This window comes from Dipodomys merriami, unplaced genomic scaffold (assembly GCF_024711535.1).
Source record: "Dipodomys merriami isolate MVZ:Mamm:240054 unplaced genomic scaffold, mDipMer1.0.p SCAF_260, whole genome shotgun sequence".
NCBI lineage: Eukaryota > Metazoa > Chordata > Mammalia > Rodentia > Heteromyidae > Dipodomys > Dipodomys merriami.
The window spans coordinates 1,161,315-1,233,403 of record NW_027204049.1 but is presented as its reverse complement, the minus strand read 5'-3'; the positions used below and the strand labels follow the sequence as shown (position 1 = coordinate 1,233,403).

The 72,089-nt window shown below is 38.9% G+C and overlaps 2 long non-coding RNA genes across 3 annotated transcripts; both read right to left on the bottom strand.

The window, feature by feature from the left end:
• Window positions 1-31,545: 31,545 nt before the first annotated feature.
• On the bottom strand, window positions 31,546-43,853 carry LOC138837063 (uncharacterized). Of its 2 annotated transcripts, none has more exons than XR_011375156.1 (3): window positions 43,684-43,853; window positions 41,667-42,364; window positions 31,546-31,611 (listed from the first exon to the last, which is right to left on the bottom strand). It is a non-coding gene; the product is annotated as an uncharacterized lncRNA (long non-coding RNA). The 2 variants fall into 2 exon arrangements; XR_011375155.1 differs by lacking the exon at window positions 31,546-31,611 and adding an exon at window positions 40,633-41,377.
• Window positions 43,854-45,818: 1,965 nt separating this feature from the next.
• Window positions 45,819-51,074, bottom strand: LOC138837062 (uncharacterized). Its single transcript, XR_011375154.1, has 5 exons — window positions 51,019-51,074; window positions 49,424-49,505; window positions 47,283-47,471; window positions 46,272-46,388; window positions 45,819-45,972 (listed from the first exon to the last, which is right to left on the bottom strand). It is a non-coding gene; the product is annotated as an uncharacterized lncRNA (long non-coding RNA).
• Between the last annotated feature and the right edge of the window lie 21,015 nt (window positions 51,075-72,089).

The following is a 72,089-nucleotide window of genomic DNA, read 5'->3' as shown; positions in this document are numbered from 1 at the left end:
TGATTCAGTTTTATAATGCCCAGATAAGTGTCTAATGTTTGTCAGATATTGACCTGTGAAAACATCCTGCTTGGGGAACTCCAAACAGTCTTAATGCCCTTAATATGACCATGCTTAGTTCCATGGTCTCAATGGACCGTCTAGTTAATCCTACAATATGCTAGCAACTTCAGTCTTGGAGCAGACACTCTGTGTATGACTTTCAATTTTGAATCTACCCAGATTGAAATTGAGACTGGATAAGCAAGGTAAATACTGTGGTGATTCCGTCCACATACTGAGTACTACTATGACTGTGTGGCAGGGAGGCCACACAAGAGGTCCTATTTGTGCTGTCATGGAGCTCAGACCCCATGGGCATGAAATTCATGATAGGTCAGCAAAATGTGATCTGAGACAACTTGCTTCTAAAAAGCAAGACTCTCAAAAAACCCTGAAACTGACTGGTTCCATTCTTTCCAAGTCAACTATACTTGGGGAAAAATTGACATTTCTGAGAAACTTAGCTGTATGTAGTGAAGGCCAACTCTTTGAGATGAGCAATAAGTACTAATCATAGCCAGGGGAAATGTCTGGTAGTATTGCAGAAGACCAGTATTGGAGATGTTACTGGCCAAACTGGAGTGGAATCTGTGCTTTGGTTCAATTGGCCAACCCACACCTTACCCTTCTCAAACACCTTAAATTAAGTAAGGAGAGACTTCATAGTTAGTGGGTCATTCAACTTCATGTTTACAACTATGCTATGTAGGGCCCTTGAAAATTTCCCAAAGAGCTTAAAGCTAGAAACGAGAAACAACAGCTCAAATTAGTTTTATTCTGTTGATCACAATATGTGTTTTCATTTATCAGCAGGGTTTGTTAATTGGAAATGCCACCATGGAAAAGTAACTAGGAGCCACTGGTAGGACTGAATGGGAAAAATTACGTATAAATATAATACTTGACCAGATAAGATGATGATAAACGAAATGAACCCCAAGATAGGGACGCAAGTGGTTTTTTCTTTCTTGCTATTGTTTCTAAAATATTTATAATATTCCATGTGATTTTTGCTTCTTTGTATTCCCATCCCCCCACATGGTATAACCCATTTCCACTGTGTTTGATGTTGGTGCCCTGCATCTTGTATATACACTTCTCTAATTTGGGGAGGGAAAGAGGAAAAAAAAACCAAAATGCTTAAATAAGGATACAGGTTGACCCATTGTAACAATGAGATGCACAAGACACTGTTGAAAAACAAACTTTACAATTTATGCCGGGGTAGGGGGAGTGTATAGTGTAGTTGTGGAGCTGGGAGGTTAGGGATGGTATAGGAAAATCAAAGGAGGAGGTAACAATGCTTGATAGGAAATGTACGCTCTTTACCTTGCTCATGTAACTAACCCCTCTGAACAGTATTTTTACAATAAATGTATTAAAACAAAGAATAAATATACTTGAAAGGGAATCTGTGTGGTGATCGGAGGCCAATGCTATAGAAAGACTTACAAGGATTGAATACTGGCAAACAAATTACCTAAAAACTGAGATGAAGCTGAATGTTATCCTAGATGCTCAGTTGGCTCAGTTCTGAGGATCTATGTTTGAAGCCAACCCAGGCAGGAAAGATGAGACTTTTATTTCCAATTAACCTGCAAAAAGACACTACCAGAGTTGTGGCTAAAGTGGTAGCCTTGAGAAAAAATGCTCTGGGACAATGCCCAGAGCATGAGATCAAACGCAAGACCAGCCCACAGTCTATTTTACTTAGACTTTGAGTATTGTCAGTTTCCTACTCTACAGCTTACCTAAGTATGGTTAATTTCCTGTGTCCATTTTTTTACTATTCTGTAGTTTTCCAAGTTCCCCAGTAACTGAGTATACTGGCTATTTCATTTTAGCACTCTTAAATTCAGTTTATTTTTTTATTCTGGAATTTGCCTTCTGGACTTTGCATTATATTCACAAACTGCATTGTTGAAAGGGCAACTCCTTTGTACAACTAAAAGATTAAAATAAAAATTAAAATTAAATCACAAAGTTCAGTGAGTTTCTAAGTTGTAAACACTTGGTTGGCTGAAAAGTGGCACATCTGGAGAGAACATGGAATATTCTAATTCCTGAGTTATGTCCTTTTATAATCCTTAATGTAGGAGTAAACTATTTCTGAGGACTGTGAACCAGTCTAGCAAATGATCTAACAAAGAAGGGATGATGATTGACATATGGAGATGGGGGGCAATCTTGTAAGGTTCAGCCCTTAAGTGGATGAATCTGATAATTCACTAATGTGTACCAGAGAACTGAATTGCCTATTTTTGAGAAAAATTCCCACAAATGTCCAAAAGAGTTAACTTTGAGAATAAGGTTATCTTTCCCCTATAGTTGGGCACAAAAATGTAATGGGGAACAGTATTTAAGAATCTAAGAGGAGGTACAAATTTGAAGTGCAATAACCAGTAAATAGTTAACTCCAACCTGAACTTTAGTGTTGATTCCTAGCCCAATTTTCTTTCTTCTTAGTAGGCTTTTTTCTAAGTTTTGGTAGCAGTTTCTGTATAGAGTGAAGTTTGTTAACCTTATATAAGGTAAAGTTCCCCAAGTTCCTCCTCTTCTTCAAGGACCTGACTGGAAACTGTCAAGAAGAAGAGACCATCTGAAGAAGAGCCAACTTAAGGGTTCACCTTCCAAGTAAAATTCCCCAAATCTGAACACTGTTATTTGAGTGGGGGTAGGGTCACAAGGTTATTCCTTTGAGGCCATGTCAATCAAAATATACCATCCTGGTTTTTCAGTTAAATTAATTTTTGCAGCAAGAAATGAGCTTGACAAATGGTTGATTATTAAGGGTGATATTGGTTCTCAGATCCAGGTTGGAGAGTGGATATCATTGTTAAAGAAATAGACAACCTGATTCTCCGTACAGCCTTTAGGGGAGCTCTGGATGTTTGATTCACCATTCTTCTTGATGACATCTGAAAAAAGCTACCAAATGTGATGACAGGTCAGATTTACAGATAATAGCATTGGATATGTTGCAACTCCACAGGTTACAAGTGACAATTTCTGAAAGGGCATTTATGGTCTGGGTGTAATGGATTATGATGATGAGTCACTCTATGATGTCAAAATTATCATGGATGAACTATAAACAAGAAGTGTAAGTATTTGTTGCAGCTAGAGGCATTTTCTGATGACATTGGTGAAGTTACATTTCTCAGGATTCACATTCATCAGAAACATTGAAATATGAGAAAAGGGACACAAATGATTATCTTTTACGCTTCCCTCTTTAAGCCCAGAATCCTCCTATTGAAGACATCAGAGAACTCCACAAATAGTTCCAGACTCATACCTTTGATGTTGGTGGAAGATGAGGAGGTGTTTTACATTGATGACAAGTTTCTCAGTCTCAGATATGATTGTACCGCCCATGGGCTCACACTGGAACATATAGACTATATAGTTGTTCAGAAAGGTCACATTAACGACTATGATATGCACTTTGTCAGAGTTAAGGCATCTCTGTTTACCAGGTACCCACTAATAGCCAAATACATTTGCTTTGCCTTTCACTGTTATGTCTTGAGGACTTGGTGAAACTTTATGCAGAGGAGTAGAGAACCTACCAATTCTGAAATTCCATTAGGTATTAATTACTTTGCACACAATGGGTCCTATTATTTTTTTTTTTACAGAAATCCTGTTAGCTTGTATGTTTTCATTTGATAAAATAGATCAAATGTCATCACTCTCTAGGATTGTGATCCTGAGGAAATGACTAAATCTCCCTTATTTCTAAAGTGACTCAGATCTGTTCCAAGTTCATAGAAATTTCTTCTTACCAACAACTGTTCGAATATGATACTTGTGCTTTGTTGATCTCGTTAAGCACCTTTGGATACAAAGAACTTGATGGACAGTACCTAGAAGGGTCAGCACACTTCTTAAGAGGCCAAAGGAATCTGGAAATGAAGGAGCAAGCGTCACAGCTAACCAGCGAAGGAATCATTTCCCCATAAATTTCTTTTGGTACATCATACAACATGAGGGAGGGAATTGTAGTTTTAGACTACTTTATCATAACAATGATAACCTATCCTTTATTAAAGGAAGGGAAGAATCAGGTTTGAATTTTTACTGGGAAACTTCATCTAGCTAGTTTATTTTTTTTAAGATGCTCTGTTTTGTATATAAAATTGTAACTTATTCCAATCCCCTGAATTACAAATAAGTGTTCAAAGTAAAGACCTAGTCATGCTGTCTCCTCTACAAACCTCCCTAAAATCAAAGGCTCCTTCGCTCCTTATTGTTTTATCTCTAAAAATTTCAATAAGCTGTTCTGCTGAAATTCAGGTGACACCTGTTTTTATTGTATTCAGGCCACCGTTTCTGCAAATGTCTTCATTGGGTTGTCAAAAGGCATTTCAACCATCCAACCTGGGTAAAAGTAAACTCAACTGAAATATACATGTTCATAACTGAGACAACTTTATTAAAGAAAAACATAAGTTTAAATGATTTTGTAGTAAGTTCTGCAATCCTGTCTTAATTTTAACCTAGTTAAATTCAGATGATTTATTATATAATATATGTAGATATTAGATAAAAATATCTGGCTACAGTAAATGAGTATATAGTCAGTTGATTGAATTTATGTTATTTACCAGTCACTATGTTTAACTCTAAAAAAAGGAAGGTAAATAAAATATGTTAATAGATTTAATTTCTGTAAACTTTAAATTTACGATACTAGTTTTACAATATTCATCTAAAATTTATACCTGAAGTAAGTTTTTGAGAGTTAGGTAATATATCCCATGGCATTAAACAGTCAGGCTAGCTGAAATATGCCCAAGACTTATCCTTGTGTTCTTCATGATACCTTATTTAACTCTCAGAATCTCAAAATCTAAACTGTTACAACTTCAGCAAATATATTCACTTAGTATTTGCAGTATTCTAAGTTGCTATTTTTTATAACATTACACATGGCCATGTTTCAAAACTGAATGGAATGTAAATAGTTTGGAGTAGTCACACTTCTTTGCATCCTAGATTTTATCAATTGCAAAAGAAGTTGGTTTTAAAGACGTTTAGATGGTTTGGAAGGTTCTTAAGGCAGGTAAATGGAGATGAACAACAAAAAGATGAGAAAAGAAAAACTAGGAAATGATAAACTTTTGATGATTAGAGGAGGGTATATAATGCTAGCAGAGGGAGAAGAAAAGAAAGGTTGACTAGACTTTTAAATGAAGTTGACTCACAAAAGATCTTAAATAGGAAGACTATATGAAGAACTGTGTTTTAAGATCCACCTGACAAGAATGTACAGGTTGAATCAAGAGATACAGGAATAAAAGAGTATGGAAACTATGTCTGAGGACATGTAAATAACTTCATGGTGGTGAAGGCATGGACTGAGTGGCAGTCATGGAGCCAAAAAGAAAGGATACTTCCAACTACTCACTAACTGTCCTGAGATTATATATCTGCAGAGCTTCCAGGCACTGGTCTCCCCTCTAGAAAAAAAAGACAACAATAGAAAGTTGAGGAGATGAGCAGCAGACATGCCCCAAGGTATGAACACCAAAGGAAGTAATCTAATTGTATCAGGGCAAGTGAGATCCCAATAGCAGTACCTCAAGGAACTACTAGGAGGCACAGGAGCAAACCATCAGAATCAGATAAGCCCCTATGAGCCAATATAGGCAAACTTCAGGAAAACAGGGATTATTCTGTTTTTCTGAAGATCTTGATGAAACTAAGGCTATAGAAAAAATATTTCACACCTTTGAAATACTACCTCTTAAGGTGAGATGGAGTAGACAAGGAAAGTGAGGCATAGGAAACAGCAGCACAGAATTCAGAGACACTGTATTAATAATTCTATTAAAAGCAAAAAAGCATTATCTTTAAGGCTGACATTCCATCAAAAGCTTCAGTATTAGTTAAAAGAAAAAGAATAAAGAAAAAGAGTAGATCTCTTCCTCTGACTTAGCCTGCTTGTCCAAAATAAAGTGTGATCTCAATGGAATTCTATGCCTCCATCAGAAAGAATGACATTGCCCTATTTGTTAGGAAATGGAAAGACTTGGAAAAAATTATATTAAGTGAAGTAAGCCAGGCCCAAAGAAACATAGGTCCCATGGTTTCCCTTATTTGTAATAACTAGTATATGTCTGAGCCAAGCACTAAAAGTCAGATAAGTTGATGTTAGGGGAATGAACCCCAAGTTAAGTATTCAATTTTTTTTTCTTTCATGCAATTGTTTCTAACACATTTATAAGATGAGTTCTATGTTGCCTTATACGTCCCTCCCCCACAGTATAACCTCTGCCTTCACTGTATTTGATGTTCGTATAATTTGTGGAGGGGAAGGGCAAAAACAAATTGTTTAACCAGGGATACAGGTGGACCCATTGCAACAATGAGATGTACAAGTCGTTATGTCAAAAAACGAACTTTACAACTTTGGGGGAGGGGAAGATCGGGTGGGGGAAGGTGGGGAGAGTATGGGAAGAGATGGGAAGGGGAAACAAAGAGGAGGAAACAATGCTTGATAAGAAATGTACCCGTTATCTTGCCCATGTAATTGTAACTCCTATGTACGGTATTCTTACAATAAAAAAAATATATAAAGTGTGATCTGGAACTTAACTACGATATCTTAAAGAGACTCATCCTGGAAAAAACAGACATTTGGGAAAAATAACTTTTCTTGATAAAATGTGATTAAAGTTTTATTTATCTCACGAATGGACACCTGTCTTGGAGCATGTGGCAAAATTCATCCTTTTAAGGGCTTACCAGACATCAATGACCAAAATTTAACAAATAGGTCAGTCTAGAAGTCTCTGAGCCTAATTGATGAAAGTGTACCTTATGTATTTATCTTTGTTCACACACTTGGTACATTTAATCACTCTTAATAAATATGAGTCAAACCCTCAACCTCCATTTGAGCACAGATATGCAGATAGTTTTAAGATCATGAAGAATTTATGGTCAGATATGCCCATACCCATGGCTGGGTTGTGCACTATCTTTCTTTGTTTCATTAACTCTGCTTTACTAATAAACTTTCTTGGCCTTTAATTTGTATCCTCAAATTCTTTTCTGAGACAAATCAGGAACTCAGTATGCAAGGGCCAGGCAGATGACTCCCTGTTGGAGACATCCTCCTTGGGGCATCAAGGATCAGCAATCCTGTAACAATGGAATTATCTTCAGTGTGCTCTTGCTGTGAGTTGCCTGCTGGAACATTACTGTGTAATTTCAAAATGGCTGCCTAAGCAGGTTTTGGTGGCTCAGAGTTCTATTCCTAGCTACTCAGGAGGCTGATCGTAACCATCATGAAGAAGCAAACTCTGTGAGATTCTTATCTCCAATTAACCACCAAAAACCCTAGAACTGGAGCTGTGACTCAAGTTTTAAAATGCTAAACTTGAGTAAAAAAATTCAGGGGGCAGAGTCCAGGCCCTGAGTTCAAGCCCTAGAACAGGCACAGAAAAAGGCTCCCTGTTTTGACATGTAATTTCTACATTCTAATTTACAGTCATGCATATTTTCTATTTTCCTTGTTTGACTGTCCATTTATGAAACATAATTAGGATCTAGTAAGCTATAAGTAAGGTAGAGCTATACATGTGAGAGATTCTTTTCTGTGACTGATTACCCTTGGCACAAACTGTACAGTGGCATGATCTTCTTAAAAACAGAATAATGATCTTTCCAACTGGCAAACTTGCATAATTAAAGGCATCAGCAGTGCATAGAATTAGCACTTCATGTTTTTTTCCACAGGTTTGGACAGCATCCTTCATCAGCTTGACAGATGGAATTTTTTTAAGTTCTTCATTTTGTTCTCATGTCTATAGCTACACAGTCCCTTTCGAGGACTCCATGGAAGATAAAGAGTCATGGGCCCAGGATACTTGTCTGTAGGCATGATCTGTTAGCTTGTTTTATTATTTATCACCAGAAACTCTTAACTATGTGCCATTAAAGACCAATCTGGGCTGGGAAGATGGCTCAGTGGTAGATCGCTTGCCTTGCATGCCTGAGGCCCTGGGTTCGATTCCTCAGCACCACATAAGCAAAATGAAAAAAGCCGGAAGTGGAGCTGTGACTCAAGTGGTAGAGCTCTAGCCTTGAGCTGAAGAGCTGAGGGACAGCGCCCAGGCCCAGAGTTCAGGCCCCACAACCGGACCAAAAAAAAAAAAAAAAAAAAAAAAAAAAAGACCAATCTGCCCAATCTGACATAGGAGAGAACTAGTAACAGAGCACACAAGCATTGGCATTCTCTAGCTGGAAATTGAAAAGATGACATCTTTGCTTGCTGGAAAAATTTTCGGAGAACCTCTATGCACTTAGTTCTAGGTGTTACTACCGCAATTATAGATGGTTTGTGCTTGCAGCTGCACATTCTAGCTTTAGTTATCCCTTTAATAATAACTACTAGAGTTCTTGACATGTCACAGACTCTGTCCTCTCATGTTAAAGCTGAATAAACTTGAGAGCTAAAGTCACATGCTTAGTAATAGAATCATATATAGAACAACCTATATAAGTAGATACATGTAGCTTATTAGTAGGCAGAATGATTTATTTTGTTTTCAGATATGTAAGAAAGTCCATAAGGAAGATAGAGCAGAAAAATAATCTATTATTTAACTGTAGGCAGAAGCAAAAGCAATATTCAAATCAGAGGGATAGGTTCTAAAACTACCTGCTATTAGACATTTATCCATGGAATGGTATGATAATATGGCGATTTTTTTGGTCAGTTGTGGGGCCTGAATTCTGGGCCTGTCAAGGTCCCTCAGCTATTCAGCTCAAGGCTAACGCTCTGGGAGCCCTGAGTCCTAATAGCCTGCAAGTCTTAACACTGTACTTCCTTAGTGATGGGATAGGAATTTCAGCCTTACTGGACTTAGCATTGATTTCTATGTCCTTTCCTAGAACCTGGCCAAAATTATGATACATAGTTACAGAATTAAAATGTAATGCCATCTTAAGAAAGTCATTTAGGGCTCTGGGAATGTGACTTCATTCCTAGCATACATGAAACTCTAGGTTAAATTCTTCAATACCACATAAACAGAAAAAGAAACACTGGAAGTGCTGCTGTGCCTCAAGTAGTAGAGTGCTAGCCTTGAGCAAAAAAAAAAAATGCTCAGGATAATTCCCTAGCCCCAGGGACTAGTTTAAGCCCCAGGACTGGCAAAAATAAATAAATAAATAAATAAATAAATAAATAAATAAATAAATAAATAAATAAATAAATAAAACAAAGACAACATTTAGTTAGTAAATGCAAAATAAATAACCCATACTTGGAATATATAATTGCTCCTTTCATACTGATACCTGACAATAGTCTCTAATTCATGTACTTTACCTATATTAGGATACCGTGTTGAAAAAAAAAAAGATTTGTTCATTAGGTCACAGCAATTAATGCCAGGAATGTGGTTAGATGTCAGGTGAAGATTAATTCTGGAAATTCAAAGATTCCAGGCTTTGAGTGATCACTACTAATCACAATCAAAAGGGTAGTCTAAGTGAGATTTGGAAATCTTTTTGGTCAGTCATGGCATCAAAAAGGCAAAGGCTAATTAGCAGTTGTGACAGAAGAGAACGAATGACTCCAGATGGAAGGAATAAATGATAGTAATTAAGGTATACCAGAAACTGTTCTAAGGAACCATTTTTGGTTATTGAAGAACTAATTATCAACTAGGCTTATTCCTCATTGCCTTTAACATTCTAAATCTCTTAGGCTAATTCTTAATCTCTGTATGATATATGTCTCTCCTTCTATATTGTTCTTTCAAGTAATCACTATTAAAGGGATCAGATCCAATGAAGAATGAATCAGAGACCCTGCAGGTGCATCTGAAAATGTTCATATCCTGTGTCAAATGTTAGAACATCTTTGAATCTAGTACATAAACAGTCTGAGCAGTCAGTCTAGTGGATATCATTGGAGAAATTCAGGTCACATTTTTTCCAGCAAATCTTATCCCCTATAATAAATGACAGCCTCCTGTGTCAGCCTCCTATTAATATGACAAAGTACTTTATAAAATCAACTTAAAAGAAGAAAATATTAATCTTGGCTTCTGATTTTATACATTTCAGTTTATGTTTCTTATCCTCATTGCTTTGGATTGGTGGTGGCACTGTACCCCTTGTCAGGAACATTAGATGGAGCATGTGTTCATAGAAGCCAGCAAGTAAAGAAGAGGAGGAATAGGAGTGGGAGAGGAAGAAAGAGGAGGAGGGGGAGAGGGAGAGGAAGAGGGAGAGGGAGAAGAAAAAATAGACGGAGACAGAGAAGAAAAAGAAGGAACAGGAGGAAAGGACTTTGATCTTAATGTCCTCTTTGATCACAATTTCTCAGTGACCAAATCTCTGTGCCCACTTGAAAAGGTTCACTACCTCTTTATGGCAACATAGTGAAAGCTAATTATTAATCCCAATACTTTATAATTTCAGATTTAATTTCTAGAGTGGTGGGTAAATATTTCTATACAATTGTGATAACTTCTGTTCAAAAATATTTTTTTTTTAATTTAATTTTATTTTATTTGAGAACATACTGTACAGAGGGGCTACAATTACATGGGCAGGATAATGCATACATTTCTTACCAAGCATTGCAGCCTCCTCCTTTGTTTACACTTCACCTCCCTTCCCCGCCTTCCCCCTCCCCCCACCCAATTATACCCCCCCACACACTGATATTGTAAAGCTGGTTTTGACATGACATTTTGTACTTCTCATTGTTGCAACAGGTCCACCTGAATCCTTAAACGACTTGTTTGTCCCCATCTCCTCCATATGTTATACTGACATCAAATATAGTGAAAGCGGGGGTTACACTGTGGGGGAGGGACATACAAAGCAACAAAGAAATAATCTTATAAATGCGTTAGAAACACATGCATGAAAGAAACAAAAAAATTAAAATACATATTTAAGGGTTCATTTTCCTAACACCACATTATCTGACCTTTTCCGCTTGACTCATACCTATACTACATATTACAAATAAGGGAAACCATGGGACCTATGCTCCTTTGGGCCTGGCTTACTTCACTTAATATAATTTTTTCCAAACCTTTCCATTTCCTAACAAATGGGGAAATGTCATTCTTTCTGATGGAGGCCTAGAATTCCACTGTGTATATATACCACATTTTCTTGATCCATTCATCTACTGAGGGGCATCTAGGTTGGTTCCATATCTTAGCTATGGTAAATAATGCTGCAATAAACATAGTTGTGCTGGTAGCTTTAGTGCGGTCTTGTTTGTAAACATTTGGATAAATGCCCAAAAGTGGGATTGCTGGATCATAGGGGAGATCTATGTGAAGTCTTTTGAGGAACCTCCATACTGCTTTCCAAAGTGGTTGAACAAGTTTACATTCCCACCAACAATGAAGTAAGGTTCCTTTCTGTCCACATCCCCTCCAGCATCGGTTGTTGTTAGAGTTCTTGATTTTTGCTGTTCTAACTGGAGTGAGGTGATATCTCAATGCTGTTTTGATTTGCATTTCTTTTATGGCTAGGGATGTTGAACATTTCTTCATGTGTCTATTGGCCATCCTTCTTTCTTCTTCAGAGAAGCTTCTCTTTAAGTCTTTCGCCCACTTATTTATTGGGAAGTTGTTTCTTTGAGGATTTGTTGTTGGGTGGTTTAATTTTTTGAGTTCCAAATATATTTTAGATATCAGACCCTTGTCCGTTGTATGGCTAGTAAAGATCTTCTCCCAATCGGTGGGCTTTCTTTTGATCTTGCCAGCTATGTCATTTGCCCTGCAGAAGCTCGGCAATCTTATGCAATCCCATTTGTCCAAATTTTCTTTGATTTGTTGTGCTTCCGGGTCTCTATTCAGAAAATTTCGGCCTGAGCCAAGGAGACCTAGGGTTTCTCCTATTCCATCCTGTAATGTTTTCAGAGTGTCTGCTTTGAGTTCAAGGTCTTTGATCCATTTGGAGTTGATTCTGGTGCAGGGTGATATATAATGATCTAACTTTAGTTTTCTACATGTAGTTAACCAATTTTGCCAGCACCATTTACTGAAGAGGCTGTCTTTCTTCCATTCTATTGTTTTAGCTTCCTTATCGAAGATTAGATGGCTATAGGTCTGTAGGTTCATTTCTGGGTTTTCAATTCTATTCCTTTGTTCCTGAGGTCTGTTCTTATGCCAATACCAAGCTGTTTTGATTACTATGGCTTTATAGCAGAGTTTGAAATTTGGTATTGATATTCCTCCAGCAGTGTTCTTTCCGTTGAGGAGCGTTTTTGCTATTAGGGGTCTTTTATTGTTCCATATGAATTTTTGGATTGCCTCTTCTATTTCCTTGAAGAATGAGGGTGGAATTTTGATAGGTATAGCTTTGAATTTGTAGATAGCCTTGGGAAGTATTGCCATTTTCACGATGTTAATCTTGCCAATCCAGGAGCATGGGAGGCTTTGCCATTTATTAAGTTCTGTGTTGATTTCCTTTTTCAAGATTTTAAAGTTTTCTTCATAGAGGTCCTTCACTTCTTTGGTTAAGTTAATTCCTAGGTATTTTATTTTTTGTGGGGCTATTACAAATGGAGTTGCTTTCCTAATTTCAGCCACACTTTTCTCATTGTTGGCATATAGAAAAGCCATTGATTTTGGGGGTTAATTTTATAACCTGCTACTTTGCCAAAGTTTTGAATCAGCTTGAGTAATTTGGGAGTGGAGTCTATGGGATTCTTTAAATACAAGATCATGTCATCTGCAAAGAGGGAGAGTTTTATTTCTTCTTTCCCTATTTGGATCCCCTTTATGTCTGCATCTTGTCTTATTGCTGTAGCTAGGCATTCTAATACTAGATTGAAGAGAAGTGGAGAGAGTGGGCATCCTTGTCTTGTTCCTGAGTTAAGAGGAAATGGCTTTAGTTTTTCACCATTGAGTATAATGCTGGCTGTAGGTTTGTCATATACAGCCTTTATTGTATTGAGGAATGTTCCATGGATTCCTAATTTTTCCAGGGGTGATGGATCTTGTCAAATGCTTTTTCTGCATCTATTGAGATAACCATGTGGTTCTTATTCTTGCTCCTGTTGATGTGATGAATAATATTAATTGATTTGCGTATATTGAACCAGCTTTGCATCCCTGAAATGAATCCTGTTTGATCATGGTGTATGATTTTTTGGATGAATTGTTGAAGTCGATTGGCCAAAATTTTGTTGAGAAGTTTTGCATCAATGTTCATCAAAGAAATGGGTCTATAGTTCTCTTTGTTGATGAGTCCCTGCCTGGGTTTGGGATGAGGGTTATGATGGCTTCATAGAATGTGTTCGGTAGTGAGCTTTCTCTTTCAATTTCATTGAAGACTTGGAGGAGTATTGGTGTGATCTCTGCTTTGAAGGCCTTGTAAAATTCCGCTGTAAAACCATCTGGTCCTGGACTTTTCTTAGCAGGGAGGTCTCTTATTGCTGTTTCAATTTCAATGCTTGATATGGGCCTGTTAAGCTGGTTTAACTCATCTTGGTTTAGTTTTGGCATGTCAATATTTGCTAGGAAAAGGTCCATTTCTGTCAAGTTCTCAAACTTATTAGCATAAAGTTTTGAGAAGTATTCCCTTATAATGTTCTGAATCTTGGTTGTTTCTGTGGTGATGTTTCCATTCTCATCTCTGAGTTTATTAATTTGGGTGTGTTCTCTCCTTTTTCTGATAAGGTTTGCTAAGGGTCTGTCAATTTTGTTAAGTTTTTCGAAGAACCAACTCTTTGTTTTGTTGATTCTTTCTATAGTTTTTTTGGATTCTAATTCATTTAATTCTGATTTAAATTTGATTATTTCTTTCCATCTACTGGATTGGGGTTTATCTTGCTGCTCTTTTTCAAGGAGGTTTAGATGTGTCATTAAATTGTTAGTTTCAGATCTCTCCAATTTGTTGATGTAGGAGCTCAGAGGTATAAACTTGCCTCTGAGTACTGCCTTTGCTGTGTCCCAGAGGAGCTGGTAATTTGTGTGTTCATTTTTGTTGAATAGTATGAACATTTGAATTTCCTTTCTAATCTCTTCCATGACCCACTCATGATTCAGCAGTGTGTTGTTAAGCCTCCATGTGATACTGGACTTTCTTTGGTGGCTTTTGGTGTTGAGTTCTAATTTTATTCCCTTGTGGTCAGAGAGAATGCAAGGTATAACTTCAATGTTTCTGAATTTAGACAAGTTTGCTTTGTGGCCTAGAATGTGGTCTATTTTAGAAAACGTTCCATGTGCTGCTGAGAAGAACGTGTATTCTGATGCTGCTGGGTGAAATGTTCGGTAAATGTCTGTTAAGTCTAGTTGATCTATGCAGCTGTTTAGATCTGCGGTTTCTCTGTTGAGTTTTTGCCGAGTTGATCTATCTAGTGGGGAAAGTGGTGTGTTAAAATCCCCAACAATTAATGTCTTTGGATCTATATGGGATTTGAGGGAAAGTAGTGTTTCTTTGATAAATTTGGGTGCTCCATTGTTTGGTGAATAGGTATTTAGAACTGTAATATCCTCCTGAAAGGGAGATCCTTTAATTAGTATGTAGCGACCTTCTTTATCTCTTCTCACGAATTTTAATTTGAAGTCTATTTTATCTGATATTAGGATTGCAACTCCCGCCTGTTTATGAGGGCTGTTTGATTGGTAGATTTTGTTCCAGCCTTTAACCTTGAAAATGTGTTTGTTTTTGCGGGCAAGATGTGACTCCTGCAGGCAGCAGATAGAAGGGTCTTGTTTTTTAATCCAACTAGACAGTCTATGTCGCTTAATTGGAGAGTTCAGTCCGTTAACGTTAAGAGATAGGACTGAGAGTTATTTGGGAGTTCCTGCCATGTTATCCACCTTCTTGGGGGCTGTGAAAACTGGGTTCTTCCTAAGGTTCTTGGATTCTCAGTTTGGGTGCAGTTTCTTGGCCTTTGTTGCGTTCTTGTTGGTTTTCTATGTGTAGGACATCTTTAAGAATCTTTTGCAGGGCTGGTTTGGTGGAGATGTATTGTTTCAATTTTTCTTTGCTATGGAAGGTTTTTATTTGGCCTTCAGTTATGAAGGAGAGTTTAGCTGGGTACAGTATTCTTGGTTGATAGTTGTTTGTTTTTAGGGCTTGGCATACGTCATTCCAGGCTCTTCTTGCTTTGATTGTCTCTGCTGAGAAATCTGAGGTAATTCTAATTGGTTTCCCTTTATAGGTGATTAACCTTTTCTCCTTGACAGCTTTAAGGATCTTTTCCTTGGTCTGGGTTGATCCTGTGTGGATTATAATGTGACGGTGGGATGTCCTATTCTGGTCTGGTCTATTTGGGGTTCTAAAAGCTTCTTGTATCTGAATAGGCCTATCTTTTTATATGTTTGGGAAGTTCTCTGCTAGGATCCTGTTAAACAAATTTCCTAGACCATTAACTTCTGTTTCTAGGTGCTCCTCTACACCCATTATCCTTAGATTGGGCCTTCTGATGGTGTCTTCCAGGTGTTGGATAGACCTATCATATTTCTTGGACTTGTCTTGGATGGTTGTATGTTCTTTCTCTATAATATCTAGGCTGTCTTCAATCCGTGAGATTCGATCTTCTGCATGGTCTAACCTGCTGTCAAGACTCTCTACTTTGTTTTTTATCTCTTTTCCTTCTAATTGGTCAGCTTTGATGGCTTCAAGTTCTTTGTTGAAGCTCTGTTTTAGGTCTTGTATGAATTTCTTTACTTCCTTAATTTGGTTTCAGTGTTTGTTCTCAAATCACTTAGTGGATTGGTTATGGTTTCTTTGGACTCCCATTCCTTCTGTTGGGTTCCATTCAGCATTCCCTTTGTGGTCTACCTGAATTCCTTCAGCTCTTTGTTAATGGATTCCATGAATGCCTTTAGTGATCTTTGTGTATTCTCTACCTGGTCTCTTAATTCGTGAATTACTTTTTGATTAGCTTCCTCCCGTCTGTGGGATTCCTGGAGTTCTCTTTCTGGCCGTTCCTGGGATTCCTGCAGTTCTCTTTGAGTGTTCTCTGCCTGCTCACGCCATTCCTCCCTTTCTCTTTGAGTATTCTCAAGTTGTTCACGCAAATCCTGTATCAGTTTTTGAGTAGCTTCCTCACGCTTATGATATTCCTGTATAAACTTCTGGGATGCCTCCTCTCTCTCCCTATCACGCTCATACAGAGTCCTTTGTACATTGTCAAACTTCTCATTTATCATGTTTGCTAGTAGTGTTTGTAGAGCTATTTGGGAACTCTCCTCTGGATTATTCTTTATCTGTTCTAATCCCTGATTATCAAGATTGGGAATTGAGATATCTGAATTTGCCATTTTTCTTGTGTTTTTCCGACTTACTCGGCCCATTTGAAATGAAGATTGCACCAGTTTTTTGCTAGAACACTATCTTAAGGCAACCATCAACCAAAGTTTGTATTTGTACAGTCAATAGTCTACAGATACAATCTAGTTCAACAGATATATCTATTCGACATCAAACAACTATATGTTAAAGGACTTCGAACCACAGAAAAGAATTTGGAAAACCAGAAATTATTAGGATTAGGGAGAGATGTGGGTAAAAAATAGGAATAGATTGGTGTGGGGAGGCACAGGGAGAGTTAACTATGTCCTAAGCACAATGCAGGAAATGGGTTGGGTAGGATGCAAGTAGAGAGAGAGAGAAAAAGAAGAGACGGAAAGGGGAATAAAAAGAGACCAGAAAAAAAATAGAAACGTAAAAATTAATGTTATTATAGAGGTTAAAAGACCGTCTATTTAGAGAGGAATGTGAATATGTTCAGAGAAGGGGAGGGACATAGAGGAGATGTGAAAAACTTTAAGGATGGGAAAGGGAGAAGAAAAGATAAGAAGTTCAGTAGAGCTAGATAAAAAACAGAAAGATAATTAAGAAAGAAAGAAAAAGAGAAAGAAGACAAGAAAAGAAATGAAAACGCTCATTCACGTATTCCTAAAATAAAAATTATAAGATGAGGAAAGAAAAAAAAAAAAAGAAAGTTACTGGAAAACGATTTTTTTTTTTCAGAAGAGGCAAAAATTAAAGATTAATAAAAGTTTTAGAAGGGAAATAAATTTATATATATATATATATATATAAGGTAACAAAAAACAAAATAAAAGCAAAAAAAAAAGAAAAGAAGAAGAAGAAAAAAAAAGAAAAAGAAAAGAAAAAAAAAGGAAAAAAAAAAGTCTTTTGATTTTTTTTTTGAGGGGGGAGGGGTGGGAAGAATCCTGTATCTCCCTTTTGTCTGTAACCAGTCTCGTTGGAGTCTCTGGTCAGCTTGAGGTCCTGTGGCTTGATTGGTTTCTTAACTCGGTTGGTTGGAAGAGGCAGAAAAATGCTCTGCTTTACCCAAGATTTTGAGATCCCCCTCCCAGGTTAGTTTTCTGGGAGGGTGGTCTGCTTTGAGAATCACAAAAGAGGGGGATGTGGTGGTGAGGCTAGGTTCTGGGTAGAGTTGAGGCCTTTCAACAAGCAGTAGCTTTTCCCTGGGGCTATTTTGTGATAAAGCTCACAGCGCCCAGCCTGCAGCCGTTCTCAGGGATTCTGTTTTTCAATTGATTGTTGAGGCTGCTAGAGGGAGGGGCAGCCTCTGGCTCTGGTTACCCAGTGAGGGAAGCCACTCCAATGTCTGGCGCCTGAGCTGGGTGACTTTTCCCTGGATGGAGCCGAGTCTTGCAGGTCACTTTGCCGTTAAGTTCTTGTGACCTGCTAAATGACTCGTTTTATTCCAAGGCCTGAGCTGGAGCTAGCAGCTCCTCCGAGCTTTGTCGGTATCCAAGATGGAGATCACCGGTGCTGGGGGGGGAGGGGTGGCCTTCCCTCCTCTGCTCCCTGAGGAGTCAGGATCTCGGGCTTGTACTCACGCCGAGTCTTGGATCCTGGGTCGTCTCTGGTCTGCAAACAGCAGGATGAAGATGTTCGCTCCTTGTCGGTTCTTGTTGGTGTTGAGTAGAATCCGCTTGTCCGCTGCGTCTGGCTCCTTCGTCCCCGACTCTCTGTGTCTCAGGTATGACCCCGCGGCGGTGGTTGCCGCCGCGACCCTGCTGCCGCAGCGGCAGCTGCTGGCAGGCGCTCAGATGTGTCTTTTTGCCTTGGCTTCCCCTCTCTTGTCTAACTCTCTGTCCTGTGATTGCACACTTGGTGTGATTCTCTGGCTTAGGACTGTTCACTGGAACTCTATAACTGCTTTCTATGTGAGAGCTTGTTCAGATTCCATCTTCTCCTCCGCCATTTTCCCGGAACCTTCCTGTTCCTAAATATGTACTTGAATTAATCAGAGGATCTATTTGCCATGGAGTTGGTTTGGTTATACAATTGTTGGATAGATGAATGACATATTTAGAATGCAAATACATTTTATTTAATAGATAAAGAAGCTTCAAGAGATGTAATTTTGTGATTTTCAAAAATGACTATTTTGATGGAGTTCCAGGAGGATGGCAGAGGAGAAGCTGGAGGCGAAACAAGCTCTTGCATAGAAAGCAGTTTTAGTGTTCCAGTGAACAGTCCTAAAACGAGAGAATCACACCAAATGTGCCATCACAGTGCAGAGACTTAGGCCAGAGAGGGAAAATCCAGGCAAGGAGACAGATCTGAGCACTTGCCATCCGCCGCAGCTGTGGTAGCAGTGGCCATAGCCGCCATACTTGCAACACAGAGAGTCCAGGACAAAGGTGACAGATGCGGCAGGTGATCGGATTCTACTCAACACCAGCAAGAACCAGCAAGGAGCAGACATCTTCATCCTGAACTTCGCAGACCAGAGATGATCCAGGAACTAAGACTCTGGTGTGAGTAGAAGCCTGACATCCTCACTCCTTCTCAGGGAGCAGAGGAGGGAAGGCCACCCCCCCCATTAATACATAGTTGTTTGATGTTGAATAGATATATCTATTGAACTAGATTGTATCTGCAGACTTTTGACTGTGCAACTACAGACTTTGGTTGATGCTTGCCTTAAAATAGTGTGCTAACACAAAACTGGTGTTACTTTCATCCCAAATGGGCAGAGCAATCCGGAAAAACACAAGAAAAATGGCAAGTCTGTGTATCTCAACTCCCACTCATAATCAGGGGACAGAACAGATAATGAATAATCCAGAGGAGAGTTCCCAAAAAGCTCTACAAACACTACTGGTAAACATGGTAAATGAAAAGATTGAAAACCTGCAAAGGACTCTGTATGAGCATGATAGGGAGAGAGAGGAGGAAAAACAAACTTTAAATGCAGGAATATCATAAGCATGAGGAAGCTACTCAGAGATTGATACAGGAATTGTGTGAGCAACTTGAGAACACTCAAAAAGAAAGTCAGGAATGGCATGAGCAGGTTGAGAACACTCAAAGAGAACTACAGGAAGTGCGTGAATGTGAGGAAGCTAATCAGAGAGTAATACAGGAATTGAGAGAGCAGGATGAGAATACAGAAAGATCACTAAAGGGATTCATGGAATACATAAACACAGAGCTGAAGGAAGTCAGGGAGACCACAAAGGGAATGCTGAATGGAACACAACAGAAGGAATGGGAGTCCAAGGAAACCATAACCAATCAACTAAGTGATTTGAGAATAAACACTGAACACCAAATTAAGGAAGAAAAGAAGTTAATACAAGATCTAAAACAAAGCTCCAACAAAGAATTTGAAGCCATGAAAGCCGACCAAGTAGAAGGAAAATAAATAAGAAACAAAGTAGAAAGCCTTGATAATAGGTTAGACCATGCAGAAGATCGAATTTCAGGGATTGAAGACAGCCTAGCTATTATAGAGAAAGAACATACAACCATCCAAGCCAAATCCAAGAAATATGATAGATCTATTCAACACTTGGAAGACACAATCAGAAGACTTAATCTGAGGATAATGGTTGTAGAGGAGCACATAGAGACAGAAGTTAATGGTCTAGGAAATTTGTTTAACAGGATCCTAGCAGAGAACTTCCCAAACATGCAAAAAGAAAGGCCTATTCAGACACAAGAAGCTTTTAGAACTCCAAATAGACCAGACCAGAATAGGATATACCACTGCCCCATTATAATTCACACAGGATCAATTCAGACCAAAGAAAGGATCCTTAAAACTGTCAAGAACAAAGTGTCAATCACCTATAAAGGGAAACCAGTTAGAATCACCTCAGATTTATCAGCAGAGACAATCAAAGCAAGAAGAGCCTGGAATGATGTATGCCATGCCCTAAAGACAAACAACTATCAACCCAGAATTCTGTATCCAGCTAAACTTTCCTTCATAGCCTCAGGTCAAATAAAACCTTCCATAGCAAAGAAAAACTGAAACAATATATCTCCACCAAACCAGCCCTACAAAAGATTCTTAAAGATGTCCTGCACATAGAAAACCAATAAGACCACAATAAAGGCCAAGAAACCTCACCCAAACTGAGAATCCAAGAACCATAGGAATAACCCCGTTGCCGCAACCCCCAAGAAGGTGGATAAAATGGCAGGAACTCCCAAATACCTCTCAGTCCTATCTCTCAACATTAACGGACTTAAGTCTCCAATTAAGCGACATAGACTGTCTAGTTGGATTAAAAAGCAAGATCTTTCTATCTGCTGCCTTCAGGAGTCACAACTTGCCCATAAAAACAAACACATTTTCAATATGAAAGGCTGGAACAAAATCTACCAAGCAAATGGCCCCCATAAACAGGTGGGAGTTGCAATCCTAATATCAGATAACATAGACTTCAAATTAAAATTAGTGAGAAGAGATAAAGAAGGTCGCTACATACTAATTAAGGGATCTCTCCTTCAGGAGCATATTACAATCCTAAATATCTATTCGCCAAAAAAACAGAGCACCCAAATTTAACCAAGAAACACTACTATAACTCAAATCCCACATAGATCCAAAGACATTAATTGTTGGGGATTTTAACACACCACTTTCCCCACTAGATAGATCAACTCTGCAAAAACTCAACAGAGAAATCGCAGACCTAAACAACTGCAAAGATCAATTAGACTTAACAGACATCTACTGAATATTTCACCCAGCAGCATCAGAATACACGTTTTTCTCAGAAGCACATGGAACATTTTCCAAAATAGACAACATTTTAGGCCACAAAGCAAACTTGTCCAAATTCAGAAACATTGAAGTTATACCTTGAATTCTCTCAGACCAAAAGGTAACAAAATTAGAACTCAGCACCAAAAGCCACCAAAGAAAATCCTGTAACACATGGAGGCTTAAAAACACACTGCTGAATCACGAGTGGGTCATGGAAGAGATTAGAAAGGAGATTCAAATGTTCATGATATTCAAGAAAAATGAACACAAAAATTACCAGCTCCTCTGAGACACAGCAAAGGCAGAACTTAGAGGCAAGTTTATAGCTCTGAGTTCCTACATCAACAAATTGGAGAGATCTGAAACCAACAATTTAATGAGATATCTGAGCCTCCTTAAAAAGAGAAGCAAGAAAAGACCCAATCCAGTAGATGGAAAGAAATAATTAAAACTAAATCAAAATTAAATGAATTAGAATACAAAAAATCATACAAAGAATCAACAAAACGAAGAGTTGGTTCTTTGAAAGAATTAACAAAATTGACAGACCCTTGGCAAATCTTATCAGAAAAAGAAGAGAACATACCCAAATAAATAAACTCAGAGATGAGAATAAAAACATCACCACAGAAACAACCAAGATTCAGAACATTATACTGGAATACTTCTCAAAACTTTATGCTAATAAGTTTGAGAACTTGGCAGAAATAGGCTTTTTCCTAGCAAATATTGACATGTCAAAACTAAACCAAGATGAGTTAAACCATCTTAACAGGCCCATATCAAGCATTGAAATAGAAACAGCACTAAGAGACCTCGCATCTAAGAAAATCCCAGGACCAGATGGCTTTACAATGGAATTCTACAAAGCCTTCAAAGCAGAGCTCACACCAATACTCCTCCAACTCTTCAATGAAACTGAAAGAGAAAGTTCACTACCGAACTCATTCTATGAAGACATCATAACCCTCATCCTAAAACCAGGCAGGGAGTCATCAAAGAAAGAGTCCTATAGACTCATTTCTTTCATGAACATTGATGCAAAACTTCTCAACAAAATTCTGGCCAATCGACTTCAATAATTCATCCAAAAAATCATACACCACAATCAAACAGGATTCATTTCAGGGATGCAAAGCTGGGTCAATATACACAAATCAATAAATAAATTCATCATATTAACAGGAGCAAGGATAAGAACCACAGGGTTATCTCAATAAATGCAGAAAAAGCATTTGACAAGATCCAACACTCCCTTATGATGAAGGTTCTGGAAAAATTAGGAATCCATGGAACATTCCTCAATACAATAAAGGCTGTATATGTCAAACCTACAGCCAGCATTATACTTAATGGTGAAAAACTAAAACCATTTCCTCTTAACTCAGGAATGAGACAAGGATGTCCACTCTCTCCACTTCTCTTCAATCTAATATTAGAATGCCTAGTTACAGCAATAAGACAAGATGCAAACATAAAATGGATCCAAATAGGGAAAGAAGAAGTAAAACTCTCCCTCTTTGAAGATGACATAATCTTGTATTTAAAGAATCCCACAGAATCCACTCCAAAATTACTCGAGCTGATTCAAAATTTTGGTAAAGCAGCAGGTTATAAATTTAACCCTCAAAAATCAATGGCTTTTCTGTATTTCAACAATGAGAAAAGTGTGGCTGAAATTAGGAAAGCAACTCTATTAGTAATATTCCCACATAAAATAAAATACCTAGAAATTAACTTAACCAAAGAAGTGAAGGACCTCTATGATAGAAACTTTAAAAACTTGAAAAAGGAAATCAAAACAGAACTTAGAAAGTGGCAAAAAAAAAAAAGGGGCTGGGAAGGTGGCTCAGTGGTAGAGCGCTTGCCTTGCATGCATGAGGCCCTGGGTTCGATTCCTCAGCAACACATAAGCAAAAAGAAAAAAGCCGGAAGTGGCGCTGTGGCTCAAGTGGTAGAGCGCTAGCCTTGAGCTGAAGAGCTGAGGGACAGCGCCCAGGCCCAGAGTTCAGGCCCCACGACCGGACCCAAAAAAAAAAAAAAAAAAAAAAACCTCCCATGCTCCTGGATTGGAAAGATCAACATCGTGAAAATGGCAATACTTCCCAAGGCTATCTACAAATTCAAGGCTATACCTATCAATATTCCAACCTCATTCTTCAAGGAAATAGAAGAAGCAATCCAAAAATTCATATGTAACAATAAAAGACCCCGAATAGCAAAAACGATCCTCAACAGAAAGAACAGTGCTGAAGGAATATCAATACCAAATTTCAAACTCTACTATAAAGCCATAATAATCAAAACAGCTTGGTACTAGCACAAGAACAGACCTCCTGACCAATGGAATAGAATTGAAAACCCAGAAATGAACCTACAGACCTATAGCCATCTAATCTTCGATAAGGGAGCAAAAAAAAATAGAATGGAAGAAAGATAGCCTCTTCAGTAAATGGTGCTGGCAAAATTGGTTACCCACTTGTAGAAAACTAAAGCAAGATCCTTATATATCACCCTGCACCAGAATTAACTCCAAATGGATCAAAGACCTCGAAGTCAAAGCAGACACTCTGAAAACAGTACAGGATGGAATAGGAGAAACCCTAGGTCTCCTTGGACAGGCCAAAATTTTCTTAATAGAGACCCAGAAACACAACAAATCAAAGAAAGGTTGGAGAAATGGGATTGCATGACACTGCAGAGCTTCTGCATGGCAAAGGACATAGCTAGCAAGATCAATAGAAAGCCCACAGATTGGGAGATCTTCACTAACCATACAACAAACAAGGGTTTCACATCTAAAATATACCTGGAACTCTCAAAAGTAAATCCAACAACAACAAATCTTCAAAGAAACAACTGCCCAGTAAATAAGTGGTCTAAAGACTTAAAGAGAAACTTCTCTGAAGAGGAAAGAAGGATGGCCAATAGACACATGAAGAAATGCTCAATCTCCCTAGCTATAAAAGAAATGCAAATCAAAACAACATTAAAATACCACCTCATCCCAGTTAGAATGGCTATAATCAAGAACTCTAATAACAACATATGCTGGAGGAGATGTGGACAGAAGGGAACTCTACTGCATTGTTGGTGGTCGTGCAAAGTTGTTCAACCACTTTGGAAAGTAGTATGGAGGTTCCTCAAAAGACTCCACATAGAGCTCCCCTATGATCCAGCAATCCCACTTTTTGACATTTACCCAAATGTTCACAAACAAGACCACACTAAAGCTACCAGCACGACTATGTTTATTGAAGCCTTATTTACCATAGCTAAGATATGGAAACAACCCAGATGCCCCTCAGTAGATGAATGGATCAAGAAAATGTGGTATATATACACAATGGAATTCTATGCCTCATCAGAAAGAATGAGATTGCCCCATTTGTTAGGAAATGGAAAGACTTGGGGAAAAAATTATATTAAGTGAAATAAGCCAGGCCCAAAGAAGCATAGGTCCCATGGTTTCCCTTATTTGCAATAGTTAGTATATGTCTGAGTCAAGCAGAAAAGATCAGATTAGTTGGTGTTAAGGAAATGAAGCCTAAGATATGTATTTAAATTTTTTTTTCATACGATTGTTTCTAACACATTTATAAGATGATTTCTATGTTGCCTTGTACGTTCCTCCCCCACGGTATAACCCCTGCCTTCACTGTATTTGATGTTGTCATAATTTGTGAAGGGGAAGGGAAAAAACAAATTGTTTAACCAGGGAATCAGGTGGACGCATTGCAGCCATGAGATATACAAGTCGTTTTGTCGAAAACGAACTTTACAAGTTTGGTGGGGGCAGAGGAGGATTGGGGAGAGGGCCGGCGGGAGAATGGGAAGTGATGGGAAGGGGAAACAAAGGAAGAAGCTACAATGCTTGATAAGGAATGTACTCATTATCTTGCCTAGGTAATTGTAACCCCTCTGTACAGTATTTTCAAACACACACACACACAAAGAAAACAAATTAGAACAATCTTGAATCAGTACTAATGTTGCAACACTAGGTCCTTGAAAAACAGGAGCAGGCCTAACCAAAACCCAGTAGACAGAAATAATACAAATTCGATTAAAGATGTAAATAAATTAGAGTCTCAAAAGAAACATACAAGAAATCATAATTGACTTTTTTTTTTTTTTTTTTTTTTTTTTTTTTTTGTCGGTCGTGGGGCTTGAACTCTGGGCCTGAGCGCTGTCCCTCAGCTCTTCAGCTCAAGGCGAGCGCTCTACCACTTGAGCTACAGCGCCACTTCCGGTTTTCTGGTGGTTTATTGGAGATAGGAGTCTCACGGTCTCTCCTGCCCGGGCTGGCTTTGAACCGTGATCCTCAGATCTCAGCCTCCTGAGTAGCTAGGATTACAGGCGTGAGCCACCAGCGCCCGGCTCATAATTGACTTTTATATACTAGTAGCTCACAAATTCACTCAATGAATATCAATGTAGATATTTTTAGAAATAGACTCAAGCAGCCAAAACCAGTGAACAAAAAAAATCTAGAATTCTAAGAAACAACATTCTGTTTGAGTTTTAAAATTTTTCTCTGTTGTTATTATTAAGGTGATTTATAGAGGGATTACAATTACATAAGTCATGTAATGAGTACATTTCCTTTTATAGAATATCTTCAGTTCCCTCACTTGTTCCTCATCCCTCCCTCCTGTCCCCATCCATGTGTTAAATCATCAATGTTCAATGAACTCCACTACTGCAATTTTCACCCTTTTCCCTAAAGCTCTGTGCCCATCTCCCACCTTCCTGAAGACGTACAATGAATATACCATGCATATGGTAAAGAAGACAGAATCATCCCATTCTATAACGAACAACAAACACAAAAATAAAAAAGGAGTATTTTGTTTCCATATCTCATACTTTGAGTACGTATATCATGTTATATAAATATAATTGTTTTTATCATAAAATCAATTCAGGAATTAAGGTGTGATAACTTACAATGTTGCTTTCTATTTAATAATTCTTTTTGTTTTAAAATTAAAGTTGTCGTGAAGTTGAAGTAATAATGAAATTTGAATGTTCAGATTTAAAGTTAAAATTTCAAAATGTCTAACAGTTCCATTTTGGCAACCAAAATGAAAAACAGTGATGTTTTATCCTCATGAATGTCATTATTTCATGGGCCAAAAAGGAAAATAAATGCAATATTAATTCAGCGGAAATAAGAAATCTGTAGGGAGCCAGGGTAAACGCCATTACAAGATGGCGCCCACTCCCTTGCAGCTTTGAGGTAACCACTCCATTTCAGGCGGTGCTTGGCGGGACGGTGGGTCCTGGGCTTTGCGCATGCGCGAGCCACGTAGAGTCCCCAGCCAATCCCGTGGCACCTGGTGACGGTGAAAGGCAGACGACCAATGATAGAAAGACCCGTGTTCCTATTCCCTATATAAGCGGCCATGTTTCAGGTGCACGCTCTCTCGTGCTCAAGCTCTCCCATCAACTAAAAGGCTCTCCAATAAAGCGTGATCTGAGAAGACTCCTGGTGTGGTGTTCGTTCTTCCTCGCTGGTAGAGAAGGCGCGCGCCGCAGAAATCAAATACTTATGCAATGCCTCAATTCCGTAGATTATGAGATCTATTGATAAAAGTAATAAAACTTGTAAAGTTGGTTTTTGGACATAACATCTTGTACATCTCATTGTTGCAATGGGTCCACCTATATGCTATTAAAACAATGTGTTTTTTTTTTTTCCCTTCCCCTCCAGAACTTATACCAATGGGGAGATGGAAAGGGATGGGAAGGGGAAATAAAGGAGAAGGCAAAAATGCTTGATAAGAAATGTACTCATTACCTTATCCATGTAATTGTAACCCCTCTGTACGGTATTTTCACAATTAAAAAATAAATAATAAATAATTTTAGAAACCCAGGACTGGCAAAAAAAAATTATTTTAAGAGAAAAAGACTAATAAAACTTGTTTTAAGTAGATTACTTAAGACATGAAGCAAGTGATAATTTTCTTTTCTAGGTGAAGTTGATATAGAAATCAAAGCGCAAAGATTCCAGAGTTCTGTGTGCTTGATATATGTCGATTTACACATATGCTTGACTCATCTCAACGTTATTTGAAGATAACTGAGAACAGGACTAGAATTTAAAAAGTCACTCAAATGTTTAGCTTTATTTTGTGACTAAATATGTCTTTTTATATCTATTTATTTTATTTTAATAATGTGGTAAATTTATTTAGGTCACATCAACAATAATGAGAAATAAACAGCCCCTAGCTCCTTAAAAGACAATAAGACAAAAAGGAAACAACAAAGAAAAAAATTGAACCTCATTTTGCACGTGGTCTTTGTATACTGTGGTGCTTTGTAATTGTGGATTATGTGCTATCACATGAATCTGGGCTCAAATTACAAGGACTACTGGAAGAAATTTTCAAAATCTAGAGCAGCTAACACAGCTGTGCAGTTGTTTGTGGGTTTCACTACAGTAGCAGCTGGGCATAAACTGTACAAAGGAAATAATTCTACTGCTTTGCAGGCAAGAATGTGATGAAAAGCATACTTTTATCTTGTTAGATGAAATAAGAAAACCACACTTTAAAAGCTTACTAAACGATCATCCCTTTAAAGAACAGTACCATTTTTAAGGTACTCTAGATAATTCAAGTCCTTCATCCCCCCACAACCATTACTGCCAGTCACAAATCATTGCCAAGTGAATTTCCAGTTCTTTTTGATGTTTCAAATGGCTTAGGAGTAACACCAACAATAATTCAAGTTGTTGAGAATATTTAATTTAGAATACGCAAACAAATCAGATTCAACTCCATAGCCTAACCTTTAGGAAAAATGAATTAAGGAATATGGCATGTCCTTTGTAATTTAATATTAGACATGATGGCAAAATGCCGGAAACAGACTCTGCAAGAAGGAAACAGAAGTCTTTGATAAGATATATTAAAGATTACCTAGGGACAAGTAATTTTACCTACATTTTCTATTATATGATAGCATATTTTTGTCTGCTAATCAGAGACTCAGAAAGATTTTTAATTATTATATGAAAAATGAATCATCATGAATGAATGAAATCAGGGAGTAAATGGCTCAGGAGCTGGATGGTTCTTTTAAATATTCTCATTATTTTGAATGATCTGGTATTTTTGTATGTGTGGAATTATGAATGTATTTTATATCTGGGCAGGAAAGTTTGATTATTAGATCATTGTCTGATACTCAATGTCAGGAACCTAACCTGAGTCAGAATGGTAAATATGTGTGTATGTGTGTGTGTGTGTGTGTGTGTGTGTGTGTGTGTGTGTGTGTGTGTGTGTGTGTGTGTGCGCGTGGGCACGTGTATGCCTGCAAATCTGTATTTAGAAGGAAGAATCTTATTTCTCTCAAGGTATATACTTAATTGTATTAGTTATACTACATTAATGATAAAGGTAATTAACATTTTGAGCCATATGTTTATGTTTCTATGATTGCATGAACAAACTAAAAAGTTATGTTTGGGGTATGATTTTTGTGGAAGGTCAGTAGAAAATATAAACATTTGGAATCTTGAGAAAGGTACAATGGCAATTATTTCAGTGTAGATCAGTTTTAGACAACACTTGAAAGGATATGTAATCCTATATGAAAATGCAACATTTATTTATTTTCCAAAGCTACACTATTCTATAAATTTGTAGGAAATTTAAATTATGGAAACAAAAAAGTAATGTGATTGTTTATTGCATACAGTTTTACACTTTAGTTTTGTCAAATCAAACTACCATTTATTTCTACTGTATAGGAAGGAAAACCCTAAATATTAGAGTTTGTGCCATATTTGACATTGGGAAAGTCTGTCTGTATCAATGTTTATTTCTTTTGTTTCTGCTTTCCTATTCATAGCTCTGTTTCTCATAGTATTCTAAGGACTTTTTCTTTCTCCCAATTTGGGCTTGAACATACCTCATGTTCTCTGTTTGTTAACAATAATCAGTCTACCATTTGAACCATGTCTCCAGCCCAGAAATTTTTATAGTTAATTGGAGATAGTATTCATGAATTTTCCTACTAGCCTGAAAAGCATTATCCCCCATGTCTCATCCTTCTTAATCACTAGCATTGTAGAGATGAGTCATGGACCCCAAGAGTCAATGACTTTTCATGTCTTATAGATTCCACATTTGTTATTAATTGTAATAACACACTACCACAGATTGGGTAGCATTAACACTGTAAATACATTGCCTCTGAGTTGGTGGAACTAAAACTCCAAGATCAGAGTTGGCTTCTTCAGAGTCCTCTTTCCTTGGAATATTCAAGGCCTTCTGATTTTCTTGGAGGAGACCAACTTAAATGCTACCTTTGAGATTCTGTTTCCAAATGCAGTCACTTTCTAAGGCAATGGATTTTTTATCTTTAGTGTGATTTCATTGGGACAGTATCCAACACATAACATATTCGTTAACGGATAGGAGAAAAGCTCTGATAGGAAATTATTTGGTTTGGGCATGGAAGTTATGGCATATTTTTTAAAAAATACCAAAAGAGGTAAAGGTTTTATTAGAGCTTGTAAAAAGAGTGTGAAATCTTGACCTTAGACATGCCAAATTCTTGCCCAGTCACACACTTAAATGCCTAGCAGTGCTGGAAGATTGAACCCAAAACTCTATACTTGTGAAACAGCATCTCTACTACTGCCATAACTGCAGAATGTAATTTGATTGCTTATTTTGAGGTAGTATCACTATGCCTGGGCCTGCTTGAACAAGCAAAACACATTGCACCCAGCAAATGGTTAGAGTTTCTGAAACTTTGTTTGTCTGTGCTTGCCTGGAACTGGAATTCTCTAATCTATGTTTTCCAGGCAGATAATATTACAGGTTTGAACCACTTTATCCAGTAAAAATATACAATTTCAAAATATCTTGATATTGCCTATATTTGTGCTTAACATATATAGCTAACCTTCATTTTCTCCCTCTTTTGTTTAGTACTCTGAGTTGAAAACATTGGCTTTCTTGATATACTTGGCTTCGTTTTCAATGGAATCCTATCAGAATCAAAAAAAGTCCTAAAAGTTTATGTTAAAAATCATGGAAAAGAAGGTTTCGGGTTGGAAAAAAAAACACTGATCCTTAAGTGATAAATGCAGTATATTTACAGGGTTAGTCAATGCTTTCTGAAGTATGAGAAGAGAAGGAAGGCAGAAATGTGAACGATGTCAGGTCTCTGTAGAAATTCTGTAGTTGTCACTTCATGTTATCTTCCTTCCTTAAAGCTTGCTTTATTAAAAGCCTCTGGGTGTATATTGGTTGGACTGATTGGTAACCTTACCTAGGAAATGAAGCTGGTTTTAGAAGGCAGATTGTGTGGTAAATAAAGGAATGATGAGAATGAGCACAGATATTGTCACAGAATGAGCTGACCAGTTTCAGCTTCCGAACAAAATAACAAAGCAAAGTTTCAAGTCTATTTATCCACATTGGAATATATATATAGAGAGAGAGAATACAGAATATATAGATATAAATAGATAGATATGTAGATAGATAGATAGATAGATAGATACATAGATACATAGATAGATAGATAGATAGGTAGATACATGTACATATACATATATATACATACATGAAAAAGTAAATCTCCAGTAGAATATAGAAAAACTTGGCATGACAAATATTAAACTATATCAAACTGATTGCAGGAAAGGTACAGTAAATATCAATAGTTTAGCATAGATTTTGCATACATTTTGTAAAGGCTGAACATTCTTTATTATAAACTTTACAAATATCCATGTTTTAAGGTTTTTTTTACTGTGAAAATACCATAAAGAGGGGTTACAATTACATGGGCAAGGTAATGAGTATATTTCTTATCAAGCATTGTTGCCTCCTCCTTTGTTTCCCCTTACCATCCCTACCTATCTCCCCTACCCCGCTCCCCACTCCTGTGCCAAAGTTGTAAAGTTCATTTTTCTACATAACGTCTTGTACATCTCACTGTTGCAATAGGTCCATCTGTATCCCTATTTAAACAATTTGTTTGTTCCCTTCCCCCCACACACACACAAATTATACCATCATCAAATACAATGGAAACAGGGTTACTTTTTTAAAAATATTGTAGTAAGAGCATCTACACAATGCTGGAAATTGGAATTACACAAAATATGCAACATGGTTAGGCACTGGTAGTTCAAGGATGTAATCTTAGCTAGTTAAGAGATTGAGATCCGAAGATCACAGTTCAAAGCCATCCTAAGTAGGAAACTTCATTAGATTCTCATCTCCAATTAACCACCAGGGGAAATGGAGTTCAGTTCAGATTGTATGTCAAGCTCTGGCCTAGAAAACAAAAGAACCATCCAGGTCCTGAGTTTAAGCCCTAGGACTAGCAGAAACAAAAACACAAAATACAATATGGAGTTAGATATTTTATAATGAAGCACATTTTAATATATTCTACATTGTTAGAAAGACTAGACTTCTGTGTTAGCTTAATAACCTACCATAATAATGATATTGTCCATTTATTAAGCAGCTTACTCAGATTTACAAGTTCGAAGATTTCAGGGTATGTTCAGTTGGTTTTATTGCTTTGGTGGCCTGTGACAAGACAATGTGAAAGTGGAGAGTATGTCAAAGAGAAAAGTTTTTGACTTAGAATGATTAAAGATAAAAGAAGATGAGAGTCTATGTTCTAATGGGTTTCACTCTGAAGAACTTAATCTCCAGAGGAAATATTCAGGTATTCTCAGGAAATGGTAAATCATTTTTCTTTAACACAGGTCTTTCTGGGGCATTCTAAATTCAAATGGCAACATCTTCACCAATGATGATGACTTGTCCAGGGGTGGAAGCAGCTAGATATTACTATAAATTCAAGTCAGATCTCAGCAGACAATATTATATGGAATTCCTATTAAAATATTTCCTTGCAGACTGCCTGGGTCTTTATACTACACGTGTTTGTATGTGTGTATGTGTGTATTTGAATAAATATATAGCAACTGTTGGCAATGAAGATGGATATGCGTTTCTTTTATCAAAGAAACAAACATATGAAATGGTAGCCTTTATATATAAAACCTTAATAGTAACAATAAAATTAATATTATTACTATTATTATTTTTTGATGGCTGTAGGGCTTGAACTCTGGGTCTGGGCATTGTCCCTAAGCTCTGCAGCTCAAGGCTAGCACTCTACTACTTGAGCAACAGTGCCACTTCACATTTTCTGAACCTTTAGTTGGAGATAAGGGTCTCACAGACTTTCCTGCCTGGACTGGCTTTGAACAGAGAACCTCAATTCTCAGCCTCCTTTGTAGCTAGGATTACAGATGTGAGCCACTGGCACCCGGCAGTAAAGTTATTTTGAAAAAGAAAAAAATCCCACAATTGTATACTGAAAAAAAAAATCACAATCTGGCAAGTGTATCTCTAATGTTGCTATGTCAAGTAACCATAGGCAGCAATCATTTTTAGATCTCACTATGCCCTGAACAATGCCAGATAATATTTCATTAATTTACTTTAATTTTTCATAACAAAGTTCATTATGAATGCCCAACAGCACAATTTTCTAGTGAACATAAAGAATTCTTCAACATATTTATTTCAACAAACAGCATTTTGTGCTTGGTTGGTTTGTTTTTGTTTTTCTTTTTGTTTTTAATTTTGCCAGCCCTGGGGGCTTGAAATCAGGGCCTGGGCACTCTCTCTAAACTTCTCTTGCTCTAGGCTAGCACACTACCAATTGAGCCACAGCACCACTTCCAGTTTTTCTGCTTACATCATACTGAGGAATCAAATCAAGTGTATCATGCATGCTAGGCCAGCATTCTACCACTAACCACATACCCAGTCATTGGGTCCTGGTATATTTCCCCTTCTAGATTAATAGAAACATTCCAGGTTCCGAACTTGAAGCTGATCCTTGCCATCCAACAACATCACATTCTTGTGAATAGCACTAGCTGGCCTCATGAGCATAGCAGCCACCTGGAGCTCAGCTATCTGATGGCCTTGGCCTCCAACAATGCAATCATTTCTGTGCACAGACTGAAAACTGTTATAGGAAATTTTGATTTATTCCATCCTATTCTCAGCTAGTTGCCATTCTCAGCTTTGTATGTTTTAAATTCTGTTAGACATTTATTACTCTTTCCTGCCATTCTCAAAAGTAACATATATGTTTTACTTTAAAGTTCATCAAACATGCAAAAATGTTAATGTAGTTGCTATCCAACAGTGGCTCATGTTTTAAAAACCTAGCTACTTTAGAGGTCAAAAAGTGAGGATTCAGGTTTAAATCATCCCATGCAGAAAAATCTGAGATATTTCTCCAATTAAGAAACCAAAATCGAGAAGTGGAGATGTGGCTCAAGTGGTAGTGTCAGCTTTGAGCAAAAAGACTAAGCAAGAATAATAGGTCGACTTCTAACTCCATTATTTACTCATGGAACACACACACACACACACACACACACACACACAGAGTCAACATTCTCCTAGACTCCCCTTCTTGAACAATATTCAATGCCATTAACTGAATGCAAGTTTTCTCCAAATTCTTATAGTAGGGATTAAACTACATTTGTATTTATGATAATGTATTTTTTGTTTTGCAATTTTTTGTACTAATGTGAGAGAACAGTGTTTTGTGAAGACTAAACAGAAATCAATGTGTTGGTAAATAGGTAGGTGACAAGTAGACTGAAAGATTCAGATAATACCACTTGAAATTTTATTTCTCCAAATTTAAATATATATACATATGTATGTATTTATAATTTCTGCCAAGATTTTGTTTCCATTAACAATGATCTATTTGTTCCATTACATAAATTTAACATATTGTGTGCTTCATAGTAGATTAATATTTTTAGAATTTCTTTCACTTGGAGACCAGGTTCTGCAGTGTAGACCAAGCTTTCCTCAACTCCTTATTCTCCTGAGTATTGGCTGGCATTACCATGTGGTTGCATATTACCATGTCCAGCTATATTGTTTACATTTTGTCCAGTAGAATATTACTGTGAACAGCTTTAAGCCATATATCTTCATAAGTATGAATGGATTTCTTGCAGAAAATATAATAAATAAAGTTACTGAGTGAAGCCAATTATGGTAGGCATGCCTGTAATCCCAGCACCCAGGAGGATTGTAAGTTTAAGAGCAGTCTGAGCTACACAGCAAGTCCCTTTTAAAACAAAAAAAACAACAACTGGTGAACTTGGAAGAGGGAAAGTATTATTAAGTGGGATGATAGGAACATACAAAATTTAGTGTGTGTGTGTGTGTGTGTGTGTGTGTGTGTGTGTGTGTGTGTGTGTGTGTGTGCTTGTGTTGGTCCTAGGGCTTGAACTAAGGGTCTGGGCACTGTTCCTGAGGTTTATGCTAAGTCTAGCACTCTACCACTTGAACCAAACTCCACCTCAAGCTTTTTTAGAGCTCATTGGAGATGAGTCTGCTCCAGTTTCCTGTTCAGGCTTAGAACCTTTTGTAAGTAAGATTACAGGAGTGAGTCTGTAGTAGTTGTTGTATTACTGTTAAGTAATATAGTAAACATCATGCCAGTTTATACTCCTTCCAGCAGTGTTTGAGTGTTGAACACACACCTAAAATAAAACCCGCTCCATGTTTGATGACATCCAGATCTCATAATCCCTTGATATAAGTATTGTTATGCTCACTTTACCTGTGAAGAATTTGAGATCCAGAGAGTTTAGTTAATTTTGAGTCCCCAGCTAGTATACAGTGGAGCCTGTATTCAAGCCCAACTAGGTCTGTTTATTTCAGAAAACATAGAGTCATCATGTGTTCTAGTCAACATGTGTTCTAGCAAGTACTGCTCATTGCAAGTACAGTTCTGTTCCTGACAGATTACCTTTCTCTCTCTTTAACTGTTTGCACCCCCTTTCATAAGCTAGGGAAAGCACAAGTGATGAGAAGAGCCATTTTTTGAAGGGGAAATTGATGATGGGGTTTGAACTTGGTATCACATACATATTAGTCTGATCTTCCATTTGGGTTATGCCTCCAGCACTATATTTCTGTTTTTTCTTTTGTATTATTATTATTATCAAGGTGAGTTACACAGAGGTTACAGTCATATAAGTCAGGTCAGGATACATTTCTTTTTTGAAATGTCACTCCTTCCCTTGCTCTCTCAATTTTTCTCTCTCACTGGTTTGGTTTTATTAACTTCCTCCTCCTCCTCCTCCTCCTCCTCCTGCCCAGGGAGGAAGGCTTTTATGCTAGACCTCCAAGTTGAACAAAGAATAATTCTTCTACCTCAGACTACATGTCCAGGCTATACATACCAAAGAAAGCTAAGGACAAGAGATTAGTCTGACTTGGGAACAATGCAGATCACAAACATGAATTCCATGTAAACAGAAATGAAAAAAATTTTTTCTTTATTTATATAATACAATAAAAAGCACTACTTTTCTCATTATCACTTAATTGTGGTTATATGTACTTAGTACTAGCTTCTTGAAAGTCCTAAAAAAAACACTTTGACATGAACTCAGAAGTTCTGTTAGTATCAGCTTGAGATTTTTATGAAAAAACCTTTTTTAATTTTTATATTTCTAAAAATCAATTTTATTATAAAGATGCTGTACATAGGGGTTACATTTACATGATTAAGTAACACTTCTCATTGAACATTGGTACCTACTCCAGTGTTTTTCACCCTCTGTCCCTTCCCTCCACTCCCCCCCTTACATTGTAAAGTTAATTTCTGCCATAGTGTACTGTGAGTATCATTGTTGCAATGGGTCACCTTTTGTACTTCTTTCAGCATTTTGTTATTTCCCTTCCCTTCTCCCAATCAGATAAAGGCATATACAGGACTTTTCACACACTAGGGCTTTTCACACACTGAGCTATGCTACACAGAATGCTTGAGACTAAAGGTGAGGTAAATGATGTCATCATCCCATTCATCTACATCTCTTGCTAACATATGCATATACTGTGGTGTTGACATGCTTATTTTGTGTATGAGAGCTTTGAGTATGGGGCGTGAATTCAGGACCTAAATACTGTCCCTTAGCTTTTGTATGTGATGCTAGCACTCTACCAGTTGAAGCACAGCTCAGCTTTCTTTTAATTTAATCTTACAGGAGGTAAGAGTCTTTTTTGCTCAGTTGTCTTTGAACTGAGTTCCTCATATCTCAGCGTTCTGAGTAGCTAGTTTTACAGGCCTGAGCTTCCAGTGCCTAGCTTTTCATTACTTCTTTCACAAGCTACATGCTCACACACATTTCATTCAAAAATCTCAGTTTAACCCCTGCTTTCACTATATTTGATGTCGGTATAATTTGTGGAGGAGATGGGGAAAAACAAGTCGTTTAAGAATACAGGTGGAGCCGGGCGCTGGTGGCTCACGCCTGTAATACTAGCTACTCAGGAGGCTGAGATCTGAGGATCACGGTTCAAAGCCAGCCCGGGCAGGAGAGACAGTGAGACTCCTATCTCCAATAAACCACCAGAAAACCACTTCCAATAAACCACCAGAAAACCAGAAGTGGCGCTGTAGCTCAAGTGGTAGAGCGCTCACCTTGAGCTGAAGAGCTGAGGGACAGCGCCCAGGCCCAGAGTTCAAGCCCCACGACCGACAAAAAAAAAAAAAAAAAAGAATACAGGTGGACCTGTTGCTACAATGAAAAGTACAAGTTGTCATGTCGAAAATGAACTTTACAACTTTGGTGCGGGGGGGGGGGATTGGGGGAGCAAGGGGAGACTGGGAAGTCATATGAAGGGTAAACAAAGGAGGAGGCTGCAATGCTTGATAAGAAATGTACTCATTATCTTGCCCATGTAATTGTAACCCCTCTGTACAATATGTGCACAAAAAATAAAAACAAAAAACCAAAAATCTCACTATTCAGGCTGACTGACAAGTTGTGAGGAAAGATGGTTGAATGAATAAGTTACCAAATAGGCCTCTAGCCCTATTAACATCATTCTAGTCAGTGACTTAGCTTTCAGTGAGTGAGTACATATTTCCACTTTCACTCTTCCTTTTTTAACTGGAACTCAGTGAAATGTTTTTGATGCATCTTTTAAATGTTATCTCCCAAACAGAAGATACTATTTGAATGTATTTGATAATATTTTAGATGCGGGTGGTCTTGTGTGTCTGGATGTCTGTGGGCAGAGGCCATCCTGCTGGGCTTCAGGCCCAGAGCTGATGCTTCCTATCTGCTGGTTGCAGAGAGGAAGGTTTTCTTCCTGGCCAGTCTTTGAATTGAGATCCTTTCATTTTAGATTTCTAAGTATCTAGGATAAAAAGCATGAACCACCACCAACTGGCTTGTTTTAGAAGCATTAATTGCTTTTCATTCATCCCTTTTTTTCCTTGAAGTTTGATCTAGACAGGCTGCTTGTGCCTCATGATAAGGTGATTTGAATAATACCCTTTGCCTCTGGCATTTCTGAAACTAATTTCCTCAGTTCCAGGCTAATGAATTTGTTCTAAAGCCAATAGCATTTTCCTTCTGAGATGTTAGGTAGCTTAATTAAATCTCTTATCCTTTGCTTTGGCAATGCAATCAGGATGTTTCTGTAAAACCCTACTTCTTGAGAGTATTATAGTTAGAAGGTATCATGTGTACACTTTCATATACTCTCTAGTTTTATAAACTTATGTTACAAGATTGGGTGGAAGAATGATGACTGTTGAATTAATTTCATAACCACTCTAGAGTTTTTAAGCCTTAATGGTAATTAACTCAAAGGGGGATTAAAAATATTCAGAGTAGTGGAATGTGGCTACTATTCATTTCATGTATGTGGATAGATGATAAGAATTCTTGTGATTAATAAAATAAATCTTCAAATTTCTAGTGGTACACTGCTATGTTAACTGGGAGGAGACAGTGGTGATGCCAGGACTTTGAAAACTGGTAATGAAGCAAAATATCCGGGAGAGCATTTGCTAAGGATATAATTCCAAGGCTAATACTAAATATATTGAACTAGAATGCTAAATGATGAATGACAGCACCAAAATTTATTTGTTGGCTTCTTTGTTTTGCGAAGTCCTTGGATTTGGACCTGGGGCCTGAGTGCTGTCCCTTAGTTTTTTCCTCAAGGCTAGTGCTCTACCAGCTGAATCACAGCTTCATGTCCATATTTTTGGTGTTTAATTGGAGATCAGTCTTACCAAATTTCCTTTGGGCTTGCTTCAAACCTGAATCTCAGATATCAGCCTCCTGAGTAACTAGGATTCCAGTTATGAGACACCAGAGACCCATATGTTTGACTACTTTGGTTCCAGTGGGTCACGTCAGATTTAAACTAAAATCATAACTTTTCTTCTTGTAACCTGCAGCATCCAATAAATATCTAATTTATTTCTATCTTCATTTCTGATTTCTCTTTTCTTCATTGTACCCTTCCATTCTTATTTCACAAGCAAGCATGTCAGTGCTGTTTTCCTTTTCTGAAGCAAGTCAGGTCCATTCCCATCAATGGGGGATGTACTTACTGTTCTTACTGCCTGGAAAACCTGCTCCTAGGGCTGGGAAGGTGGCTCAGTGGTAGAGCACTTGCCTTGCATGCATGAGGCCCTGGGTTCAATTCCTCAGCACCACATGAGCAAAAAGAAAAAAGCTGGAAGTGGCGCTGTGTCTCAAGTGGTAGAGCCTTGAGCTGAAGAGCTGAGGGACAGCGCCCAGGCCCAGAGATCAGGCCCCACGAACGGACCCAAAAAAAGAAATAAAGAAAGAAAACTTGCTCCTAGATAATTGCCTGGATGATGGCTCTCATATCAACTATCTCCTCTTTAGGGATGTCTCTCCCCATCCCCAATGTGAAGTTGTTGCCACAAAACCACCAATTTCGTGTCTCTGATTTACAGAAAGTATCATTATGATTTCTGGTTTTCTTTTAAGCATGAAATTGGTGAGGAGAGAGCCATATTCACTTCTGTTTCTCCAATACCTGTAATAGTGCCTAGTCCTTAGTGCTCAGGAGCCTTACATGGAGATTAGCCTTCTCCAGCTCAATTAATCATAGCTTCTGGTCAGGACAGCTTCTCAAGCTGAAGTCTGGTGGCTAGTAATCATTCCCTCTTATTCTTTGTGCCATTTGGTGGTGTTGAGTCTACTTCAGGGAAAAATCAGTGTTTGACACTTATTTGCTGCTATGGCAAAGGTGACTGTGACATCATAGAAGTTATGGCTATTGTTTTGTAAAGCTGTGTGAGGACACCCAACCCCACACAATTTCCCCAATATATGTGTCTCCTTTGCTCAGGAGTGCATTCAACAATTCAGCAACCAAACTGTCACCCAGTTCCTGATACACTCAGAGTATGTTTCCATTTCCTTTTAAAAAGAAAAAAGAAAAATTAAAGACATGCCTTTGATGACTTTCATTGAATTACTAAAACAGAGTAAATTTATGTATTTGTAAATCTTTGCCCATCTCTCTTGAGCCCTTGCTATATTTCTATGTGTTTGCAGCTTGGGAAGGGAAATAAGGTTTAATTCAGTATTGTCAGATACTATAGTTCAGAAGGCTCTTTTTAGACCCTTTTGGAGGGAATGCCAACTTTCCATCTTATGTTCTACAGATGGCCATCTTGGTACAGGAACTGAATAGACTGTCATAACATAAGAGGCTTGTCCTGATTTCTACTGACTTTCCTCTGGGGTCAGGGAGTGTGATCCCACTGCATATGTGTCTCTTTGTTACACTGAAAGGCCCAGGCCTCCTCAGAAAATCTAAGGCCAAGGGGGTAAGAGAGATTAAAACTCAGAACCCAGCTTCCCATATCATTGGGATTACAGGATTGAGTCTCATGGCCTCAACTTATAGCTGCTTTTATATACATACTGTAGTCAGTTTCATTATATTCACTTCCTAGACAGATATATACAAATATATGTATATAATTATTCATCTATTTTTAATCAATGTTATATCTAGAAATGCACAAATATATATTCATATAATTATAATCAAATTATATCCCTACTATCCCCAATAATATTTTACATTAATGTTTTGTGAAAAAAATACTAGACTAAAAATTTAAATGCCTTTGTAGTTTGAAAAATCATATTCAATCTTATATATTATATAATATACTATATATAACATAAAGAATATAACACATATTAACATATAACTAATTTAATTGTGGTTTCTTTTCTTCCTGATTTTGTGTTTTTTCATCTATGTAAACTTTCTTTCTTCTATTGATGATGGCTTTTACTTTCCAGTATACATATTTTCTATATATTTTGTCAAATATTTTCATTTGTCAAATATTTTATATTACTGGAGTCAAATTTTTCTTCCATATTTACCCAAAGCACAATGAAGATGTATACAGATTTAAACTCACTGTTGGAAGAGCATCCCACAGACCACTATAAGTATTGTGGCATTTGTCACAATTGACAGAATAGATTTTTAGGACATCTGATCTGCTATGTCCTAGACCTTTTGTAGCCACCTTATCACCCCATGCAGTCATGACCTGCTTCATTGCCACTCCCTGTACATTTAACAGTTCCCATTATATGCAGTAGGCTGTCTTGTACAGCCCCCTGTCACTCTCTGTTCCCCCCCCCAGAACATGTATGCACGATGTTTCAGATTGTAGGTTTAAAAAGAAACATATTTAGGATTCATGAATTTTAGAATATATCAAAAACATTGACATTTTAATAAAGTTAGAAAAATAAATAGAATGAACCTTTTACAACAATCAGGACAAAAAGAAAAATAAAGATTTTCCCAGGAAGAGGGAAAGGAATCTCTAAATCTAGATTGGCCTCTAAGTTGCCTTCAGCAGAAATTCTGCCTCGGAGTCCTCAAAGGGATCTACTTCCTCATTAAAGACAGGATTTTCTTCCTGAGTCCAGAGAGGGACAGATTCTAATTTCTCAATTGGAAATTGGATCCCCTGCAGGAGGACAGATTGGTCTGGGTATTCTTTGAGGAAAGATTCCTTTTCTTCAACTGAATCTAGATTTTGGACCTCACTTATTGGTTTCACTGAACATAGACTGTGGTCATTTTCCATTAGCACACATTTACCCTGCACACCAAGAAGTGTTCTTTTTGACTGGTTTGGAGCTGATCTAGCTGGATTGTGAACATCAATGGAAGACATTCTGGATCGTCTTCTTCCTTGGTGCAGGTACACCTGCATCACATGTGGGATGTCCATAGGACTCAAAACCTGCTTGGGCCTTTCTACAAATTAAAAAAAAAAAACTCTATGTTCACATGCTTTCTGGAGATTAGTGATGGCTTCTGATCTCCATCAGTCCCCATAGACTACATCACTGAAGGTTATTTATCTGTAGTTCTGCAGGAGCTGCTCTATGTTGATGCAAACCTGAGAATGGAAATAGGTACAAGATTCTTAAAGTAGACTCTAGAAGTTAAGGTGTGACTAAACTTCCATGAGGATCTAATGGGGGAAGCTGTAGAACTTGAGTTTGGACTGCTGAACACTGATGGGAAGGTAGGGTATTTCTGAATGTATACTTCCAAGTTCTTTCAAAAAGAGAACATATTACCGGCAAAGAATATCCATAAAAGGACATTTTGCCAAGCTGGAGAGTACTAAGGGCTGTTGGCCAATCAGGCCCATCTCTAGAGACCCAGGTTCCATTCCTACTCACAAGCTCTGAGGCATTGAAACAAGGACTTCTTCCTCTTTTTCTTGGTCTCATGGGTCATGTGTTCCTCCAGCTGGTCCAGAAGAATATGTAAGTGGAAGAGCAGGTCTGAAGAGGGCATGTTGAGCTTGACATACTGTGTAAGTTCTTTTAGGGTGCAATGGTTCTTGGGTTCATAGAAATCATCAGGGTAGAAGTCCATCCACATAAGGAGGATGGAATAAACGATGCTGTGGGCAGTTTGGTGACAAGGAAAATGAAATTCCACCCTCCTCATCCTGAGCCTTGTACTAGAGCTTCTTTCTGCAGGACTTGCAGGTTGGGAAGTGGGAAGAGACTTCTGCAAGCAGGATGGTCCTCAAAATATCACTTCTAGAAATTTCTTAAATATAATTCTCTAAAATTCTCCCTGTGATAGGAAGAGAAAGTTGTTTCCCCACTGAATCTGACTTGCTATACACAGCCCTCCCTGTCTTCCATGAGAGTCCCAAACCACAACCACATCCACAACTGTGTAATCTGCTATGCACTGAAGTGCCAAGACTCAACCCCTTGGTGAAAATCACAACTTGTGTGCAAAGAAGAAAGTTGCTTTGATTCGGAAACCTCAAAGATACCCAGTTTTCAAGGACAGAACTTCTTTTTGTGCCAACATCCACTTACTTCTTCACTTGTTCATCTTCCAGTTATGGTAGTAGGATCTGTACCAATGGAAGGAGAGAAGGAAGTTAACTCTATGCTTCTCCTTTTCTGAACTAACAGGACACACATGGGACTGGCTAAGACCCACATGGTAATGTAAACATGACAGACAAAAAGTGGAGATATGTTTACACAATTTCATGCAAATTCTGTGAGGATGCTTATATGCATCTGTCCAAATAAATGCACAATGACTCATGCCTCTAATTCTACTAATCACAGTTTGAACGCAGTCTAGTTTGTAAAATTCCAAAGACACTAATCTTCAATTAACCAGCCAAAGGCCAGAACTGGACCTGGGGCTCAAATGGTAGAGTGTTACAAATGGGACAGCACTCAAGCCCCCAATTCAAGTTTCAGTTGCATCCTTTCTTCTGTCTATATTCCTTCAAAGGCCTCCAAGATAGTGATTTTCTAGGTGAGGGTGGACGTTGGATGCCACGGGCTCATTCCTTTAATGCTGGTCTCTCAGCAAGCAAATTGCTAAGGCTCCACTAGCTTCTGAGGCAAATGAAATGCTCTGGCAGCCCAGTCCTAAGGAATTAGCCAGAGAGTGTACTTCTTCGTCTCTAGCCAAGCTCCTTGATCAGACTCCAGTGAAACAGTCTCAGAAAGGTGCCAAGTATACCAATACTCTGCCAGGGGGTCTCATCAACCCTGAGTTTGAAAGAGGAACACTCACTTTTTTTTGTTGGTTGTGGGGCTTGAACTCTGGGCTTGGGTGATATCCTTTAGCTCTTCAGTTAAAGGCTATCATTCACCCACTTGAGCCACAGCGCCACTTCCGGTTTTCTAGTCGTTTATTGGACATAAGAGTCTCATGGACTTTCCTGTCAAGGCTGGCTTTGAACTACGGTCCTCAGATCTCAGCCTCCTGAGTAGCTAGGATTACAGGCATGATCCACTGGCACCTGGCTTAGGAACATTCACTTTTTAAACAGAATATCCAGCAACTGCTCCATTGTCCCCCACTCTCTATAGTGGTAGAGGAAGTTTCCAACATAGAAGGGATCACCTTTCTGGTAGTCAGGGACCAGGTCCATTACCAGCATTTCCAGCAAGCCTGAGTCCAGGATCCATATGTTATAAGGCACATTCAGGGTTTGGGCTGATTCATTGTCACACTGAGGTGGTAAAAAGAATGGATCTTTGAAATGTGAAAGTGGGAGTACCCTTCAAATTGAGTAATTGTAATAGAGTGGATTGAAAAGTACACAGTAAATATTTTCTCAGTATACACATATAAAAGCACACAAGAAGAAGTTTCTAATGTGGGCTGGATGAGATTAGATAGGTTTCCTGTTATAGTTATACTTGCCTGAGTTGCCTTATGATTCCCTTGGTTTCTTCTTATAAAAAAGGCCTGAGACATTGGATTCGTGATTTGGCACTGATCCAAAGTCTGCAGCATTGAGTGAGGCACTCATACCTCTCATGCCTGAGAGCTGAGTCTCTTGAACTTTGAAAACAACACAAGAACATCTTTCTTGTTCCTGCACCACAGGCCAAGTGAGCTGGCTTGAGCTGAATGTCAGTTACAGTTGCTTGGCTCTCATAGTTCTATATTCTATTCCATTGTGAGGTAGGTAGTGTCATTTCTCAGAGCCCAATGATCTAAGCTGTTTGGTCACATAAGACCATCCCAAAGACAAACTGGAGACTGAAATCTCCCCTCTCACATCACTATATCCACATGTGGACATTGTCAATTCCCAACATCCTCAGCTAAGCCTAGATACAGGCATGGTCTCAGCCTCAAGGAGCCCTTCCTAGGTCAGATCCAAGCCTTATTTGTCACTATTTCTCTCATAATGCACAAATCATTTTGGGTCTCATGGCCCTCTCAGCCTGTCATGTGCTTCTTGCATCTATTTTTGACATCTACTTCCTAGGACATTGTAAGGTTTTTGTTTCCTAATCTGTTTGCTCTTGATGCCCCTGTGTGCTGTCATCTGGGAAAAAGGCAAGTACTTAGAGGTGGGAAAATCAAACAAGTATTGAAAAACAAACATTACACATATAGTCAGACATTTTTACAAGTGTTCATTCTTGTAAGATAAAAGACTATTTTTGATAATTTTGTCATATTTTATGACAGAGGGGAAGGGGAGAAGGGAAGAGGTGCTGCATTGTCTTCTCATAATTCAATGATTATTATTTAAAAATACTATAGTTGAAGGAATGTACTATTTAAAGATAAAAGCTGTGCTCCTGTTCTTTTTATAAGCTAGTCATTTATAAAGTATTCCTCACTAAAGTCTTGTCATCTGTGTCCCATGAACTATCCTCCTCCTTCAAAATAATCAAGGAAAACCTTCACAAATAAGTGGACTGTTGTCCAACCCCTGGATAAGAATTTAAGGTACAACATTGCCTGCAATTTTGTTTGTGTACATGTGTGTGAGAGTGTGTGTGTATGTGGGTGAATGTGTGTCTGTGCATATGTGTGTTTTAGGGCTTGTTCTCAGGGGCTATATGACAATCCCGAGTGTTTTTTCCTTGCGTGTAGTGCCCTACCAATTGTGCTACAGTTTCACTGCAAGTTTTCTGTACTGAACTGGAGAGGAGAGACTCATAAAATTCCCTGTTCAGGCTGTCTGAAGTAAATCTCAGGTCTCAACCTCCTGTTAGCTAGAGTGATAATTATGTGCTTCCAGATCCTAGTAAGAAAGCATTGTTATTGGAGGCAGTGGGGTTGCAAGTTTCAGTCCACCTTCACCACACTCTATATTATTAAACAGCAACAATAAAACCCTATATCAAAATACAATAATAAGAGGTAATTAGAATAAAATTTAGTGATATAGTCTGCTGGCATCACTTTCAGGCACCCTTGGTCTTAATGTTTAGCATCACAAAACCAAACAAAATGAGATAATTACAGTAGACTCAACGAATTTTAATTCCATCTTAAAATAATTTCAAAACATTATAAGAAACAAGAAAGCATTCATACTTATAAGGAGAATGTAAAAAAGATAAAAGATGGCAGATTATGAAATGGAAAATTCTACACTGCAAGAAAATTATTGTCATGGTGAATATATGATGGTATTGTCACAGTGAATATATGATAATGTACTTCAGAGCAGCAATGGATAAATATATATTTACTACACATAGTCTAACTTGTCTCAATCTCTATAAACTTTCAATCTTCTAGTTCACATCATCATTGTATTCATGTTTATGGTATATTCTAAAATAACTAGCACAGTCAGGAGGTTACCAAAATACATTAGCTTCAATGTTTTAGGAGATTAACCTGCTAATTGTATTGACTTCTATATATTAAACATGTAGTGTGTTATCATTGTACTCTCTAAGTATGTACAAACACTACTTCAAAGTGAAATTGAATACAACAAGGTTTTGAAGGCATATGCCTGTAAAGCTAGCTATTTGGGACAGCAGTTCAAGACCAGTGTAGTTTTTTCTGCAATGCTCCCCAACCACTGGCTCTGCGTGATGGAATACATCTATCATCCCAGGTTCATTGGGAGCTGAGAGCTGGAGGATTTCAATTTCATGCCATAGGCAAGAACTTCCACATGGCTCCATCTCAACCAAAGAAGGTTCAACACTGGCTAGTACCTATCACCCCCACCTAGGTGAAAATAAAAATAAGAGCAATGTAGTATAAGAAACAAACAATATCAAAACATGCCAATATAAACCATCATGAACAACACACACCTAGTGTTTGTTTCTCATACCTGTAATCCTAACTATAGCTAGGATTATATATGTGAGCCAGAGGCACCAAGCAGTTCATCCTTTTAAAAATGACTATTGAAGCCAGGTGCCAGTGGCTCATTCCTGTAATCCCAGCTACTCAGGATGCTGAGATCTGAGGATCACAGTTCTAAGTCAGCTCAGGAAGAAAAAAACCCATAAGACTCTTACCTCCAATTAACAACTCAGAAGTCAGAAGTGTCTCTGTGGCTCAATTGGTAGAGTGCTAACTATGTTGAGCACAGAGTCTCACAGACAGTGCCCAGGCACTGAGTTCAAGCCCCACATCTGACAAAAAATAGATAAATAAACATTTAAATGTCTGAATTTTTTGTGAATTAAAATGATGGTGTTCATACGCAATTCTACAGACAACTACATATTTCATTATATTTGTGGTTAGAAAAAGTAGCAGCACTTGAATAATGGATATTTTTTCATAAACTAGGGCATACTGATCTCTAATTAGAGGAAATTGCTGGACTCATAGGTAGTATTTTTTGGTTGGTTTTTGTTTTGTTTATAGAACAGGATGAGAAACCTTATTTCTGCCAATGACCATTTGGATACGTATAACATCATCCACAGGCCATGCAGAATTAACAGTAAAGACATGACACAGTCAACTGGCAATAAACTTATTTGTCTTTATGCCATGTTCCCAATGATTTGTTTAGCTTATATGTCCCTATGGCCTACAGTTTCCTATTCCTGCCTTCCTCAAAATACAGCATGTTCCACTTATTCAGATTTGAGCCAAGCAATATGTAGTATTAATGCCAAGAGTTAAGGAAAGTTGTAACACAAACAGGGAAGGATGAAACCAACACTTTAGTAGCTGGACACTGGGGACTCAGGCCTAGAATACTAGCTACTCAGGAGGCTGATGATGATCTCAGTTCAAAACCAGATGGAGTGAGAAAATCTCTGAGACTCTTCTCTCCAATTAACAACCAAAAAGCCATAAAAGGAGCTGGGGCTCCAGAGGTAAAGTAGCCTTGATTACAAAAAACTCAGGGGCAACACCCAATCCTGAGTTCAAGCTGAAGGTCAGGAACAAAAACAAAAACAATCAACAACAACAACAAAAAAAACAGAAACTGGGAAAAAGCTCAGGAAAGGATGGCATTGTCTACAAGACAAGTGTACACATTACATGAATTGTGAAATCACTGTACACACCTTAGTAACAATTACATTTTAAAAAGAATGTGAGAAATCCCAAAGCCATGGGGCCTTATGATGTGCATCTGCTTTCCAGAATTTCAAAGTCCCATCATCTAAGCTGGTAGCACACAGGTTGTAGCTCAGGGTGATGAGAAAATAAGAAGCCAGAGATCCTTTCAGATTGTCCCACCAATTCTTCTATTACTGTAAGCAAAAAAAAAAAAAAAAAAAAAAAAAGCAAAGCAAATAAATTAGACTTTAAGGTTAAACTAAGCTACTATTAAAGATTCCAGGCAGAATTATACGGTGCCTGCTTCAAGGCAAGAGTGAGGCCAAGCCCACAGCCTCCAGAGAGGCATGACTACCACTTGTCCAACACTGCTGTCCTCCCCGCCCCCAGAGTTTACCTACAAGTCCCAAGTCCCTGCCTTTCTTCTTGTAATTCTTCAGCCACTGGTTGTCTCATTTCTCATTGTCTGTTTAGGTGGGATTTGAGACTCCTTCCTCTCCTCACCCAGCCACCAGACCCCAGGGGCCAAACTCTGCACCTCACAGACACTCCCCAGAACCCAGCTGCCTTTGCAGTTGCTGCTTCCTGAGCCACCGGGCTACTGCCTCCTTCCTCCCTTCACCAGCCTCTGCCAGGGCCTCCCATCCTCTCCCTACCACCACCATCCCCAATCCCAGCTTGGCCTCCCCCGTGGCCACCCCTCCTCTCCACAAATCTCCCAGCCCCAACCCCAGCAGGATCACTGCTCTGGGGATACAACTGTGGGCCAGGCCCTGCAGAATCAAAGGTGCCACAGTGTGCAGCTGGCTGAGAACTGGAGACAGCATAGGTCTCTGATCAGTGTCTTTCACTTCACTTACACAATTATTAATTGTATTGATTTGGTATTTAAGTTTAGATTTCATAACTTCTTATTAAGCCTTTGCAGAAGAGCTGGTAGAAATATAGTCCCCAAATTCGGATTGTCTCTAGTTTAATTCTTTTGAGATTCAGAGATGTTTAAGTAGTTATAACAATCATGAACTCTCATTTTCATAGCAGATGCTATTCAGAAAATAATTGCTTATGCATCTGTTATCAATTATTTACAAGACTTGAAACTTTTAAAGTTTCAAATATTACAGGAAGATCTTTGATTCATGTTGAATGGATGTGAGTAGGTTGAGCTGTTGCATACATTCTTGTGTGTGTGTGTGTGTGTGTGTTTGTGTGTGTGTGTGTGTGTGTGTTTGTGTGTGTGTGTGTGTGTGTGTGTGTGTGAGTGAGTGTTTCTGTGTGTGTGTAGGGGGGGTGTATGTGTATCATTGAAATCAAGGATAAGGATGTTGAGCCCTGGTCTGAACTTGTTTCCTTTTTCTGAGATATACATTATGGTGTTTCTTTGTTGGTGGTAGGCTCTGATTGCTTGCCTTTGCCTGATGCTCACATTCCAGCTGAATTTTTCAATTAAAGCTTCTTATTTAGTATTGAGCATATAGGGCCCTGATGTTGCTTTGTCTTTAGTCTGCCATCTAGGATCTTCTTTTCCTCTTTAAAAATTTACATTCAATATAAATTTTACCTCCTGACTGATTTTCCCTTTAATTTGCATTTTGAAAAAAGTATTATAAGAACTTTGATCTCTGTATTCATGAAGAAAAACCATTTTGAATTCTCTGTTTAATGTAACAACACCTGGACACATTTGTTAACACCAAGATCTTAAAATTTATTTTGTAGTTTTAGTTTAAAATGCCTCCTCCATGTTTACAGCATGAGGAGACAAACAATTTCTGGTAACAATGATAACAGTTTTATTCATTAAAATATCAGATAATTCATAATTTTGAATATGTATAGTGGCAAATAAACACATTTGGTAAATAGATTTGCTTGATAGATCCGTGCACAAAAATACCACTCCTAAGGGCTGAAAAGGTGGATTGGTGGTAGACAGCTTATCTTGAATGCACGAGACCCTGGGTTTGATTCTGCAGCACCACCTAAGCAGAAAAGCTAGAAGAGGTACTGAGGCTCAAGTGGTAGAGCACTAATCTTGAGCTGAAGGGCTGAAGGACAGCGACCAGGCCCAGAGTTCACCACCAAAAACAAATTAAATAAATAAATAAAACTCATATCAAGTACATTAATTTCAAACGTTGATTACCATTTTAGTTAGGGGCAGGGTGCCAAGATATAGCAGACTTCTGTTGCAAAGCTTTAAGAAGGATTTCAACACCTGACAAGTACTAAAGACAAGAAGAAAAAGAATTAGCTCTGCCAACAACATATAGAATCACCACTCAAAGAGAAACCAGTACTAAGAATGAAATGCTTTTCATAAAATTTCTTAAGAGATTCTGGCTCTATATTAATTATCATATAAGTTAACCTTCAAAATCTCCATCGATGGGCCTTAAGGGCACCTACAAAACCTGGAGGAGAGAATCATCAACCTAGATTTTTAATTTTGTAAATTAGGTATTGAGTTCATTTCTGGTTTGACAATCTCATCCCTTCATTTGCTCTCTGTCTCTGATTTTCCCTCCTGTCCCTGTCCACAGTGGTATAGTTCATTGTGAACATAATATCGACAGAGTAGAACTGAAACCAACCCAGCTTGACATATCCATTACATGTTTATCTGCAGTTAATCAGAAGAAATTGAGAATTGTGTGTTTCAACTGGTAGAGCTAGAACACCACCAGACTTCAATTGGAAACCTAAAGGACAGCGTCAATATTGTGATTTTTAAGAACCAATGCTGTCCCATACATAAACTCAGACTCCACACACACACACACACACACACACACACACACACACACACACACACACACACACATCTTAAAATAGATGTTAGTACTGAAATCCAAATAGTTTTTTTATTTTTATAAGTTTTATTTTTAGCTTTAATGAGGTTGGCTTGATAGTTTCTACTAATGAGCCACAACTTAGAACTTTGTTATAATTTTACCCTGTCTGTATTCAGAGAAACAGTCTCTGAATTTCTCCATTTCCAGCAATGATAAGTTTTCTCTCCTTGGTCCAGTTTCTTCTTTTGAGACTCAGTCTCTTAGACTTTTCTGTCTTGCATTGTCTGTAAGTTCATTGATCCAGTAGATCTCATCCATCCTAATACCTGGACAGAACCTGCCTTGGGAAAAGTGTTCTAAGCTCACCATGCAATGGAGGCTGTTAGTACTCACCCATAATCATTTTTTCTTCAGAAATGAGAAATTGGGGGCTGGGAAGGTGGCTCAGTGGTAGAGTGCTTGCCTTGCAGAAATGAGAGATTGTTAGGTCCAGGAATTCAGGGGAAGCACTCACTGTGTGCTATTTCATACTTTTTTGGGGAGGGGCACGGTCCGGTCCTGGGGCCTGAACTCTGGGCCTGGGCACTGTCCCTCAGCTCTTCAACTCAAGGCTCGTACTCTACCACTTGAGCCACAGCGCCACTTCCGGCTTTTTTCTTTTTGCTTATGTGGTGCTGAGTAATTGAACCCAGGGCCTCATGCATGCAAGGCAAGCGCTCTACCACTGAGCCATCTTCCCAGCCTGATTTCATACTTTTTTTATTTAATGGCAGCTTCCACCTATTGTCTACTTTAAGCATTGTGTGAAGAGAAAGATTGCCCCTAAGAGACAGAAGTACTGTACTAACTGTTGCTCTCAAAACACAGGAGGAGGGAAAGAAGTTCTGAAGGAGCCATGTAGCCTAGAAACTGAGTTCTTAGAAACTCAAACTGCCTTTTATCTTACCTTCAACATAGAAAGTCAGAGATTGCAGTGGCTTGTAAGCTCCATTTATATTCCTGTGCAGGGGGTCCCTTCCCCTTTGCCCTTCTGACTGTTTACATCAGTGGCAGGTGTGAAGACGTAACAAGAACACCTAAAGTTTGGGCCTGGGATTAAAAACTCCACTTTGTGATTATAAACATTCCACCACTTCCTGAATTGAATCTGAGGGGCAGAAGAAAGTTAGGTTAGGAATTCGTATAATTACTTCTAAGTTTGCTATCTAAAATCATCCCTTCCTACCCCTCAGAATCCTATTTCCCAACTGTGTAGACACCCTTACACTCTGTTCTCCTGAAGCATTTGAGTGTGGGCCATCATCTGCTTCTTATGTGTACTGCTTTTCAAATGGAGAGTTTCTCCTAGGCTCAAAATGATTTCATTGATGAGGACACTGTGCAATAAGCTAAACTGGGTTTGTTCATGTGTTCATACCCGAGGGAGAACAAGTAAGGGCTAAGTAGTAGTCAGGGCTCACTTGCTGCCAGTGGTATTGCTCTGAGGAATTACTGTCAATGTTGCCCACAGTACCTAGTCCAAGGCCTCTCAGAAAAGCTACAGAACCAAACTTCTTGAGTCTCTGTGTGAGCTAATCATCATTGGCCAACTATGTTCCATGGTTTGTGAGACATTCACTTCTGTGAGTATATGCATATGAGGGCCCAAGAATAGACTTACCTAGAAGGAAGATCCTAGAATGCAAAACTTCTACTAGGACAATGGAAACCCATGGTTTGGCATGCTTAATGTTTTTGAAAGACCCCAGACTCCTGGGATACTTTCATCAACGGGAGGGCGCCCCAGAAACTCAGACTCCAGGCCGGGACATGCAATAAGCAAGAGGAGTTTATTTGACGTTTGCACAAACGGACTCTCTGGCCCGAGCAGACAGGGAGCCCCGAGAAGTGGTTACAAGCCCTTTTTTAAGGGCAAAAACCACAAGATTAACGCATAACACAAAGCATCCCATGATTGGTTCATTTAAAGGTCATCATATACGCCAACAATCACTTTGCCACGTGGGAAATTTTGTAAAATGACTGGCCCATGGTTGGTTTAAGGGGGGTTTACATGGTTACAGGCCTATGATTGGTTGACATTTGGCTTAGCTTGTGGTCTTGCCAGGTGGTCGTTATCTCAAGGTCCTGTCTGGGGAATTTCTAAATGGGAACTGAGGAACACGTACTGTCTGTTCTTTATCTATGACCACTGACCTTGTCCTAGGGCCGACATCTGGTCCCTGAAACTAGTTAACTCATTTTTGGGAAGGGAAGGGTCAGTGCCAGCGTAAGCAAGTTTACATAAGCAGAATCAGCAGTTAGCAAATTAGCAAATTGTAAAATGGACTCAGCCCTAATTTTTCTAATTCTTCAGTTTTAACCTGTGCACTGAACTAACAGGAGAAAGTGGCACACTAAGAAACTTGCCAATTTTGCCAAATAAAGAACTATGGTGAAGGTCAGAGAAAGGACATTGATTTCATGGTAGTCATGACAAGACAACAACTTAGCATACCTTCAGAATACTAATCCATACTCACCTACTGTTTTTGTTTTTGTTTTTGTTTTTTTGTCGGTCGTGGGGCTTGAACTCTGGGCCTGGGCGCTCTCCCTCAGCTCTTCAGCTCAAGGAGAGCGCTCTACCACTTGAGCTACAGTGCCACTTCCGGTTTTCCGGTGATTTATTGGAGATAGGAGTCTCATGGTCTCTCCTGCCCAGGCTGGCTTTGAACCGCGATCCTCAGATCTCAGCCTCCTGAGTAGCTAGGATTACAGGCGTGGGCCACCAGTGCCCGGCTCTCACCTACTGTTTTATTTACCCATGTCATTAAGTCTGAGTTGTATGTAGGAGTCTTCAGGGCCTTCAGAACAGGAAGATCTAGGCGAGAGCCTAAGATTGGTCTGCCATTTTGGACATAACATAACTAGTCAGATGAAAGCCCTTAGTAGTGTCCTATAAATATGTGCATTCATCCTACTACATTTGATAAGTATCCCCTCGCAAAATTATCTTTCGTTGGGTCACTTTCTGACATAGCAGCTGTCTGGTAGCTCCATTGTGAATTCACTTTATTCTGCTGAGCCAGAAATGGAGAAGGAGAGACTGACCACAACACAATTGCATCTTTCTCAATGAGCAGTGAATGGCATGGGAGTATTTAAGATGCTTCCCATGTTCTCAGTGAGCTAGTACCACCTTGGATTCCAACTCAAATCTTGATAAACAGATACAGAAGTTACATATAGCTTGTTGTGCCAGATTCACAGCTACAGAGGTAAATGAGAAAATGGAAGGCCTTGGTGTGATATGAAGCAGAATTCAAAGGATGTGGGGATGAAGTGAGCTACCTGGAGGGAAAAGGAGAGGCAGCTGAAGCTGAAGCTGAAGAGCACTTAGAGAGAGAAGATAGAGCAAGTTTGAGGCCACCTGGACATCAAAGTAACCCATCTGAGGTACAAGAGTCTGGCTGTCCAGAGCCACAGAGAGAAGTTGGAAGAGCCACAGCAAGTGCTCTTTCCCATTGCTAGGGAGCTCCCAGAATGCCAGAGTAAGAATTGGTAGCTTCCCAGAGCACTGCTGCTGAGCACATCTCAGATCCCTTGCTATCATAATTGACATTGGAGAGGAGCAGCAAGAGTTGTATGAGGTGATTGCAGCTCACTATGTGGAGCCTGTTCTGCAGCATTGTGGAGTGTGGTCTCTCAGGATGCTTAGAGCAAAGATCCTATAACTGGTGTCAAAGAATGCAATCTACTTGGAGTAGACATTTATAGATGGCACGTGCCTGAACACAACAAGCTGATAATAGTTGCTAGAGGTAGTTTCCCTAAAGATCTAACAGCCAAAACTGGAGAGGCAAACCCAGAGCTCTGCTCCACATCAGTCCACCATGAAAATTGCTTCTACCATAGTACTGGCTACCCAGTTTGCACACTCATGACCTTTTTACCCTGATTGTGCCCCACAATCCCTCACAACTTTTGCTCTTTCACTTTGTCTATGCTTCCTTGTCCCTACTAAACAGTTCTGGATGCCTGTATTAGCTAGCCCAACCCCTGCAAAGCTGTAGCTGCTACCCAATTTCCTGACACTGCAACTCAGCAATTACAGTCACAGTTACCCTTTCCCTGGTATCCTAGTCTCTACTACTCTTTTCTGCTACCCATAATTCATAACACCATGGTTCCAGCTACCTGATCCCTGACACCCCTCTCTCTGATACCCCATTCCCAAACAAAGGGTAGATTGGGCACAGACAGTCGACTTGGGTACTCCTCTTGCAGGCACATTGGGCCAAGTTATTCCTCAGGTATTTAACATGAGGGACTAACTGGTGGTGGAAAGAAAAGAGGTTACTCAGAGGTCACTAAAATCCAAGGACATCACTTATAACTTCTTGCTAGGAAAAGAAGGCTCTAAGGTGAAAGAAAATTTTACAAAGAATATTGATGAAGATGCAAAAGGTTTAGCTTAGTGTCTTCTACTAGTGGTCTGAATTATTTTTGACATATATATGTAACTACTTTGCATTTTAAAAATTATATGAAAATGCACATTTATGTGGTACTTATATTAATTTATGGAATAGTTGTATAAGATCACGTTAATGATATTCAAGATTTTATGCTCTATGATATGCTCAAGAGGCTGCCTTTGGAAATATAAATAAATATAAATTGAGCTCTCTAACAACAAATGAAATCTCATTGTCAAATACTACAAGGAGATTATGGATGCTAGTACCAAAATGAAAGCTGTAACAATAAAACTGAATAAAGCTGCAAGATTGAAGGGAGGGAGTCAGTGGTAAGGGCAATTATAAAAGAGAAATTATTCACCATGGAATCGTGGAAGGATAGAATGTGTTTGTTGAATTACTAGCTTTTAAAACCATCTTAGAAAGCAAAACATTGGTTTTTATTATTGCTATTTGGAACCTCTTTAACGAATGGTTTAACAAAAATTTATCAAAACAACTTTGAAAATTCAATGATGTGAATTATCAGATTAACATTATACTCAAAGTTGCCTTCACATGCAGGCAGGCTGCATTCCTTTTCTATAAAATTAATGGACTAAGCTTCCTTTTAAATGGTTGGACAGTCCATGACACTTGTTCCAAAACAAGAAAAGATACTGGAGAGAAAAAAAAAGAGGAAGGAGATTCAAGATTGCTGAAATTAGCATATTTCCCATTTAGACTTTAATGGGATTTTTCTACAAAGAATAAGATTTTCATCTTACCATAATAATGTCAAAATTGATGTGCTATAGGATAGCTTCTAAATGTAATATTTAATGCTGTTGGATTACTTGAAGACAAAGGTTTATAGAAAACTTTAAATTTCAGAAAAACTGTAATGTTCCAATAAACACGTAGAAGAAATATAATTTAAAAATTTGCTGCTTAAAGCAAACCCTGGCAGGAAAGTCTGAGAGATGCTTGTCTAGAAACAGGAAGTGGCACTGTGGCTCAAGCGGTCAGGGCTTTCCTTGATCTGAAGAAAGTAGGGATATGTTGACACCCAGGTCCTGAGTTCAAACCTCATGACTGACAAGAAGAAATTTTAAAGAATTAAAGCATTAGGCCTGGGAAGGAGACTCAGTGGTAGAGTGTTTGTCTTGCATGCATGAGGTCCTGGGTTCAATTCCTCAGCACCACACAAGCAGAAAAAAGTGGAAATGGCACTATGGCTCAAGTGATAGAGCACTAGCCTTGAGCTGAACATATCAGGATCAGCACCCAGACCCAGAGTTCAGGCCCCCCTACCACCACCACCACCAACAACAAATTAAAGCATCCAACAACCTGAAGATGTTGTCCAGAATAATGAATGGGGCATTATCTGTTTACATGACTTAGTGACTTAAAACCTAGTTTACCAGGGGAGGTGGTGGGCAATTTGTGTGTTTAATAAAACCTGCAAAATTATTTTGTATTTTCCCAAGGAGGGAGAAAGAAGGGGATGGGGGAGGAGGGGAGGTGTTTGGTGACTTTGCCTTTTGGTTCAGTGATTTTTCTGGGCACAAATTCAGAGAAATACTGCTTGCAATCCTAGTTGCATGGGGAATGAAGAAGCCAGGCCCTGGAAGTGGTTTTGTCCTGTCCTTGGCCTGGTTCCAACAACCAATGGATAATTCAAGTCCACTTCAGGACCAAGATGCCTTGAAGACTACTGATCCACTGGACAGGCAGACCTAACCACAGCCAAAAAAGGCAAAAAATGCAATGCCGAGGGAAGCATTGGAAATCTACACCAGGCAGAGATTTTTTTATATTTTTTATTGTAAAATTACTGCACAGAGGGTTTACAGTTACATGAGTAGGGTAATGAGTTCATTTCCTATCGAGCATTGTTACCTCCTCCTTTGTTTTTCCCCTAGCCCTTCCCTCCCCACCTCCCCAACTCCTCCCTTCTTGACCCCTGCCCAACACTGTAAATTCATTTTTGACACAGTGTCCTCTACATCTCATCATCACAATAGGTCAACCTGCATCCCCATTTAAGCATTCTGCTATATCCCTTCCACTCCCCAAATTACAAAAATGTATATACAAAATGCAGAACACTTGATCAAATACAGTGAAAACAGGGATTATATCATGGGGGGGATGAACCTACAAAAGAATCACATAGTACATTATATTAAAAACAAAAGCAAGAAAGAAAAAACCACTCTGTCTCTGACTTGGGGTACATTTCGCTTAACATCATTTTATATGGTCATATGTACATAGCCTTTGATCTTCTCTGCTTGTCCTAGACATGTACTAGTCCTTGCAAACAAGGGAAACCATGGACCTATGTTTCTTTGGGCCTGGCTTACTTCACTTAATTTAATTTTTACCAAGTCTTTCCATTTCCTAACAAATGGGGTAATGGCATTCTTTCTAATGGAGGCATAGAATTCCATTGCGTGTGTATGTCTATATCTATATACGTATATATAGATATATATCACATTTTCTTGATCCATTCATCTACTGAGGAGCATCAGAGTTGATTCCATATCATAGCTATGGTGATTAATTCTGCAAAAAACATGGTTGCGCTGGCAGCTTTGGTATGACCTTGTTTGTGATCATTTGGGTAAATGCCCTAAAGTGAGATTGCTGGATCATAGGGGAGCTCTACACGGATTCTTTTGAACAACTTCCATACTGCTTTCCGAAGTGGTTAAACAAGTTTACAATCCCACCAACAATGCAGTAGGGTTCCCTTTTAACCACATCCCCTCCAACATCTGTTGTTATTACATTTCTTGATTATTGCCATTCTAACTAGAGTGAGGTGCAATCTCAATGTTGTCTTGATTTGCATTTCTTTTATGGCAAGAAAAGTTGAGCATTTCTTTATGTGTCTAATGGCCATTTTTATTTCCTCTTCAGAGAAGTCTCTCTTTAAGTCTTTAGCCCACTTAGTTACTGAGCAGTTGTTTGTTTGAAGATTTATTGTTGGGGGATTTTTTTTGAGTCCTAAGTATATTTTAGATATAAGACCTTGTGTCGAGAAGATCTTCTCCAAGTATGTGAGCTTTCTATTGATCTTGCTAGCTATGACCTTTGCCATGCAGAAGATCTGATGTTTCATGAAATCCCATTTGTCCAAACTTCCTTTGATTTCTTTTGTTTCTGGCTCTCTATTAAGAAAATTTCTGTCTGTGCTAAAAAAAAAAAAAAAACCCTAGATTTATTCCTATTCCTTTTTTTTAAATTGTATTTTATTTTATTTGAGAACACACTGTACAGAGGGGCTACAATTACATGGGCAGGATAATGCATACATTTCTTACCAAGCATTGCAGCCTCCTCCTTTGTTTACACTTCACTTCCCTTCCCCGCCTCCCCCCTCCCCCCACCCAATTTTACCCCCCTCCCCCCACCCACTTATACCCCCCTCCCCCCCACACACCGACATTGTAAAGCTGGTTTTGACATGACATTTTGTAATTCTCATTGTTGCAACAGGTCCACCTGAATCTTTAAACGACTTGTTTGTCCCCATCTCCTCCACATGTTATACTGACATCAAATATAGTGAAAGCGGGGGTTACACTGTGGGGGAGGGACATACAAAGCAACAAAGAAATAATCTTATAAATGCGTTAGAAACACATGCATGAAAGAAACGAAAACATTAAAATACATAGTTAAGGGTTCATTTTCCTAACATCACATTATCTGAGCTTTTCCGCTTGACTCATACCTATACTAGATATTGCAAATAAGGGAAACCATGGGACCTATGCTTCTTTGGGCCTGGCTTACTTCACTTAATATAATTTTTTCCAAACCTTTCCATTTCCTAACAAATGGGGAAATGTCATTCTTTCTGATGGAGGCATAGAATTCCATTGTGTATATATACCACATTTTCTTGATCCATTCATCTACTGAGGGGCATCTGGGTTGGTTCCATATCTTAGCTATGGTAAATAATGCTGCAATAAACATAGTTGTGCTGGTAGCTTTAGTGTGGTCTTGTTTGTAAACATTTGGATAAATGCCCAAAAGTGGGATTGCTGGATCATAGGAGAGATCTATGTGAAGTCTTTTGAGGAACCTCCATACTGCTTTCCAAAGTGGTTGAACAAGTTTACATTCCCACCAACAATGAAGTAAGGTTCCTTTCTGTCCACATCCCCTCCAGCATCTGTTGTTGTTAGAGTTCTTGATTTTTGCTGTTCTAACTGGAGTGAGGAGATATCTCAATGTTGTTTTGATTTGCATTTCTTTTATGGCTAGGGATGTTGAACATTTCTTCATGTGTCTATTGGCCATCCTTCTTTCTTCTTCAGAGAAGCTTCTCTTTAAGTCTTTCGCCCACTTATTTATTGGGCAGTTGTTTCTTTGAGGATTTGTTGTTGGGTGGTTTAATTTTTTGAGTTACAAGTATATTTTAGATATGAGACCCTTGTCCGTTGTATGGCTAGTAAAGATCTTCTCCCAATCAGTGGGCTTTCTATTGATCTTGCCAGCTATGTCATTTGCCCTGCAGAAGCTCGGCAATCTTATGCAATCCCATTTGTCCAAACTTTCTTTGATTTGTTGTGCTTCCGGGTCTCTATTCAGAAAATTTCGGCCTGAGCCAAGGAGACCTAGTGTTTCTCCTATTCCATCCTGTAATGTTTTCAGAGTGTCTGCTTTGAGTTCAAGGTCTTTGATCCATTTGGAGTTGATTCTGGTGCAGGGTGATATATAAGGATCTAGCTTTAGTTTTCTACATGTAGTTAACCAATTTTGCCAGCACCATTTACTGAAGAGGCTGTCTTTCTTCCATTCTATTGTTTTAGCTTCCTTATCGAAGATTAGATGGCTATAGGTCTGTAGGTTCATTTCTGGGTTTTCAATTCTATTCCATTGGTCCTGAGGTCTGTTCTTATGCCAATACCAAGCTGTTTTGATTACTATGTCTTTATAGGAGAGTTTGAAATTTGGTATTGATATTCCTCCAGTAGTGTTCTTTCCGTTGAGGAGCGTTTTTGCTATTCGGGGTCTTTTATTGTTCCATATGAATTTTTGGATTGCCTCCTCTATTTCCTTGAAGAATGAGGGTGGAATTTTGATAGGTATCGCGTTGAATTTGTAGATAGCCTTGGGAAGTATTGCCATTTTCACGATGTTAATCTTGCCAATCCAGGAGCATGGGAGGTTTTGCCATTTTTTAAGTTCTGTGTTGATTTCCTTTTTCAAGATTTTAAAGTTTTCATCATAGTGGTCCTTCACTTCTGTGGTTAAGTTAATTCCTAGGTATTTTATTTTTTGTGGGGCTATTACAATTGAAGTTGTTTCCTAATTTCAGCCACACTTTTCTCCTTGTTGGCATATAGAAAAGCCATTGATTTTGGGGGGTTAATTTTATAACCTGCTACTTCGCCAAAGTTTTGAATCAGCTTGAGTAATTTGGGAGTGGAGTCTATGGGATTCTTTAAATACAAGATCATGTCATCTGCAAAGAGGGAGAGTTTTATTTCTTCTTTCCCTATTTGGATCCCCTTTATGTCTGCATCTTGTCTTATTGCTGTAGCTAGGCATTCTAATACTAGATTGAAGAGAAGTGGAGAGAGTGGGCATCCTTGTCTTGTTCCTGAGTTAAGAGGAAATGGCTTTAGTTTTTCACCATTGAGTATAATGCTGGCTGTAGGTTTGTCATATACAGCCTTTATTGTATTGAGGAATGTTCCATGGATTCCTAATTTTTCCAGAACCTTCATCATAAAGGGGTGTTTGATCTTGTCAAATGCTTTTTCTGCATCTATTGAGATAACCATGTGGTTCTTATTCTTGCTCCTGTTGATGTGATGAATAATATTAATTGATTTGCGTATATTGAACCAGCTTTGCATCCCTGAAATGAATCCTGTTTGATCATGGTGTATGATTTTTTGGATGAATTGTTGAAGTCGATTGGCCAAAATTTTGTTGAGAAGTTTTGCATCAATGTTCATCAAAGAAATGGGTCTATAGTTCTCTTTCTTTGATGAGTCCCTGCCTGGTTTTGGGATGAGGGTTATGATGGCTTCATAGAATGTGTTCGGTAGTGAGCTTTCTCTTTCAATTTCATTGAAGACTTGGAGGAGTATTGGTGTGATCTCTGTCTCTGCTTTGAAGGCCTTGTAAAATTCCGCTGTAAAACCATCTGGTCCTGGACTTTTCTTAGCTGGGAGGTCTCTTATTGCTGTTTCTATTTCAATGCTTGATAAGGGCCTGTTAAGCTGGTTTAACTCATCTTGGTTTAGTTTTGGCATGTCAATATTTGCTAGGAAAAGGTCCATTTCTGTCAAGTTCTCAAACTTATTAGCATAAAGTTTTGAGAAGTATTCCCTTATAATGTTCTGAATCTTGGTTGTTTCCGTGGTGATGTTTCCATTCTCATCTCTGAGTTTATTAATTTGGGTGTGTTCTCTCCTTTTTCTGATAAGGTTTGCTAAGGGTCTGTCAATTTTGTTAAGTTTTTCGAAGAACCAACTCTTTGTTTTGTTGATACTTTCTATAGTTTTTTGGATTCTAATTCATTTATTTCTGATTTAATTTTGATTATTTCTTTCCGTCTACTGGATTGAGGTTTATCTTGCTGCTCTTTTTCAAGGAGGTTTAGGTGTGTCATTAAATTGTTAGTTTCCGATCTCTCCAATTTGTTGATGTAGGAGCTCAGAGCTATAAACTTGCCTCTGAGTACTGCCTTTGCTGTGTCCCAGAGGAGCTGGTAATTTGTGTGTTCATTTTTGTTGAATAGCATGAACATTTGAATTTCCTTTCTAATCTCTTCCATGACCCACTCATGATTCAGCAGTGTGTTGTTCAGCCTCCATGTGATACCGGACTTTCTTTGGTGGCTTTTGGTGTTGAGTTATAATTTTATTCCCTTGTGGTCAGAGAGAATGCAAGGTATAACTTCAATGTTTCTGAATTTGGACAAGTTTGCTTTGTGGCCTAAAATGTGGTCTATTATAGAAAACGTTCCATGTGCTGCTGATAAGAACGTGTATTTGGATGCTGCTGGGTGAAATGTTCGGTAAATGTCTGTTAAGTCTAGTTGATCTATGCAGCTGTTTAGATCTGCGGTTTCTCTGTTGAGTTTTTGCCGAGTTGATCTATCTAGTGGGGAGAGTGGTGTGTTAAAATCCCCAACAATTAATGTCTTTGGATCTATATGGGATTTGAGGGAAAGTAGTGTTTCTTTGATAAATTTGGGTGCTCCATTGTTTGGCGAATAGATATTTAGAATTGTAATATCCTCCTGAAGTAGAGATCTTTAATTAGTATGTAGCGACCTTCTTTATCTCTTCTCACGAATTTTAATTTGAAGTCTATTTTATCTGATATTAGGATTGCAACTCCCGCCTGTTTATGAGGGCCGTTTGATTGGTAGATTTTGTTCCAGCCTTTAACCTTGAAAATGTGTTTGTTTTTGCGGGCAAGATGTAACTCCTGCAGGCAGCAGATAGAAGGGTCTTGTTTTTTAATCCAACTAGACAGTCTATGTCGCTTAATTGGAGAGTTCAGTCCGTTAACGTTAAGAGATAGGACTGAGAGTTATTTGGGATTTCCTGCCATGTTATCCACCTTCTTGGGGGCTGTGAAAACTGGGTTCTTCCTATGGTTCTTGGATTCTCAGTTTGGGTGCAGTTTCTTGGCCTTTGTTGCGTTCTTGTTGGTTTTCTATGTGTAGGACATCTTTAAGAATCTTTTGCAGGGCTGGTTTGGTGGAGATGTATTGTTTCAATTTTTCTTTGCTATGGAAGGTTTTTATTTGGCCTTCAGTTATGAAGGAGAGTTTAGCTGGGTACAGTATTCTTGGTTGATAGTTGTTTGTTTTTAGGGCATGGCATATGTCATTCCAGGCTCTTCTTGCTTTGATTGTCTCTGCTGAGAAATCTGAGGTAATTCTAATTGGTTTCCCTTTATAGGTGATTAACCTTTTCTCTTTGACAGCTTTAAGGATCTTTTCCTTGGTCTGGGTTGATCCTGTGTGGATTATAATGTGACGGTGGGATGTCCTATTCTGGTCTAGTCTATTTGGGGTTCTAAAAGCTTCTTGTATCTGAATAGGCCTATCTTTTTGTATGTTTGGGAAGTTCTCTGCTAGGATCCTGTTAAACAAATTTCCTAGACCATTAACTTCTGTTTCTAGGTGCTCCTCTACACCCATTATCCTTAGATTGGGCCTTCTGATGGTGTCTTCCAGGTGTTGGATAGACCTATCATATTTCTTGGACTTGTCTTAGATGGTTGTATGTACTTTCTCTATAATATCTAGGCTGTCTTCAATCCGTGAGATTCGATCTTCTGCATGGTCTAACCTGCTGTCAAGACTCTCTACTTTGTTTTTTTATCTCTTTTCCTTCTAATTGGTCAGCTTTGATGGCTTCAAGTTCTTTGTTGAAGCTCTGTTTTAGGTCTTGTATGAATTTCATTACTTCCTTAATTTGGTGTTCAGTGTTTGTTCTCAAATCACTTAGTTGATTGGTTATGGTTTCTTTGGACTCCCATTCCTTCTGTTGGGTTCCATTCAGCATTCCCTTTGTGGTCTCCCTGACTTCCTTCAGCACTTTGTTAATGGATTCCATGAATGCCTTTAGTGATCTTTGTGTATTCTCTACCTGGTCTCTTAATTCGTGAATTACTCTTTGATTAGTTTCCTCCCTTCTGTGGGATTCCTGCAGTTCTCTTTGAGTGTTCTCTGCCTGCTCACGCCATTCCTCCCTTTCTCTTTGAGTATTCTCAAGTTGTTCACGCAAATCCTGTAGCAGTTTTTGAGAAGCTTCCTCACGCTTATGATATTCCTGTATAAACTTCTGGGATGCCTCCTCTCTCTCCCTATCACGCTCATACAGAGTCCTTTGTAAATTGTCAAACTTCTCATTTATCATGTTTGCTATTAGTGTTTGTAGAGCTATTTGGGAACTCTCCTCTGGATTATTCTTTATCTGTTCTAATCCCTGATTATCAAGGTTGGGAATTGAGATACCCGAATTTGCCATTTTTCTTGTGTTTTTCCGACTTACTCGGCCCATTTGAGATAAAGATTGCACCAGTTTTGTGCTAGAACACTATCTTAAGGCAACCATCAACCAAAGTTTGCATTTGTACAGTCAATAGTCTACAGATACAATCTAGTTCAACAGATACATCTATTCAACATCAAACGACTATATGTTAAAGGACTTTGAACCGCAGAAAAGAGTTTGGAAAACCAGAAATTATTAGGATTAGGGAGAGATGTGGGTAAAAAATAGGAATAGATTGGTGTGGGGAGGCACAGGGAGAGTTAACTATGTCCTAATCACAGTGCAGGAAATGGGTTGGGTAGGATGCAAGTAGAGAGAGAGAGAAAAAGAAGAGACGGAAAGGGGAATAAAGAGAGACCAGAAAAAGAATAGAAACGTAAAAATTAATGTTATTATAGAGGTTAAAAGACCGTCTATTTAGAGAAGAATGGGAATATGTTCAGAGAAGGGGAGGGACATAGAGGAGATGTGAAAAGCTTTAAGGATGGGAAAGGGAGAAGAAAAGATCAGAAGTTCAGTAGAGCTAGATAAAAAACAAAAAGATAATTAAGAAAGAAAGAAAAAGAGAAAGAAGACAAGAAAAGAAAGGAAAACTCTCATTCACGTATTCCTAAAATAAAAATTATAAGATGAGAAAAAAAAAAGTTACTGGAAAACAATTATTTTTTCAGAAGAGGCAAAAATTAAAGATTAATAAAAGTTTTAGAAGGGAAAAAATTTATATATATATATATATATATATATATATATATATATATATATATGGTAACAAAAAACAAAAAACAAGCAAAAAAAAGAAAAGAAGAAGAAGAAGAAAAAAAAAAGAAAAAAAGTCTTTTGATTTTTTTGGGGGGGGGGAAGGAGTGGGAAGAATCCTGTATCTCCCTTTTGTCTGCAACCAGTCTCTTGTTGGAGTCTCTGGTCAGCTTGAGGTCCTGTGGCTTGATTGGTTTTTTAAGTCGGTTGGTTGGAAGAGGCAGAAAAATGCTCTGCTTTACCCAAGATTTTGAGATCCCCCTCCCAGGTTAGTTTTCTGGGAGGGTGGTCTGCTTTGAGAGTCACAAAAGAGGGGGATGTGGTGATGGGGCTAGGTTCTGGGTAGAGTTGAGGCCTTTCAACAAACAGTAGCTTTTCCCTGGGGCTATTTTGTGATAAAGCTCACAGCGCCCAGCCTGGAGCCATTCTCAGGGTTTCTGTTTTTCAATTGATTGTGGTGGCTGCTAGAGGGAGGGGCAGCCTCTGGCTCTGGTTACCCAGTGAGGCAAGGCACTCCGATGGCTGGCGCCTGAGCTGGGTGACTTTTCCCTGGATGGAGCTGAGTCTGGCAGGTCACTTCGCCGTTAAGTTCTTGTGACCTGCTAAATGACTCATTTTATTCCAAGGCCTGAGCTGGAGCTAGCAGCTCCTCCGAGCTTTGTCTGTATCCAAGATGGAGATCACCGGTGCTGGGGGGGGAGGGGTGGCTTTCCCTCCTCTGCTCCCTGAGGAGTGAGGACGTCGGGCTTGTACTCACGCCGAGTCTTGGATCCTGGGTCGTCTCTGGTCTGCAAACAGCAGGATGAAGATGTTTGCTCCTTGTCGGTTCTTGTTGGTGTTGAGTAGAATCCGCTCGTCCGCTGCGTCTGGCTCCTTTGTCCCCGACTCTCTGTGTCTCAGGTATGACTCCGCGGCGTGGGTCGCTGCCGGGACCCCGCCGCCGGAGCGGCAGCTGATGCGTTTCCTTGGCTTCCCCTCTCTTGTCTAACTCTCTGTCCTGTGATGGCACACTTGGTGTGATTCTCTGGCTTAGGACTGTTCACTGGAACTCTAAAACTTCTTTCTATGCGAGAGCTTGTTCAGATTCCAGCTTCTCCTCCGCCATCTTCCCGGAACTCTTATTCCTATTCCTTCATGTAATGTTTTCTTGGTGTCTTCTTTTATTTTGAGGTCTTTGATCCATTCAGAGTTGATTCTCATGCAGGGTGACATATACAGAATCTAGCTTTAGTTTTCTACAGGTGTTTAACCAATTTTTTCCACACCATTTACTCAAAAGGCTGTCTGTCTTCCATTCTGTTTTTTTAGCTCCCTTGTGAAAGAGCAAGTGGCTATAGGTCAGTGGATTCATTTCTGAGTCTTCAGTCTTATTCCACTGGTCCTCAGGTCCATTCTTGTGTCAGTACCAAGCTGTTCTTTTACTATGGCTTTTTAGTAGAGTTTGAAATTTGGAATTGATATTGTTCCAGTACTGTTCTTTCTGTTAAGGATTGACAAACCTACAGCCAGTATTATACTTAATGGTGAAAAGTTACAGCCATTTCTTATAAATACAGGAGTGAGATTAAAAATGTCTACTCTCTCCACTCCTCTTCAACTTAATATTAGAATGCTAGCCTGGGCAGTAAGAGAAGATGCAAACTGAAAGGGGATCCAAATAGAGAAAGATGAATTAAAACTCTCCCTCTTTGCAGATGACATGATCTTGTATTTAAAGAACTCCATGACTCCACTCCCAAGTTACTTGAGCTGATCAGAAATTTTGGCAAACTAGCAGAGTATAAAATTAACCCTCGGAAACCAATGACTTTCCTGTATTCCAATAACAATAAGAGTATGGCTGAAATTAGGAAAGCAACCCCTTTTTAATAGCCGCACAAAAAAATAAAATACCTAGGAGTTAACTTAAGAGGTGAAGGACCTCTGTGATGGAAACTTTAAAAACCTTAAAAAGAAAAAGAAAGCAGAACTAAGGAAGTGGGAAACCTCCCATGCTTATGAATTGGGAGGATTAACATCATGAAAATGGCAATACTGCCAAAAGCTATATCCAAATTCAATGTGATACCTATCAATATCCCAATCTCACTCTTAAATGAAATAGAAGAAGCAATCCAAAAATTATTATGGAAGAATAAAAGACACCGAATAGCACAGAGGGTTTTTTGTGATTCTTATTTTGTATTACCATTTTGATTCTACAAAGTCATCTATGGATTTTAACTTCCTTCCCTCCCTTTGGATAAAGCTCACAATAACCCTGCCTCTAGCTCCCAAAACACTTATATCTTAGATCTGAAAAATTGTTCCTAGATAGTGAATTACTTAATTGTATTTTGAACGTATAAAACATGCATATAAAAATAGCACATTTTGATCTCATGATAAAAGAGCCTTTTCCCCTCTCAAATTTATTTCCTGAAATGCAGTTTTAGAGAGAATCTGTTTTCAGTTTTAGATGAAAGGCTTATAGGAAACTGTGTTCATATTCTGGCTCCTCGTCCTGCACCTCAAAACCTAAAACACAAATTTTACAACCCATTTACAAGAAACAACACAAAAACCAAACACTGAGAATGATCAGATGCAGAACGTTTTACAAAACCCAGAATATAACTTTGCTGTCTGAGGGAGAGGCTCTCTGAATAAATTAACAAACAAACCCAAAAGAGCAGCCAGGAGTATCAGACGTGAGTTTCCTGGCTACTACTCCATCGACCAGGAGCATGGAAAGGCTTCTTGAGCCTGCTGGAGAGTGCGTGGAGGAAAGTTTCCTTGCCAGCCTGAATACAAAAGTTGGCATCACCCCTCCTGGGCCTGTCTTTCTTTTCTTCTCCCCACAGTGGAGCAGAATTGTCCCCTGCTTCATGAAGGATAAATACTGTACAAGCTGGCCCACAGAGTGGCTTCTATTCAGTCTGCACTCCTTCCTAGGTGGGCGGTCTCTGCCCCACGGTGTGTGTGTGCTCCCAGGGGCTGATCCTCAGAGCCCAGGCCCACGGGGCAGGCAGGTGCTAGATGTGAGTCAGTGGCACTGTGTCATTCACACAGAAGCTACTGGGTTGCTGCCCTAGCCCAACAGGAGGTGTACCCTGATCTTCTCCCACAGTCCCAGGCGAGGTGCCCACAAGGGCCCGATTTGGACAGACTGCCACTAGGATCCTACTTCACCAGAAGGATCAGCATGCCAGATGAAGTGGCTGCCACCTGAATTACTACTTATTTTATGGAGCAGTTTTAAACAAATGATACATATTACTGTATGATATATAATGCTATATCCTTGAGTCTATAGTCCAAAATCATTTTTCTTGATTCTAACAAAAATGGATTTTATTGTTTGTATTTATAAGGCCATAATGGCAAACTGAAATAAAAGTACAACAAAACTCTTATCCAAAACACATGATTAAATATCAGAATTTGAAAAAAAATTGTATGTAAGTAGTGCAAACGAAGTTATACTAGAATAGTAAAACACACACAAAATATTTATTAGTTACATTCAAAAGTAAAATAAGTAATTACAGAAAGAATTACTACTAGAGGGCTGGGAAAGTGGCTCAGGGGTAGAGTGCATGCCTTGCAAGCATGAGGACTTGGGTTCGATTCCTCAGCACCACATAAACAGAAAAAGCCGGAAGTGGCGCTGTGTCTCCAGTGGTAGAGCGCTAGACTTGAGCTGAAGAGCTGAGGGACAGCGCCCAGACCCAGAGTTCAGGCCCCTTGACCGGCAAAAAAAAAAAAAAAGAATTACTACTAGATAAAAAATATTACAATAGTTTAACAGGTTGAAGTGATATAGGTTAAATATTTGGTTTTTATAAAAGTTATTTAAATCTCCCAGTTCTGTTTATCTCAGTGAAGGAAAATGTTAGAACGTAGAAATTATATGTGGCACCTCTTGCTTCCAGTACCACAAAGGGGAGTGGCACTTCCTAATGGGAGTCCTGGGATGACACCCACACCCAGCGCATGTAGACCCATCAGAGGTCCCTGTGGTGACCCTGAGGGGGCCCAGGACATCACATTGCTGCTGCAGCAGGTGCAGCACTTGTTGTGGTGGGCTGCGGCCAAAAAGGCTCCATCAGTGACCAGATCATGCAAACCAGCCTCAGGGGCCAAAGCCAGGAGGGAAGGCAAGGCAGACCCCAAGTCCGGCCTTCCATCTGTGTGGACTACACTGCCAAGGCCAGACCCATTTCCCTGCTTTGGAGCACAACAAGGGTAGGGAGTGAGCCTCCAAACGGAGCATCCCCAGAATGTCACCCAGATCTGGGCCCATGCAGACCAAAAGGACGGAGGAGGCTACACAGCAAAGCCAAAGGACTTCAGGCCCCTGGTGCTGCAGCTGGTGCATTGAAAGTCCAGACTCCTCTGGCACTGATGGTCATATGCAGGGATGAGCCCATACCCGAGTTCACAGGGACCAGAAAATGGAAGTCTGTGGGGATGCTAAAGGGGCTCCAGGGTGCTGAGCTGTGCAGCTGTCACAAGCCTTCTGGCAGAGGGGCCAGCACACAACTCCAGTCTCCAGACCACCTTAAAGACTGATGAGGTGAGAGCAGGTGTTATACCGTGGAGGAGGGACATACAAAGCAACAAAGAAATCATCTTATAAATATGTTAGAAATAATCGAGTGAAAGAAAAACATTTGAATACCCCTGCTCTCTCTGTATTTGCTGTTGGTATAATTTGTGGAGGGGAAGGGCAAAAACAAATAGTTTAAATAGGGATATAGGTGGACTCATTGCAACAAGGAGATGTACAAGTCGTTATGTCGAAAAATGAACTTTACAATTTTGGTGGTGGGGGGAGGAGGATGGGAAAGGGCTTGATAAGAAATGTACTCATTGGGGCTAGGAAGGTGGCCCAGTGGTAGAGTGCTTGCCTTGCATGCATGAGGCCCTGGGTTCGATTCCTCAGCACCACATAAGCAAAAAGCCGGAAGTGGCACTGTGGCTCAAGTGGTAGAGCGCTAGCCTTGAGCTGAAGAGCTGAGGGACAGCGCCCAGGCCCAGAGTTCAGGCCTCACAACCGGACCACAAAAAAAAAAAAAAAGAAATGTACTCATTGCCCTTGTAATTGTAACCCCTCTGTATGGTGTTTTCACAATAAATAAATAAATAAATAAATAAATAAATAAATAAATAAATAAATAAATAAATAAATAAATAAATAAATAAATAAATGACTGTTAAGGTGAACCACAGCTGGGCTGCCTGGCCTCAAAGGGGTGGACTGCCCACCCAGCCTTCCTTCTCCCGTGGATTCTACAGTGTACAAACATGGTGTCCCCAGACCCCACACCCATGAGGGCAGGCAGTGACCTCAGAACGGAGTCTCCCTGGGATGGCACTCTCACCTAAGACCACTGCAGACCAGTACCAGCACCGCTGGAGGAGGAGAAGGCATCAGTGGATTCAACTCCAGCCCCATGGCTGCCAGATCCTGAGTGAAATGGAGCAACTGAGACTGGGAAGGGAGGTGGGAAGGATGGGTGGGGCTCATCTGGCAATGCTGGGGAGCATGCACACACATCCCCTCACTGTACATCCACCAGAAGGAAGGGGACCCCACTTCTCAACGGGTGACCTGAGGAGGCACCCACACCCACAGGGACTACAGAAATTGAGGTTCATGTGGTGACTTCAAAAGGGCTCCAGGGTACAGCCTTGCTGCTGCACTGAACAACTGGCAAAAAGAAAAAGAAAAAGAAAAAGAAAAACATCCACTAAAACTTCTCATCAATGATAATGTATTATACTTTAAAAACAGTTTTAATTCCCTCTTGTCGTATATTTTTGCATGGAGCCCTTTGAATTAACCAAAAATCTCCACGATTTCCTCATGCACAGTAATACTAATAAATATAGCTTCTATTCTTTTTTAATTAAGGGAGGTTGCATATAGTTCCTTCCCATGTTTAATTCATGAAAAAGAAATCCTGAATATATCTGTCAAACACCAAACAGGATTTCTTCTGAACTCCTCACTGAAGAAAGAATATAAAATGACCGAACAACAGGTATCACCCATATTGTCACCGTGCTAGCTTTCTCACTGATTAAAAATAATTCTGCCATGCACATGCAGATCACTTATGCAAAATTTTTCCAACAATTCTTGTTGTTATATTACATTTATCTTTCTCCTTCTGTCTCCTCTCCTGCTTCTTTTCCCCAGGGTCCTGTTTCCCTCTTACATCCCTTTTCCCTTCAACTTTCTCCCTGTCCCCTCCTCTTCTTCCTCCTGCTATGCCTTTCCTCCTCTCTTACACCTTTCTCCTCCTTTCCTTTCCTCTTTCTCCTACACTTTCACTTTCTTCTACCTCTTCTTTATGGTCCTGGGGGTTGGACTCAGTGCCTTGTGCTCACTATGCAGATGCTCTGCTGCTCACTACAGGCCTCCAGTCTAGGCTTCATCTCAATGACCATCTATTTCTGATTTGTTTTTAAATAGCAAAACCAACAAAGACTTTTGATTCAGGATTTAATTCATTGTACATATCCTGTGCCATAAATATGTGCTACTTCATACATTGTGGCTAATAGGTTTTGATTATGTCTTGGGGTTCAGATAAACTCATCAGAAACAATGTTTTGAAGGCAATCTAATGTGATCCTGTGTTACTCCCAAATTAATGAACTGGTTACTTTGTATCTTGCACAAGTACTTCTATATTGTTCCCAGATTAATGAACTATCACTTTGTGGTAACACCCACAGTAACACTAATCCAAGGATTGCTGGGGATCATAAGATTAAGTCCAGACAGGAAAATCCATGTGATATGTATCTCAAATTAACTGCTAAAAAGCCAGAAGAAGACTTGTGGCTAAGTGGTTTAGTGCCATCCTTGCACTGAATAAGATGATGACAGAACCCAGGCCTGAGTTGAAGACCTGTGGTGGGTGCACGCACACTCGCACATGCACGCATGCACACACGCACACATGCACACACGTGCACATACACACACACACACACACACACACACACACACACACACACACACACACACAAACACACAATTTCCCAACTAGAGCAAGTAGAATATCTGTTTATTCTGATAAGATGTCTGAGTTTCTGTCCCATGTGTTTGTATATTTTTGAAAGCTGTATCATCAACTTACCTAATTTTAATAAATGACACCTTGTTCACTATTATTTATGTTTGAAAATATTTTAAGACCCATTTTCATGTAGAAAATTGAGTTTGTTCCCCAAATTGTGACTGTCTTGGTTTGTAAGAATGAAAGAATTGTGCCTTTAATTCATTAGTTCATAAATTAGAAAAGTAACCACAACCCTAGAACCAATTGCCTTTGAATTCTAAAAGCCACACAAATATATTAATTTTTATTTATCCTATTTTTGATTCAACTCATCTTTCTCAAAATAGTTTTTAGTTTTACTTAAATATCCTGCCATTTTTCTAACCCGAACCCTAACTGGAACATTCAGGCTAACCCTCACACTAATCATACCCTAATCCTTCTATTATGAACAGTTTCCTATTTCACATTCATCCTAATTGTAACTTGACTTGTTTTTCAAAAATTTACTTTCAATTAGACCCTAAATTTTCCATTTCCCTAATGCTAACATTAAGCCCATCTAGAATGGAAACCTAACTTTCACCCTAATGATAGTCCAATTCTAATGTTTAAGAAAAATATTCTAGTTTTTATTCATTCTAGTGAATGCTCCAGTTTGCACTATGGAAATGAATTTCAATTTGCCCTAATTCTCACAAATTTCCT